Here is a 72,089-nt window from a genome sequence, read left to right as displayed (position 1 = left end):
CCTTTAGGGCCGCGATGCACCTACGAAACAAAAGGCCCCCTAGGCTCCTGGGGTCACGCGGGCCGCGGCGCCCAAGAACAGGGTCGCAATGCGACCCCGCGAACCCATAAATCTTGGGGATTTCCTGCATTTTCTCCCAAACTAATCCATCAAAAATTCACTGTAACCTTGAACTAAAACTAGAATTGAGTTTAGAACTCTTAACAACATAGCCTAGGCATTATAATTACTCAAAAACCAATCACAATTACCACCTCAATTGAGCAATTAAACAATATCAAAAACCCATCCAAAACTTATCTTAACAGTCAGAACTTCAAGAAGAATCAAGACTTAAGCCTTACCTTGATGGTGATTCTACCCCTAAGTTGTACCTCAACCAGTCCTAGCTTTAGTTCTCCAGTCCCCAAGCTTCAATTCCTAAACCTTCTCTTCAAAGTCCCAAAGTCTTCAAGGCACAAGAGGGGGAGAGAGAGAACATGATAGTGGAAGAGTTGAGAAGTGTTTCTGATATGTTTTGGCTTATTCCTGAAGCTTATTCTAACTATATCCCTCAAAATAAAGGCCAAAATGCACCTAGTGATAATCTCGGCCCTTTATTGCCCTTAAGGGCAAAACGGTCATTTGCCTCATTTCCCGCTAATTGCTCGAGTCGTCCTACTAATTCCCAATTTATCCCGATGTTTCCAACTAATTACCAAATAATTACCCGTTACTCAGTAAATCCCAAATATACGTTAAATTTCCCAATATATCCCTAGGCTCACCCCGAGCTGGGTATTAGACCCCGTTGTGACTATTCCGCTAATCCTCACACTAGGATTGCCTCGAGCTGAATACTGCAAATATATCAACATAATAATGTGGTCTCAATCATTTAACACATATAATCACATTTATGCCATCAACGGGAAAAATCTCAAATATGCCCTATTTAACAAGAAAGGGCCCACATGCATATATATTCAGGTTATCACATATATCATGCATGTCATGTAGTCACATATTTAATCAATTAATCACATAAATATATCCAATTATCCCATCCCAACACGCTAATCAAGGCACTAAACATATTAGCATTTATGGGACGTTACAATTACCTTCTCTCTCATGGCATAGCTCACAAAATCTTATGTGTAGGCACCCTAACAAAATGGGATTGCTGAATGCAAAAATAGGCATCTATTGGAAATTGCTAGGGCCCTCATGTTTACAAATTCTGTCCCAAAACCATTCTGGGGTGAGGCTATCCGTACCACTGTCTATCTCATCAATATAATGTCATCTCGACTGTTAACATATCACACTCCACTCTCTATGCTTCTTAAAACATATCCACATACACCACTTGTTTCTAATCTTCCCTTAAAAATGTTTGGATGTATCTCTTATGTTCATGTCCTTGGTCCAAATCATTTTATGTTTGATCCTAGAGCTCTCATGTGCATTTTTTTGGGCTACTCTTCTACCAAAAAAAGGTACAAGTGCTACCATCCCTTCACTTGTCGTATGTACGTCTCCTTACACGTTACATTCAATGAAGAGCAACAATTTTATCCCAAATTTTCACTTCAAGGGGGGACGGTGAGTGACATTTCTAGTTGGGATACTTGTCTGCTTAAGGCTACTCCTGAAATTGTTATTCCTTAAATTTCAGAATTTAATAGCTTCTCTGAGCAACAATCTCAGCCGCCCAAAACTAAGGAACTCTTAGTTTATTCTCGGCGACAAAAATATCATCAAGTAATACAGTTGACTATTGCTCCAACGTTTCATGAGTCTAACTCACAGACTACTCGTAATGTAAGTAATCCTTCTACTAACCCTATTTTACCTACTAATGTTCCTAATATTGAGTATTCTAGTATGGTGGAACCTGAATCTGAGTTACCAATTGCCAAAAGAAAGGGAGTTCAAAGTTGAACTCAACATCCAATGTCGAGATATGTCTGCTATAGTAGACTAACTCCACACTATAAAGCTTTTCTAGCAAAAATCGAGCAAGTGGTGGTTCCCAAGAATATTACTGAGGCTCTCTCACAGAAGGAATGGAAGAAAGCAGTGTATGCAGAAATTGAGGCACTGGAAGCCAATACTGCATGGACAATAATCAATTGGCCTAGAAATAAACATGCGGTGGGCTGTAAATGGGTGTTTACAGTTAAACACATGGCTGATGGAACAATAGACTGATACAAAGCAAGACTAGTTGTAAAAGGGTTCACTCAGACATATGGTGTAGACTACAATGAGACATTTTGTAACGACCCAAAATCACTAATATGGCTTAAGGGCCTTGGTTAGTGTGCCGGGAGGGCGTAATTGGTTTATGTGTGAATTTATTAAATTAATGTGTGATTATATGATAAAAATGTTTATATGGCTATGTGTATGTAAATATGGTTATATGTTATATCTGTGAGAACCACATTATTATGTGGGTAAGTCTGCAGCGTGCGATTCGACGCGATCCTAGGGAGCTAGTTAGCGGGAAGTCACAACGGGGCTTAATGTTTGACTTGGGGCAAGTCAATGGGTAATTCAGAAATTAGATGATTATTTGGGTTATCGGGTTATGGAAATAAATATATGGAGATATATTTGAGGTTAGGAAGCCTAGGCAGGAATATTGGGGAATTTTACCATTTTTCCCTCGGGGACGTTTTCGGTACCCCGAGCCTCGAGATTGATTTAATTAACTAAGATTAGACTAAGCAAAATAGAGGTCAGTGGAACAAAAACCCAAACCGACCCTTTAACATTTCTTCTCCACTCTTCTCTTTTCTCTCTCAAGAAGGCTATAGAAACCTAAGGGAATTCAGCTGGAAATCTTGTGATTAGAGCTGAAGTTTTAGGGATTAGCTCAGCTCTAACCAAGGAACATTCAACCAAGATCAAGGTAAGGATTCAATCTCACTCCTGAACATTAGAACTCTGAGTTTTGACTGAGTATTAAAAGTGTTTATGGTTTTGATGTTAAGGATTGAATTAAAGCTGAGAAGCTTGGATTTTAGCTCAGGAACCTGTTAAGGAAGAGGTTCATCAAAGAAGGTAAGCTTCAATTCGTAGTTTAGAGCTTAAATTCTAAGTTTGCATGACTGGCTTTTGAGTTCTTTAGTTGCTGGGTTTCAGAAATCAAAATGGGATTTTGATGGGTTTTTAAGTTGGATTTCTGTTGGATTATGTTGTTAGAATCATGTTAAAATTCTTGTGATTAACGGGTTTTGGAATTAGGGTACTTTGGGGTGGTTTTGAATAAGGTTAGGATGTTAGAAATGGTTGATTTTCTGGGCACGAAGGGTTGGGTCGCGGCTCTGTTCTAGAGCGTTGCGGCCCTGTGAAGCAAGGAAGAGCCAAGGAGGCTCTGCATTGGGGAAGCGCCGTAGCGCCTCAGGGAAGGGTCGCGGCGCGTGTCTGTCTTCAGAGAGGCTTAGCCTCTATTTCAGGGGTGGGCCGCGGCTAGGTTTCATGGGCTGCAGCCATTTGGGGGCATTGTTGATCTTTTGGAGGTTTTAAGAGCGGGAACCTAACCTAGGGTGCTCGGGATAGATTCCACCACCGTGTTTGGTGGAATTCGAGGTCCTAGAAGCTAGAACTCTATCCGGAAATATTAACGTTATTATTGATGGTACTCCCTATCTTGGTTGTGACTAGGTGTTAAGCTAGGGTTCGGGAAGCGGATCGTGCTCGAGAGGCATCGCTCGTAATCAGTGAACTTGGAAAATTAAAGGTAAGAAAACTACACCCGGTTGTGGAATTATAATGGGACTAAGGGTTCCCTATCTTGTATGCTTTGTAAAGGGTGGTATTATGCCATATAAACAGTAAACCAACGACCTAAGAGTTCTGAAGTTTACACTAGCGCATAGGGTGCAGCTCGGCCACTGGTAGCTGAGGACAACTTGTTATGCACTGAGCTCGGTTTAAGCAGGCCGGAGTCAGTGGGGTAAATAGAGGGTGCGACCTAAAGTGTTGACCATGATTATTATATGATTTGTTTGCTATTGTTGTTTGGTGGATTGTTATGCTGAATAGTTGGGTGATGATTAGCTGACTTTGTGGTTGAATCTCCTTGCTTTGTGATTATTGTGGTATGTTAAGTGTATGAACATGCTTAAAGGGTTATCCATATGTTACTATTGCTTGTTATGTAATATGATATGTTTTCTTTCTAGGCCTTGGCTCACAGGTGCTGCGTGGTGCAGGTAAAGGCAAGGGCAAGCTTGATCAACCCTAATTTGGAGAGCTCTGAGAGCATAATGTACATGAACAGCTGCTCAGCCGCCACGGTTGAGAGTGAGACAGGAACAGGAGAACCAGAAACGTATGTTTTGCCTTAGAATGGCTAACGATTGTTTAAACTTTGGAAGTTTTGTAACTGACCTTTGAACGACGTTCCTTTTTGGGATCCCAGGTGTAAAATGTTTAATTTTATGAAATGTATCTTTTTGAGACCAAACTCTTTTAACCCTAGCACCTTAATGGTTTTAGTGACACGTTTTTAACTAAGTGACTTGATTAGCAAGTCCTGCACCTTATAAATACATAGTGTAGCGGTCTTGGCTATCCAGGGCGTTACACATTTTCTCCTAGTGCCATATTAAACACAGTAAGGGTTCTCCTTTCAATTGGCAGTTACAGCAACTAGACATAAAAAAATTATTTCCTTAATGGACATTTGGAAGAAGAAGTGTTCATGAAAATTCCTCTAGTGTTCGAAGGAAGATATGGAATAGAGAGTGTCTGTCATGTGAAAAAATATCTCTAGGGCCTAAAGCAATCCCCAATGGCATGGTTTGAAAGATTTAATCAGGTGATAAGAAAGCATGGATATAAATAGGCTAAGTCGGATTACACCATGTTGATGACAAGATATGTTGATGACAAGATAATAACAGGTGATGATTGTAGCGAACAAGAAAGACTGAAATGTGTGCTAGCCCAAGAGTTTGAAGTAAAAGTTATTGGACTGATGAAGTACTTTCTCATAATGGAGGTTGCAAGAATGAAACAAGGTATTTCAGTATCTCTGAGAAAATATATTCTAGATCTTCTCAAAGAAACTGGAATGAGTGGCTGTAAACTAGTGGCGACACCGTTGAATTGAAAGGCAAGTACAAACAGATGACAAAAGAAAACACATTTGACAAAGGGATGTGTAACGCCCTGGTTACTCCAGGACTGTTGCTGTAAAGACCCGAATTTGCTAATAGGGCTTAGGGCCTTGATTAGCATGCCTGGAGGGCAATAAATGATTTAATATGATATGCATATGATATATTTCTGTGTAGCACGAACTGAGACAGTCCCGGGGAGCGGTTAGCCAGAAAGTCACAACGGGGTTGAGAATCCGACTCAGGGCGAGTCGAGGGGTACTTTGGGTATTAGATATATTATGGGGTTATCGGGTTATGGAAATAAATATTTGGAGATATATTTGAGGTTAGAATGTCTAGGAGGGAAAGCTGGGGAAATTTGCCATTTTGCCCTCGGGGACGTTTTGGTACCCCGAGCCTTGAGGTAACCACATAGATTAAGTTAAATAAAACAAAAAGAAAGAATCATTTGGAGACTTGTAGAAACTGACATTCTTCTCTCATATTTAGCTGGAGTTAATTCTATACTCTCTCTCACCTTTTCTTCTCTAAGGCAACTCAAGGGGGCAAGTTAGTGAAAAACCAGTCAAGAAGCTTAGTGGAACTAGTCAAGAATTGAGGACTTTGGGCTGTTAGAGTTAAGGAGCTAAAGCTGGGCATTTGGGGAACCAGTTCAAAAGCATAACTCAACAAAGGGTTTAGCAAGGCCCAAGTTAAGGGACTGTGCTTGGGATATCGGTGCTCGGGAAGCTCGGGATGCAGGTAAGAGAACCCTTGTTCCCATAGAGCTTGTATGCAGGGCTGAGCCCCAATATGTTTGAATTGCAGGGCGTAGCCCTTTGATTGAATTTGTTAGTGTTCAGTATTTGTTTATTATGCTATGATTGCTATTGTGTAAATGATCGGCAAGAGCCGTGAACGATGTAGGCCGAGGTCGGCAGGGGCCAGGAACAGAAAAGGGCCGGGAATGGCGTTGGGCACGTTGAGTGCAAGGCCGAGTACAGCAAGGGGCCGGGGGTAGTATTGAGCACGTGGAGTGTGAGCTGCCAGGGTGGGACCCTAAAGGATATCTGGGATATCCTCGTGGTGTAGACCGCGAACCCAGGGCCTGGTAAGGCGCCTGGGACGGCTTGGCCGTATGCGTTTAGCCTATTGATGGCCTGTTTATATGCTTGGTGTATGTTTTGCATATGTTATCTGTTTGTGGGTTTTCTGTTAGGAAAAATAATATTGCCTCAATGGAAATGGTAAGATAATATTACAACTCTAGACAATATATTACAAATAAATATTGATTGATTAAAAGTGTTACAACTCTATGACAAAAGGTACATGTAAATATAGAGAAAGAGGTAGAAGATGATAGAAATAGAAAATACAACTCTAAGACAAAATATACAAATAAACTAGAAGTAGTATAATGAAAAGATATAGATGAGATTACAACTCTAAAACAAAAGATACATGTAAAAGAGTGAATAATAGAAGAAAAGAAAAGCAATATAATAAAAGAACAAGAATAAGAACAATGAACAAAGAACTCTCACTCACACAACCAAAGTGAAGAGTATTGGGGATCACCAACTTGAACAAGGTTTGAAACTTTTGTCCAAAAGCTTATTTCCCCCTAACTCAAGCACTAAGGGATCTCTCACAGATTTTGGAAATGCTTTCTGGAATAATCAAGCCTCAAGGTGTTTCTAGCCAAGTGCTCTAGTGGATAGAAATGGTGTGTCTTACAAGTGAGCATTAGGCTCCTATTTATAGAGTTTAGAGACACCCTTTGAATTTCAAATTCCACCAACCCCCATGGCTGTTACCAATGATAAATTGGGTGTTTTATGGAATTAAAATAGAGATTTGGGAGTTACTTGGCTGTTGGAAACGTTCAAAATTGGATAAAAACCGACTTAGTATGAATCTGTCAGCCACTAGCGCCGCGGCGCTAGTTTCAAGCGTTGCGGCCCTTGGTCAGTTTCAGCAACCAATTTTTTGAGTTTTTTCCAAAACGTTCCAATTTATTCCCACTTGATTTTGTAACTTCCATACACAATATGGGAGTTAAAATCACATCTCTATCAGCCATTTCTCATATGGCTTTATGAAATCCAATCTCAAATGTGTAACATATAATATACACATTATTGGGTAATATTTGGGAGTTACAAATTTGTGATGAATTTGTAACACCAAATATGTTACATGTTTGGATTTTTCACATATATCCAAATAATGTAACTCTCTATTATATGTTACAATATGTGACACTCTATGTCACATTTATTTAATCTAAAACATTATATTATAAAATAATATAATATTACATTATATTATAAAATAATATAACATTCCCCCACTAGATTAAATAGTCATCTATTGTAACACTTATTTAATCAATCATTATATTTAAAATATAACATATCCCCCACTTGATTAAATAAGAACTCTCTCTTATAGGAGTCATTGCATTGATGCATAAAGTAAAGTGTTTTTCAACTTGAACTTTACTATAGTGTAATTATCACAAAATTTGTCGAAAATTTGGTTGCACTAGGCATTGAACCATCTTTTCATGATGACAAATCGGTGATAATACACACACCTTTGTGATGTTCACTTGAGACCTCTATGTCTCGCTTTGCACCGTTAATGGCCATGTGCACTTTCCATTCATGGACGTTCTTGAGAATACTCCCAATTCTCATGAGAGGCGGCACCACCCCTAGGTCCATATAGGTAGAATTCTTACAGTATTTTGTTACCAAAAATACTTGTCTTTACAAGACTGAATTCTATTAAAAAACCTTTCGGTTTTAACCCTCCATTTGGTAACACACAAGTACTCAATATCTCAGATGGGACTTGTTTTGAGTACAACTAATATTCACTTGATTGACTTGTTCTTACCTATTGAACCTAACACTAGTTGAGTAACTAGTGTTAAGATAGGTTTCCATCAATCGTGAATCTCTTTAGGGAGTTTAAGTCCCATCCCTCGAGATGATGCAGCCACTAAATCCCTCGTTAGTGGCTTAGTGAAAGGATCCGCCAGATTTTCACTTGTTCTCACATAGGATATTGAGATGACTCCTCTTTGAATCAATTCTCTTACATATCCATGTCTTAGACTAATATGTCTAGACTTCCCATTATACACTCCACTGTATGCTCTAGCCAATGTTGCTTGGCTATCACAATGTATCGATATAGTAGATACATTATCTTTGATTAGGGGAATCTCTATCAACAGATCCCTTAACCATTCGGCCTCTTTGCCAGTAGCAGCTAGAGCTATGAACTCCGCTTCCATAGTGGAATGAGATATACAGGTTTGTTTCTTGGAACCCCAAGAAATTGCACCTCCACCAAGTGTAAATACCCAACCAGTTGTGGACAAGTTGTCCCCAATATTGGATATCCAACTTGCATCTGTATATCCTTCTAATATCGAAGGAAATTTGGAGTAGTGAAGGCTTAGTCCTTTGGTTTTCTTGAGATAACCAAGGACTCTTCCAATTGCCTTCCAGTGATCCACACTTGGATTACTTGTAAACCTACTAAGTTTACTTACCGCAAATGCTATATCAGGTCTAGTACACTGGGCAGCGTACATTAGACTCCCTATAGCACTAGCGTACTCCAATTGAGCCACCGCTCTTCCTTCATTCTTCTCTAGTTTTACACTATGATCGAATGGAGTATTGGCATCTTTAACCTTGAGATGGTTAAATTTGTTCAATACTTTCTCAACGTAGTGGGCTTGCCCTAGCGCAAAACCTCCACTATGTTTCTTTACTTTGATACCAAGTATGGTATCAACTTCTCCAAGATCTTTCATCATGAAGGTTGATGATAGAAACCTCTTCGTTTCTTCTATCCCTTTCATGCTATTACTTAGAATAAGCATGTCATCCACATGTAAGCAAACAATGATCACATATCCCTTACAAGTTTTGGAATACAAACACTTGTCTCCATTGTTATGTCTAAACCCATTAGACATGATGGCTTGATCAAATTTCTCATGCCATTGCTTAGGAGCTTGTTTCAATCCATATAAGGATTTTACAAGTCTACAAACTTTATGTTCATATTTTGGTAGGACAAACCCTTCGGGTTGTTCCATATAGACCTCCTCATTGAGGTCACCATTAAGGAATGCCGTTTTGACATCCATTTGATGAACATACAAGTTGTGTATAGAAGCTAAAGCGAACAAAATTCTTATAGAAGTTGTTCTTGCAACAGGCGCATAGGTATCGAAATAATCGATACCCTTTTTTTGCCTAAACCCTTTAGCTACTAATCTAGCTTTAAAGCTTTGGATAGTGCCATCAGTGTGGTATTTTCTCCTAAATACCCACTTACACCCAATTGGCTTAGACCCCGGTGGGAGGTCTACCAATTCCCAAGTGTTATTGGAAAGAATGGAATCCATCTCATCATTGATGGCTTCTTTCCAAAATGCACTATCTCTTGATTGCATAGCTTCTCTATAAGTCTTAGGATCATCCTCAACGAGAAGTACAATAGGAATTTTCCTAATGACTTCCTCTCTATTTCCTTCTACCATGTAGAATGAAATTCGTTGAGAATCTATCTCATCCACTACTAGACTTTTATGATTTTTAAGCCTTTGACTTCTTCTAGGTTCAAAGGGTTGCTTTACATCCTTTTGAGAATTCTCCTCTTGAGAATCAACTTTGGATGTAGAAACTTGAGAGTTGTTCTCATATAACAAATTCTCCTTTAGAGATGTTGAAGCTTGAGAATTGTTGTCACATAACATATTCTCAAAGAATTCAACTTCTCTAGATTCAATCACAATATTAGACTCTAAGTCTAGTAGCCTATAAGCTTTAATATTGTTGGCATAACCAACAAAAGCACACTTTATGGCTCTTGAACCTAACTTTGTTCTATTAGGTTCGGTTTTCTTGCAATATGCAAGACACCCCACACTTTGAAGTACCCTATGTTGGGTTTTCTTCCTTTCGATAACTCATATGGAGATATCTCATTTTTCTTCATCGGTATTTGATTAAGAATGTGACAAGCGGTTAAAAGCGCTTCACCCCACAAGTTGAAGTTCAACTTAGAAAACACCAACATAGAATTTATCATCCCTAGATAAGTCCTATTTTCCTTTCGGCAACACCATTGTGTTGTGGTGTATAAGGTGCAGTGCACTCATGAATTATACCATTTTCTTCACAAAATGTATTGAATTCATTAGAGAAGTACTCTCCTCCTCTATCACTTCTTAGCACCTTAATCTTTTATTTAGTTGACTAAATAATCTCAAAGTCACTTAACCAACTTTTGTGCGTTTTCTAAGAGTCTCTTTGAGATTCTTTTAAAAACATTATTTTGACATCCATTGATTTTCTCATCAAAATTAATTTGAAGATGTCAATTTTAAACACTTAAATCAAAGAAAATAAACCCTCAATGATTTGTTTAAACACTTTGATTTCTAATGCTTTGGTTTAACCTTGTCTCCTCATTGAGATTAATTTAAAACATATCCCCATCTTTAACAAGAATGAATAAAATTCTCTTCAACCTTATTCATTATTGGTATAAAGATTCAAAATTGCTTCTCCAATTTTGTAATGTCACCTCATTGAGACATTGAATATTTGAGAATTATTGTCACTAAATAATTCTCAAATGTTTTCTCTTTTGATCACACTTTAGACTCCAAGCCTATAGGTCAATATTTCATTCCATAATTTTGGATTCTCTTAATCCATTTTCTTGCAATAGCAAGACTCTTATCAAAAGATGTAATCCTTTTAGGTTCATATTTTCTTATCTCATAAGTTGAGATGGTCAACACTTAAATGAGAAATAATTCTCTTTATTTACCAAATAAATGGTAACTCATCACATTGCAATAGAATATGATAAAACATATTTATATTATTATTATTACCTTAATAATCATATTATATGGCACACCATAATAATCATGATAATTCTCATGTATATATCAATATACTTTTATATATTAACATAATTATGTCTCAAAGAAATTTCACATAATTTGTCAACATATATCCATCATATTAGCATGCATTTTGAATCTCATAACTATATTGTAAGTATATCACAAATAACATACAATAATTCACATATCTATTGATTCACAAAATCAATATATAGGCATGTCAAAAACAACCTAATTATCATGCTTTATAAATTCTCAAAACATAATTTTCATGTCAAATGTATGTACTACTATCTCACTTATAGCATACACATAAGATTAACAATCACTAGATTATGTAAAGCTTCTCAAAAGTTCACTTCAAAGGATTTAACTTTCACAAATAGATGTGTAACCTATGTTACAATGTATCTCATATTATATTAACATGTTAATATTTACACAATTATTCATGTATCAACATTTGGAAAACATGCTAATACATGAAATAAAATCTCATCACTATTATATAAAATTTACACTTACCTTGTCTTACCACCAAGTTCAATTGAATCCATGAAACCTATTCCACCCTACTAGGTATTGGTTCATGATTTGATAGTCTCACCTTCCATTGAAACAAACAATGGGTATAAGCTTTTGAATGTTAGGAAAAATAATATTGCCTCAATGGAAATGGTAAGATAATATTACAACTCTAGACAATATATTACAAATAAATATTGATTAAAAGTGTTACAACTCTATGACAAAAGGTACATGTAAATATAGAGAAAGAGGTAGAAGATGATAGAAATAGAAAATACAACTCTAAGACAAAATATACAAATAAACTAGAAGTAGTATAATGAAAAGATATAGATGAGATTACAACTCTAAAACAAAAGATACATGTAAAAGAGTGAATAATAGAAGAAAAGAAACGCAATATAATAAAAGAACAAGAATAAGAACAATGAACAAAGAACTCTCACTCACACAACCAAAGTGAAGAGTATTGGGGATCACCAACTTGAACAAGGTTTGAAACCTTTGTCCAAAAGCTTATTTCCCCCTAACTCAAGCACTAAGGGATCTCTCACAGATTTTGGAAATGCTTTCTGGAATAATCAAGCCTCAAGGTGTTTCTAGCCAAGTGCTCTAGTGGATAGAAATGGTGTGTCTTACAAGTGAGCATTAGGCTCCTATTTATAGAGTTTAGAGACACCCTTTGAATTTCAAATTCCACCAACCCCCATGGCTGTTACCAATGATAAATTGGGTGTTTTATGGAATTAAAATAGAGATTTGGGAGTTACTTGGCTGTTGGAAACGTTCAAAATTGGATAAAAACCGACTTAGTATGAATCTGTCAGCCACTAGCGTCGCGGCGCTAGTTTCAAGCGCCGCGGCCCTTGGTCAGTTTCAGCAACCAATTTTTTGAGTTTTTTCCAAAACGTTCCAATTTATTCCCACTTGATTTTGTAACTTCCATACACAATATGGGAGTTAAAATCACATCTCTATCAGCCATTTCTCATATGGCTTTATGAAATCCAATCTCAAATGTGTAACATATAATATACACATTATTGGGTAATATTTGGGAGTTACAAATTTGTGATGAATTTGTAACACCAAATATGTTACATGTTTGGATTTTTCACATATATCCAAATAATGTAACTCTCTATTATATGTTACAATATGTGACACTCTATGTCACATTTATTTAATCTAAAACATTATATTATAAAATAATATAACATTTTCTTGCTGGGCTTCAGCTCACGGATGCTCTGTGGTGCAGGTAAGGGCAAGGAGAAAGTGAACCAACCATGAGTGTAGTAGGCATGAAGCGGCGTGTACATGTTTGGTCTGCCTGGCTGCCACAGCCAGTGGATTTTGGGAGATGATTGTAATGAAACCCAGATTTTTTCGTTTAGCCGACTCGGTTGTTTGTATATGTTGTAAATATTTCTAAACAGTATTTTGGGATCCCAAGTGTTAAACTTTTATGATTTTCAGTGGAATAGAGCTACTTCTAAAGTTTTTACTATGATTATGGCTTAATTACACTTTTGCTTTAAAAACCTCGATTAGCGAGTGATTGCACATTTTAAACTCACTTAGTAACGACTCTAAGGTAGTAGGGCGTTACAGTTACTGTGAACTTTAAATAGTGCTTAACTCGCTAAACGAGTCATTAGGTTATAAACATGCTTCTAGGTGTTATTAATAGGCCAGGGTGAAAAATCTCGATCAAAAGGAATGGATATATTTTATTTAAAACATTAAAATGTACATGGGCCCATAAAAGTGTTTATAAGTTATTTACAATCCAAAATGGTCATTACAATGTAAAAATTACAACCCGCTAACCTAAGCAGCAAAATATAGGGTTCACCCCTAGTTCCTCTTAGAAACACATTGCCCGTTGTAATGCCCCAAAATCCCTAATAAGGTTTATGACCTTGATTAGGAGGCCAGGAGGGCCATAATTGGTTTATTATGTTATTAAATGATTATATGCATGTTTATGTGAATTATATTATAATATGATGTTAAATGCATGCATATGGGTCCTCATTTTATTGTAAGGGCATTTTGGTAATTTGGCCCATTGAGGGCATAATTGTGTATTTTGGTGCATGTTTTTGATTAATTGATAAGGCCACATTACAATGTGGATTTGTTCGAGCCATTCGGCATGAGACGATCTGGAATGCAAAGTAGCAGTTTAATCATAACGGGATTAAGTTCGGGGCTCGGGTGAGTCTCCGGGTGATTTTAATGATTAGAGCGTTGCCGGGAATTAAAGGGTAATGGGATATGGATTATTGGTGTTTGAGAATTTTGGAGAATAATGGGAATTGGATGGAATTACTTATAATTAGCAAAATAGGCGGGAAACAATGATTTTCCCCTTGGTGGCTGTTAAGGCTTTTATTTAGTCTTGAGAGCATTTAGGTCTTTTCACCCCTAAGGATTTATATCAGCCATTAAGGCTGTAGAAGCTTATCAAAAACAGATCATCACTTCCTCTTTCTCTCCCGATAGTTTTTCTCTTTAATTTCTCTTTGGATTTTCAAGCTCTTTTTGAGGAATCAAGCCAGGGAGCCAAGTCTTGATGATCTAGGGATATGCTCTACCATTGAAGAGGGTGTGATTCTGAGATTAAGGTGAGTTTCTAGCCTTAAAAACATTAATTCTTGCTCTCTATTTCCATTTGAGTTTCAGCTGGTTTTTGGGTTGAATAATGAGAATTCAATGAGGTTTTTGGCTAGGGTTTCTTAGGTTGTGATGCCTAGGACATGTGGGGATGGTTTTTGGGTTCATTTGGGGTTTAAAATGATGTTGGGAAGCATTGGAATAAAGTTGGGAATGAAGGAGTCGAAGGAGAAAGGTTCAGGGGCACTTTAGGCTGGAGGCAGTGCTACAACTCCCACAAGGGGGCGCTACAGTGCTACCCAGGGTGGCTTTAGGGCAGTTTTGGTCTATCTTGAGCGCTGGGGTGCTAGGGGGGGTAGCGCTACAGCGCTACGCTATTTCTTCAGAATACTGTTTTGAGTGTTTTTAAGGGTTTTTGGCTCGGGGTTTCAATCCTTAAGGACCAGGATCAAATCTACTCACCGTGTGGGTACATTTCGGGGTCCCGAGAGTGGGGTTTGGGTCAAGACCCTATTTTTGATGGTTTTCATTAATTGAAGATTGTATTTGGTTATGACTAGGTGACCGCTAAAGGATTAAAAGGTTGATCGTTCTCAAGGGTCGTTCTTGTTCTGATTCTCACTCGAACCAGAGGTAAGAAAACTGCACCCTATATGTGACGTGCATGGTTATTCGTAAGGCATGTTGAGTGCTCTATATGTGGACATTGATTGCATTGAAAATGCATAAGATACATGAGATTAGGGCATGGCATGAATGGTGATTATGAGATTGATCAGAGCTTGAGTCTCTGTAATTGTGCATGATTATAATTATGCTTCTGATTAATGAATGAGCATACCAAATACCTTATATATGATTATTTGACATATGATATATGTCTGTTTGTATTACCTAAATGAGGAAGCACTGAATTATTAGTCAGGGATTGGCAATGGTGTCAGTATCAACTGTGAAGCTGTGACTCATTAGTCAAGTTCGGTAGTGGTACTGGGCACTGGTCACATGGGATTGACTCATAAGTCAAGTACGACCTTAGCGTGTCAACACAAGCCGATAAAAGATTAGATTTAATCGACATCTACATTGAATGGCTCAAATGAGCATTAATTCCGGACCGACCTCAAGTTCGATGACAATTAAAAAGTGCTTGTCTAGTCTAAGGGCTAGTTATTTAGAGCCAGAGCCAGAAAGGCTAAGGTGACCTACACGTCACATGGCTAGGAGGGTATGTGACCTCCAAAGTGTTACTCATTAGTCACTGATACAGATTGTGGCTCCTTAGTCACCTATACAAAGTATGACTCATTAGTCATCCACACAGAGATTGACTCTTAGTCATCTATACAGAGCGTGACTCATTAGTCACCTATACAGAGTGAGACTCATTAGTCTCCTATACAGAGTGTGACTCATTAGTCACCTATATAGAGTGAGACTCATTTGTCTCTTGTCTAGTCTAAGGGCTAGTTATTTAGAGCCAAAGCAAGAAAGGCTAAGGTGACCTACATGTCACATGGCTAAGAGGGTATGGGACCTCAAGAGTGAGACTCATTAGTCTTCTATACATAGTGTGACTTATTAGTCACCTATACAGGGTGTGACTCATTAGTCACCCACTCTGAGATTGACTTACTAGTCATTTATTCAAGTAGCAGGTCCCCAGAGATTGACTCATTAGTCATCTATTCAGATGCAGGACCCCATAATCATTTATTTGAACTTATTTGCATGCATGATGAAAGCTATTATTGCTAGGCATGCGCATTATGATTCGATGACATGTTATTACTGTTCATGAGCATATTGAGTTTTCTTGCTACGCTTCGGCTCACGGGTGCTATGTGGTGCAGGTAAAGGCAAAAGAAAGCTAGACCATCCTTAAGTTGGAGAGCTTAGGTGATGACGTGTACATATGTGGCTGCTCGACCGCCACGGCCGAGGATTGAAAGAGGAACTAGAGTTAAACCCTGTTTTGCCGCTTAGATCGGCTGGTTGTTAATATTTTCTTGTAATAGAACTTTAAATTATATTTTTGGGATCCCAATGTATAAAGTAAACGTTATAATGAAACGTTATATCTTAACTAAAAATTTTAATCCCTAAACCGCTAATCATACTTAGTTACATGTTTATGGCCAAATGACTTGATTAGCGAGTTTAGCACTGTTTATAATGCGCACCGTAACGGTCCCTAGAGTTTAGGGCGTTACAGCCGTGGTGGTCAAGCGGCCTTATGTGTACATATCGCAATTTAAGCTCTCCACTCAGGGCTTGGTGAGTTTTTCTTTCCCTTTACCTACACCACATAGCACCCGTGAGCCAAGACTCAGCAAGAAAACTTATTACTGCATGTATTCAATATCAACAAATGATTAATCATACTGGGCTTGTAGCCCAAATCAGATAAGTGAAGATCAATAAAGATTCTTATAATCATGTTGGGGCTTGCAATCCAATCAGATAAGTGACTATTAAGTCATACTCTGAATAGATGACTAATAAGTCTATCTCAAGGGCTCTGCACCCTAATCAGATAAGTGACTATTGAGTCACACACTGTGCTAAGTCAACCTCTAGGGATCTATTCCCTGTATAGATGACTAATAATTCCATCTCTAGGGTTCTGCTCCTTAAATAGATGGCTAATAAGTCCATCTATGGGGATTCGCTCCCTAAGCCATGTGACATGTCAGTCACCTTAGCCTTTTAGCTCTGGCTCTAAGTAATTAGCCTTTAGACTAGAAAAGCGCTTTTGTTTTCATCAAACTTAAGGTCGGTCAAGCATTTCATGCTTATGATTATAATGCTTATGTCGATTAGATCTAATCAATTCAGCTTGTGTTAAACACGCTAATATCATTCTTGACTCATAGGACAATCCCATACGACTAGTGCTCAGTACTACTACCGAACTTGACTAATAAGTCACAACTTCACAGTCACTACTGACACCATTGCCGATTCTAACTAATAAGTCAGTATTATTCACAAATAAGCAAGACTGCTAAGCATTTAGTATGCAATCAATGTCCACATATAGAGCACTCAACATGCTTCATCAATAACCATGCATGTCACGTACTGGGTGCAGTTTTCTTACCTCTGGTTCGAGTGTGAAATAATAAAAGAACGACCCTTGAAAATGATCAATCCTTTGATCCCTTAGTGGTCACCTAGTCATAACCAAATATGGAATTCCATCAATAAAATGAGTAATAAAAGGTTCCCGGACCAAGACTTAGCCTCTGGGACGTCGAATCCTACTAAATTGGGTAGTAGGAACGATCTCGAGGCCTAAGGTTTGAGTTCCCATGATTAAAACACAATTCTTCCCAAAAATGCCCTAAAGTGACGCGGCCCACCACCTCCCTACAGAGGTCGAGCCCAAACTGCATGTGCCTAGCACTGTGGCGCTCCTACCTTGCGTCGCGGCCCTAACTTCCCACACAACAAGCCTCCTCCTTTATCAAGCCTGGGCCGCGGCGCCCAAGAACAGGGTTGCGACCTGACCACGAACCCAGCTAACAACCTCGTTTTTCCTCTTTTAAATCCTTCCAAAAACCTACTCAAACATCTCCAAATCCAAAAATCAAAGTTTCCAAACATCCCAATGATCCAAAATCAACAAATCTCGAGGCTCAAACAAATCAAAATCTCATCAACACATAAAATCCAATTCAAAACTTAGAAACTCGAAAACTCAAAACTTAAAGCTTGGATTACTTCTGATTGAGTTGTTTCTTGCTAAATCCTCCGGTTAAAAAACTTTTAATCTTTCCTAGAATCGCTATGCCTCGATCCTCGCTTGAATCCGAGTCCTAAAACTTAAGTTTCCTTCAAAAATGCGACGAACAGTAAAAAGGGATAACGGGAGAAAGAGAAAAGGTGTTTGAACGTAGTTTTCCTTCTGACAGATTACTTCAAGCTTAAGTAATCTCAAGTAAATTCTAATGCTCGGGGTCCCAAAAACGTCACCGGGGGCAAAATAGTCAAAACTCTCAGAATTTCCCCTGATTTCACTAACTCCCAATATATAATCAAATAGTCATTCTCATTATCCAATATCCCAACAATTGACCCCATTATGCAAAACTGCTAAATTGCATCCTAGGATCGTCTCATGCGGAATGGCTCAAACATATCCACATAATAATGTGATCTCATCCATGCCTCACCAACATGCATGAAAATATACAATTGTGCCTTCAACGGGCCAAATTACCAAAATACCCTTATAATTAAAAGTGGACCCAAATGCATGCATTTATCATCATATAATAATATAACTCACATAATCATGCATATTATCATTTAATGACATAATAAATCAATTATGGCCCTCCTGGCTCCCTAATCCAGGCATTAAGCCACATTAGGGATTTTGGGGCATTACACGATGTATCAACGGTTAGTAGGAAATCTGATCTATCTATCTCACACGAGACCTGACATTGTGTTTGCTATGAGCTTAGTCAGTCAATATATGCACAATCCTTTAGAAGAACATTTGGAAGTTGTGTACAAAATCCTACGCTATTTGAAGAAAACACCAGGGAGTGGATTATTGTTCAAGAAGAACGAAGAAAGAGGTGTTAAGGCCTTCACAGATGCGGATTGGGTAGGATCAATTAAGGATAGAAGGTCAACGACTAGGTATTGTACTAAAGTTTGAGGGAACTTAGTGACTTGGAGAAGTAAGAAGCAATCGGTAGTAGCTCGAAGTAGTGTTGAAGCATAACTTAGAGCTCTCGCTCAGGGAGTATGTGAACTAATCTGGATCAAGCGCATACTTGAAGAGTTAAAACTCCAAAGAACTGAGTCACTGAAGTTGTATAGTGACAGTAAATCAGCAATCAACATAGCATATGATCCAGTTCATCACAACAGAACCAAACATGTAGAAGTGGACAAACACTTCATTGAAGAAAAAATTGATGGAAGAGAATTATGTATTGTGTACATTCCTAGCAAGCAACAACAGGCAAATATACTAACTAGGGGTTTATCTAAAGACAATTTTAATGAGTTAGTTTGCAAGCTTGACATGTGGAATATATATGCACCACCTTGAGGGAAGGTGTAGGAAATATTGTTTTATTATTATTATAGGGTATCCCTTTTAGAATGAGAAACCAAATTGTATAAAATATTTAGTTTCTATATATAGCTAATTATAGGCAGCCTATTAAGGTATAGCTCTCATTCAATCAAATATAGAAATCTAATTTCCACATATAATACAAAACTCCCTTTATTTATTGTTATGTGAAAGTTCAATAATACAAAGTCCTATATCATTCTACAAAAAAAAGTTTTTTGTCAGGTACTTTTGATAATGGCAGAGGCTGCCTCCTTCATTTCAAGCAAAGAGTCTTCAAAGCACTTAGCAAGGAGTTCAGGGTCTGGGATTATATCTTTAGCCACCAATATTTGCATATCAGCTCTTCCAGCATAGCTCAACATGTGCATCGTTAGTGCCTGCATTTTTTTCCTCAGTCATTAATTAAAACTGTTAATACGCTTAGTACTAGTCTATATACAAATTTTTATTAAAATTAATTCTTATTCAGAAAAAGGAAATGGGAGCTAAGAAAAGGCAGATTTGTATATACATGAGGCAGACTGGATGAGTTTACTCTCATGTAAGTTACAGGGTTGTCTTTTATTGCAATGGCCTCTTGTGGCCCAACCACGTTGGATATGGTAAAAGTAGTATTGCAAATGATCCTGTAGTTAAGGAAACCAGCAACCTAAAAAAGAAAAATAGACACATTATTATTATTATTAGAATGACATTGTAGTTAAGGAATGAAAACTAAATTAGAAAGAGGAATGAAAACATTGGTGCGTACATTTGATCCGAAGTAAGACATCATAATATCACCAACTTTATATGAAAAATGAGCCTCCAAAGATTGTTTCTTTCGATCGAGCATAACCTTAGCCCTTTTGACGTATAGTAAAGGATCAGTACCACTAGTTTTATGATACTTCACGGGTATCATAAGGAACCCAAATTTATTTCCCCATCGCGACTTTGAATTTTTATTCATCAATTCCGAGAGCTCCTGATCCCACCAAATAATAATAATTTAAAATAAATATTTAACTATCAACACAGAGTAATAATAATAAAAAAAAAAACATTTAGAGAAAAATATAATATTACTACGTACCTGTGGTCCAGGCTGTTTTCTCAAATTTACCATCGCTAGACCTGTGAGTTGGATCCCCTCTTGCACAGCTAAGATGAAAAAAAAATCAACTTTATTTAATCAATTGAACGTAAACACAAGTGGAAGTGCTAAATTTTTAAACACTAATTTCATCTTGTAACATAAGATATATTGACAATATACTGGAATCAGGTAGGGAAGCCATTAAAATTTTGTAAAAAGAGCAAAATAAAGAGTAAAAGTTTTAGTAAAGACCAAATAAAATGATGTATAAATGTAAACAATTATAATTTTACACAGAAATTGACAAATTGTTTTTTATTTATATATATGGCAAATTTTATAGTAGGGTCATTTTGCTTACATTTTTGTCGGTATGTACATAAATTATAACTCAATTTTGTTTATACGAAGAGGTATAGTGTAGTTATAGTAAGCACTCCGTTAGTTTTTAAAAAATTATAAATATTTTATAATACTAAAAATTAGAGTTTAAAATAGTTAGTTGGACACTTATAAAAAAATGTGCGTGCAATTGACTGCTTAAATTTTAATTTGAATATCGTAAATTATTTACAATTTCTCAAAATTTAGAAAGATATCTGTTATAACTAACAATGTATAACTTTATATAAAAAAAAATTAAGTTATAATTTCTCCATATGCGAATACAGAGACACTCGTACTAATAAAAGCTAAATTGACACAGCTATTGTAAAAAATTTCTATATATATATAACTTCTAGTTGGGACTTTTAGCTTCGCCACCTAAGAAACGTCCCATAAGACAACATTTAATCTTAACTGTTTCATCTGAAGTTTAATCTCATTTATAAATAACACAAATTTAAACAAAAAAAGGCTATTATAATTGGGATAATTTCAAGTTCAACATGAGAAATTGACAATGCTTAGCATTTTTTCATAAAAAAAAAAAAAAAGACAATGCTTACCATTTGGTGTTCGGTGATCGAGATATCTTGATAGGCCACATGATATCACCCCAAAAAGAACATCATTTATGGTCTGATTGATAATACTTCAGCTCACCAGTTTCATAAATAATCATATTTAAAAATATATATAGCTGAAAATATATTTTTTCAAATATCATCGGGTAAAATAGCTGGCCTATGTAAACAAACTCAACATTATAGTGCGGTGTTAAGAATATGTCAAGAATGTTATGTAAAGAAAGAATATATATATATATAGATATATATATAAATAAATAAATATATAAATATGTGTGTGTGTTAGATTCACTAACAGTCGGATTATTGAATTAAAATTATGATAAGCCTAGGACTTATAAGGTGTATCAGAGAAGGGTAAAATAAGTTGTTATAAGTTGTTTGATAGCTAGACAATTAAATTTAGTCTTACTTGTAATTAGGTTGTTTGTTCTCCTACTTGTTTTGATTCTATTGGCTGAGTTGTAATCCTAGGTGGCTTAAGTCTTTTATTGATGCCTATTAGAGGGTAGACTTTCTATTTGGGGGATCTGAATTTTTTTTTACTGAGATTGCTCATTTGAAGAAACCAAACCTCTTGAAAGTTTAGAGTAGGAGAGAACAAGCCTCTCGAAAGCATGGGGATTGTAACTTTTACAATTTTATTAAAAATCTGTGAGGGAATTCAATTATTTTGAGTGTTTCTATTTTGGATTGATAACCATTAGACATTTTCCATTTTCGGTTTGTGAGTTAGTTGTTAAGAGTGGTTTTGGTTGTTATTTTTGTCACTTGTTTTCTGTTTTACAACTTGTTAATTACTGTTACAAGCTGTTAATTACAGCCAAAGCCTTCTTGTAATCTTTTCCATATAAATACATTTCTAACTCAAGAACTTGCTAAGCTTTTGCAGTTCTTTGAGATTCATTCTTTGAATTGTGTTCAGATAGAAAATGTATAGATAAGCTATTCTCTCATGGTATCAGGAAGCCTTTAACTAACGTCGATCATGGATCCTAGAAACCCAGAACGTACAACATCAGCTCAAGCGCCCCCAACCGTTGCTTCGATTCCGGCAATTGCTCCGACGCAGCAATGGAATCCCTTTCAGAATTCATTGAATTCTTCTCTCACAGTTTGCATCGATCGCACAAACTATCTTGCATGGAAATCTCAAGTGATTCCCAACATCATCGGTCATGGACTTGATGACCTTCTCCTCACCGGCATTGCCCCTGTTCAGAGACTCATCACCGGCGATCTCAACCCTAAATTCACCACCTAGAAACGCAAAGATCAATTACTCCTCAGTTGGCTCTGATCGTCCATGACTGAAACAATTCTTGGATCTTTGGCTCATCACACATCGTCCTTTGATGCCTGGCGTGCTCTTGAACAACGCTTCTCGAGCCAATCCAAAGCTGGACCGCTCCAAATAAAATCTCAACTATCAACAATCAAAAAAGGTAATCTCTCAATCTCTGATTACTATGATAAGGTCAAACTGTTAGCTGATTCTCTCTCTACCGCTAGCCATCCGATGGAAGAAAGTGATTTAATAATGCACTTACTTAATGGATTAGGTCCTGAATATGACCCTGTTGTTGTTCATGTGACCAGTCTTGTAGATGATCTTTCTTTAGAGTCCATACAATCTTTATTGCTAACCCATGAAAGTAGGCTCGAAAGACTTTACAATATTGGTGATCTTGCTTCCAAAATGTCTACCAATCTCAGCATCAATACATCAAGAAATGGTCCTGGTGCTCCAAATCGCTCATATGGATATCGAAGTCGTGGTTCTAATGGCTACAATAATAGATCATCTGGAAGATTTTATGGTCGTGGCAATCCATCTGTCCCTCGACTGCCTTGTCAAGTCTGCCACAAACTTGGACACACTGTTGCTATGTGTCATTATCGATTTGATAAGGCATTTGTTACACCCAAAGTTGGGGAATCCAAGGCATTTCTCACTGAAATTGATGATCAAGAAGCACCATAGGCCTACTCGTCTACCACCATTCTTGAGTTTGTTGATGACTATGATTGGTATGCAAACACGGGTGCCACCAACCATGTTGCCCAAGGAATGGAGCATCTCGAATCTGAGACTCCCTATTCTGGTTCAGAAGCTCTAGCTGTTGGCAATGGTAAGAGACTTCCCATCACCCATGTTGGTACTTCCTCTTTACCCTCCTTTAAATCTCCTTTAAAGTTAAACAATGTCTTAAAAGTCCTTAACATTACCAAAAATCTTGTTAGTGTCCTTCAACTCACCAATGATAATAACGCTTTCTTGGAATTTCATTCCACCTGTTGTTTTGTCAAGGACAAGGTCACAGGGACTGTTTTGCTCAAGGGGAGAGTTAAAAATAGCCTGTACACGCTGTCTCACCACTCCTTTTCGACTCCAAATGTGCAACTTCAGTGTCTTCTAGCCACAAATAAATCTAGTTCAGAAACACCTTCTATTTCTCATTCTTCTTGTAATTCTGTAGCTGATAATTCAGCTCCACTCAATTGTAATGAATTGTCAATAAATAAAACAATTGTTTCTAAGTCTACATCTATTATTTCTCCTGAAGTTTTAAATGTTCAAACAAGAAATGTTAATCTTTGGCACTCTAAACTTGGGCATCCTGCCCCCAAAGTCTTAGCCAAAGTTTTATCTCAACTTAATATTTCCAGTAACCTAAGCGCATTAAAATTTTGTAAGGCATGCAAACAAGGAAAAAGTCACAAATTACCATATTCCCTATCTGAGTCTAGAGCATCTCAACCCCTTGAATTAGTCCATACCGACTTATGGGGTCCATCTCATACCCCATCCAAGGAGGGCTACCGATATTATATTCACTTCCTAGATGATTTTAGTAGGTATACTTGGATTTTCCCTTTAACCTTGAAATCTCAAGCATACCCTATCTTCCTTCAATTCAAACTGTTTGCTGAAAAACAGTTTAGTCTTCCCATCAAAAATATTCAATTCGATTAGGGTGGGTAATACAAACCTCTAGCTCAGTTTCTCAACCAACATGGGGTTCACTTTTAGCATCCCTGTCCTCATGACCATGAACAAAATGGTCGTGCTGAAAGAAAGCATAGCCATATAACTGAAACTGGTTTAACACTACTTGCTCAAGCTGGTCTAGACTTGTCCTTTTGGTGGCTTGCTTTTCAAAATGCAGTATTCTTGATCAACAGATTACCTACATCAGTCATTGGAGACATTTCTCCTTATGAATGTCTATTTCATATACTCTCAGACTATGGTTTTCTCAAGCCCTTTGGCTGTGCCTGCTTCCCTCATTTAAGGCCTTATCATTCTCACAAACTAACACTCAGGTCTAAAAAGTGTGTGTTTGTTGGCTACTCATTACATCACAAGGGCTACTTATGTGAAAATTCAGTAGACAGAATATATATTGCCAAGAATGTTGCTTTTAATGAAGAAGAGTTCCCTACTCTTTCTCCAACTCCAACTGTGCAGGTAAACTCAACTAATTTATTGTCCATTCCTAGTATCAATTTTGTGACTCCACCATTGCATACTAATGTCCATACACCTGTGACTGAGGTACATGATGCACCTATTCATGAGGCACATGCTGCACCTACTACTACAACTAATATCTTGTTGATACTGCTACTGCCTATACTGCTCCCAGTACTACAGAACATGGCCCCTATTTCAGGTCTATCACTCATGAGTGTCCTGCTGTATCTCTTGATTCGGCCTTACCTGCCTTTCTCACAAATTTTCCACCATAAATATCAACCCCATCTAAGCCAACACCTTCACCTCAGTAACCACAAACTCCTTCCATCTCCTCAACTAATCTAGTATCCACCACTAATACTCATTCAATGCAAACTCGATCCAAATCTGGGATACATAAGCCCAAAGCTTATCATGCTACTTCACACCCTCTCCCAGAATCTCTCTTGCCTAGAGAACATCGTTCCCTTAAGCAGTTGCTTGCTGATCCAAGATGGTTTGCCTCCATGCAAGAGGAAAACAATGCATTGAAAAAAAAACAAGACCTGGACACTAGTACCTTATGACTCATCCATGAATTTGGTGGGCAATAAATGGGTGCACAGAATCAAGCTTAAAGCTGATGGTACACTTGATAAATACAAGTCAAGATTGGTTGCTAAGGGTTATTCTCAAACTCCTAGAATTGATTACAAAGAGACATTTAGTCCTGTGGTTCGTCCAACAACAGTTAGAATTCTGCTCACACTTGCTATCTCATTCAATTGGCCGATCACTCAGCCTGATGTGTCAAATGCTTTTCTCAATGGCACATTACAGGAAACTGTGTTTATGCCACAACCACCAGGGTTCGTTGATCCAACATATCCCACTTATGTTTGCAAGCTGAACAAAGCTCTTTATGGCCTTAAGCAGGCTCCAAGAGCTTGGAACAATAAGCTCAAAGTTACTCTGTACAGCAAAGGGTTCAGCTTGTCCAAATCAGACAACTCCTTGTTCATTGATGGATCTGGACATAATCTCATTGTTTTGTTGGTATATGTGGATGATATACTCATTACAAGACCCAATCAAGATCACATCACCACACTCATTGTAGATTTGAATAAAGAATTTGATGTAAAGGACCTAGGACCTCTTCATTATTTGTTGGGGGTTGAAATAAAAAGAACACCATCTGGTATATATCTCTCTCACTCTAAGTACATTGCTAACTTGGTCACTAAACTACACTTAGATGGTGTTAAACCAAGTCCTAGTCCTACCAGTTCTTCTCATAATCTCTCTCTCAACAGTGGTGAACCCTTCTCTGATCAGTCCCTATACAAAAGCACTTTGGGTGCTCTTTAGTATCTTACCTTGACTCGGCCAGATGTAGCATTTATAGTCAATAAACTAAGCCAATTTATACATGCTCAAACTAATACACATTGAGATGCCTGTAAACGTTTGTTCAGATATCTCAAAGGTACTATTCATGACGGCTTGTTTATTCGACCTGCTGCTAGATTGTGTCTTCAAGCATACTCGGATGCTGATTAGGCGAGCTGTCCTGATGATAGATGCTCCATAAGTGACTATGTTGTTTTCTTGGGTGGAAATCTTATATCATGGTCAGCAAAGAAGCAACAAGTGGTTGCCCGTTCTAGCACAGAGAGTGAATTCCGCACATTAGCCAACACTGCAGCTGAAGTGAAATGGTTGTCCTCTATTTTGAGCGAACTTCAGATTACTCTTCCAGCACCTCCCATTATATGGGTTGACAATTAAGGAGCAGCCTCTTTAGCAGCCAATTCGGTCTTCCATGCAAGATCGAAACATATTGAAATTGATCTCCATTTAGTTAGAGATCAAATTTTAGCAAAAGAGGTGGAAGTTCGGTATGTTCCTTCAGTTGATCAAACTACTGACATTCTCACAAAGGTCTTAACAACTTATCGGTTTCTGTATCTCAAAGCCAATCTCAAAGTGTGCTCATCACCCTTTCGCTTGAGGGGGGATGATAACCACTAGACATTTTCCATTTTCAGTTTGTGAGTTAGTTGTTAAGAGTGGTTTTGGTTGTTATTTTTGCCACTTGTTTTCTGTTTTACAACTTGTTAATTACTGTTACAAGCTGTTAATTACAGCCAAAGCCTTCTTGTAATCTTTTCCATATAAATACATTTCTAACTCAAGAACTTGCTAATTCATTCTTTGAATTGTGTTTAGATAGAAACTGTATAGATAAGCTCTTCTCTCATGGATTGTTTCTAATCTAATAAAACTCTATCAAATTAGAACTAGTGAGAGAGACTGGGAGTAATGGGGAAGGAGAGACACCAAAGAGGGAATAGTTTTCTGATCGGGGCAATTTTGTCCTTTAAAATAAAATTTGGCATATTTATCTGGTGATGCATAAAATTAAGGTTTTTTTTAGTTATACCTAAAATTTTCCAAACATAACTAATATAATTAATTTTTGAAAAGAAAAAAAAAAAGGTTTTTTAGTTATACCTTCCCCTATTACGACCCATGGATTAATAGCAAATGAACACAAGTGGGATACCGAATTGGGAAAGAGCCAGGGAAGGCACCGATTCTACCCAAAAAAATTTCAAAGTAATGCTAAGGGTACTAGTATTATCCAATAATACCACGATTAATAACATGTTCACACATAAATTACACTCAAATATTAGATACTTATGTGATAATTTTTTTTAACCAATTATATTTTTTTAAAATGAGTACCATTAAATAAAAATGACTTGTATTTAATGTTTAGATGTAATTTGTGTGTACCAATGATTACTCAATTATCAAGTAGTATGGATACACGTCGGGCGGATTTGGCGGGTTTTGGATAGTTTGTGCCATTTTTTTATTTGGCGATTTTAGAAAAATACAACCAATAATTACCCAACAAGTGTGCAGTTTGAGCTGTTTTTTATGGGCGGTTTTATGAGCAAGTTGAGTTTATTCAAATTTCAGGATTATCAACTAATGATATTTAAAAAAACAAAAAATTGTAGACCATAAAGTTCAAATTTATATCATCTTTACTCATCAAAGTCGTCATGAATAATAACTTGAGAAAATATTATCATATCTCAAATTTTACAAAATAAAAGTATAATAATTATCTAAATTATAAATGGTATTAAACTTATCAATCCATACATTAATAATTTTAACAATTTAAGTTTTATTATGAAAAATTTCACTGAAATTAAACTATCAATACAAGTAACACTATTTATTTTTCCTAAACAAATTTTTATATACAATTCTTAAGTTACCACCATTAATCTCATAGCAACGAAAATTTTAATTAAAAAATGTTAGATCTTTGGACTAACATAAATAAATATATATATATATATATAAATATAAAGAATATATCACATCCTAAAATCCAATATTTCTATCAAACATATTAAAAGAGTCACAAACTTTATAATTTTTAATGAACACTTTATAGATTGTATTTTTAGATTTAAATTATTACTATAAATGTATATACAAAAAAAAAAAGTAATGAGTGCGGGTTTAACCCTTCTTATATTATTACAACCTGTACCCAACTAATCTTATGGCGGTGTTGTCAACCCAATCCAATTTCAACAGGTTTTGTAATGAGCGAGTTCAAAGTCCGTAGTTTTTGATGGGTTGAGCGGGTATCAGCGTACTGTTAGTGGTTATGAATATGATTGACCAATAACAATACTTTTTCTATATTATTCAAAATAGATTATATGATTTATGGGACACTACACTAGACCCACTCGCCTATCGTGGCATGTGTGTTGTACAGTGTTACCTTGTCTACTTTCACTTGCAACCGAAAGTTAAGTTATGTTCTAGTACTTTACTTATTTCCAATTGCCAGCCAGGGTAATGTTTATTATTATTATAATATTTTTGACATAGAAACGTTCTTAAGTATTAGTTTAATAGTATCCTAACAATAATTATAATAGTAAAATTAAAAATAATTAAAGAAAGAAAAAGGAAAAAGAGCAAACGGTAATACTGGGAGTCTTACAGCGTCGTGTAGGGCTTTCTTAACAATCTTCATATCGTCCAAACGAAACCTAGCGGTAACGAGCTCCCGCGGCCAAAGCTCAACCCCATCGCCTCCACTTATCACCGTTTTACGGTCAGAAAGCCACAGCATCTTCACCAGAAACTCCACCACAAACACCAAGCTAAACCACATCACCCCTATCAACCCCACAAACCCATTCCAATAATATTGCCACCAATTTTCCCTGCTTTTCCTCGGCTTACTACCAACCGTACCCATGCTCGCCGCAGCGTCCGGGTCCCCGACCTTTCGGCAACCGGCCACCAACATTGACATCAGCGAAATGCCGTCCCCAAGCGCGTGGTGAATCCGGAACACGGCGCACTTGTGCGCCATCAGCAAATGGATCTCCCAAAGCGGTTTGTCCGGGCTTAGAATCGATCCGGTCGACATTTCCGCCAGGTACTCGTTGACAGAAGCTTCATCATCACCGCCGCTCTCTGAGTTAACAGGAGAATCGACAACGATGAGGTGGCGATCGAGGTCAACGTTGGTCCTCCGCCACCGCTCGCGTCCGCCGCGGTCAACGACCATGAGGCTGCAGAATCGGGGGTGTTTGAGAAGGAAGGATTCCTGGATCTGGGACTTGAAGACTTCGATGTCAAACGGATTTTTCACTCCGAGGACGCAATGAATTATTTGGTTCATTTCTGGTCGGAGAAATAGCCTTCCCGCCGGAGTTAGGGGTTCGTCGGAGTCGATCGCCGGCGACGCCATGAGAGGGAGAGAGAGAGAGAGAGAGAGAGAAAACGCGTGCAAATCAGGGAATGCGGGTTAATGGAATCATGTGGTAGTGGGAGGAGTATAGATTTATATACATAAGGTGGACCGTGGCAATACGTAATCTAATGTGAATTATTTAATCGGTGACGAGATGAGAGAGTGGGCGATCTAGAAATTGGATTTGGCTAAGTGTAGTTATTGTTTATGGTTCTCTATTTTGTATCCATCGCTTTCTAAGAGATGGATACTCCAGATAAATCCAACGGTCGGTCAATAATAAGTTACTTCGTCAGAGCTAAATATTGGTTTGCAATTCACAGGCCGTAGTACTACCAGTACCGTTTTCAAATTCGTACTGACATAGAACATAACTATTTTGAAAATTAGGATAGGAGAAAAATTAGTTAAAAGGAATTTGGGTTTTTGAGTTTAGTAGATTGTAGGGGTGTTCATCCACAAATCACTCATAGTGTATCACAATTTGCAGATAGGAACCTTTATGCAATGTAGTTCACAGTTTTCAATCTTATTATTAGTTTTTTTTCCACTGCAGTCTCTATTTTTACACATTTTAATACTTAAGTCTCAAAAGTTAATTGAAAAATTAGTTGATTTTGTATGAGCTAGTTCCCAACATTGAGAAATCATATCATTTAAGTACTTAAATCCTAGTTTTGTTATTTTTTTCTTTGAAAATATATAAAAAAAAAATACAAAATAAATGGTGAATCATTCTTAAAATATTTGGATGACAATAACAAACATAACATGAGAAAAAAATATTTTCATGGCATTTTTTAAAATATTTAATATTTTTATAAATTAAATTAATGTTTATTAAAAAAATATTCTTACCTACATTGTTGTTTTATAATCAATATCAATAATTATATTATCTCAATATTATCAATTTTTATTATGTTATTATTCGTATTTTTACCGAAGGATACGTGATCGTCCGAGTAGGACACGTGGCGGTCCGAGTAGGACATGTGGCAGGATGTGTACTTCTTTCGATGAGGCAGGCCACGCGCTCGAGAATCAGTTGATCCTACAGTCGGAGATTGTTTCTTTATTCTCTCTTTTTAAGGTTAATAGTGAAAAAGCAATGAATATTTTGGTGCTTTCATTGAGAGCATGAAGAAAGCATTTAGAAAACTTACAGTCATGGTAACTACACGAAGAAAAGTTACAGATGATGTACTCCCTCCTACCAGAGCCGAACGAGGGGAACCTAGTCGGCAGCCACCTCAGGACGTGCTTGAGATGGTGGAGGACTACAACGAAGATGTCGAGTATGACGGCGGAGATGACGGCGTCGACCAAGGGTATTATGAGGAAGAATACCCTTAACCCATGGATGCAGAGGAGACTCCGGAGGTGGTGATCCTCCGTGAGCAGGTGGCCACCCAACAACAAAAGATCAATGCGCAAGAGGGTAACATTGCCGCCCTACATGAGATTGTGTTTGCAATAAAGGCCGCTTTTGCAGCCCAGGGGTTGTGAGTGGACCCTAATGGCAGTGCACCAGCTGGGCACCCAACTGATGTCCCACCTGCGCACCCCATTGGATTGCCACCTGTTAATGCAGCTAGAATGCCTCTTGAGCACCGGGTTGCAGAGTCGTGAAATCCGCCAGATGAGGTGCTCGCCGGGCACCCAGCAAGAGTTGGAACCTTGATGCCACCGCAAGATCGTGGTAAGGGAAAGGTTGGCGATAATCTTGCTCCAAAGCAAAAGAGGACTCGTCAAGAACCCGAAGGCCACCAGGTTCCTCAGCAGGCTGGTAAAGGTAATGGCTCAGGGGCCTAAGGGCACTGCTAGGCAGTCAGCGCCTGTGGAGCTCGGGGCGTTCCACCCCGACGCGGCCATACGGGTCGCGCGAGGCCTGTAGCTGGTGTCCCCTCGAAACCTAACCAGTTGCGTAGGAATAACGATCCAGGAATCCAACCGAAGAATGCCCCGCAAAGTCGAGAACGCTGTATCAGTATCTCAGTAAACAAAAACATCGAGTCCGATGGAGAGACCAAAGTGGCTCATCCCGAGGGTAAACTTTAATCACACGTTTAGTCCAAATGACTCACTTAACAAGTTAAGTACTATTTTAAACAAACAGTGCAACGGTCAAGGTTTAAAGGTTCTTGAAGAATGGCTAAATATGTACGCTCGTCGCTAAAGATAAGCTCAACTCACAGTTTGGTAACTAATAAAGTGAATACGTGCTTAATTGGGATATATATATGCATTTTCTACATGCTAGAGTAAGAAGCATGACTTATACTGATAAGGTCTGGCCCTTAACTGTTATGTGAATGTGAAAAGATATGCTTATTAACATTCTTGTTGCATGCGAAAGTTATTGAAATGCTTATTAGCATTGTTATTGTGTGTGTACGCTTATTTGTTAGGTTTTGGACAGTGGGGTGGTACCCTGATACTATTATCATTGCCTGATGAGTCAAGTTATTGATTGTAAATATACTTGGAGAGTTATGCCTCTATGGTGATCAAACAGACTAGTTGGCATTGAGATTGAGGCTAGAGATGATAACCAGGGTCAGAACCCTCCGCCAGCCCTTGAAATCTTGTAGCAGATGTTTGTTGAAATGCAAGCAAGGTTACAGAGACAAGAAGAAGAGATCAGACAACTTAGGCAGCATGGTTCACTAGGGAACGCTGCCCCGTCCGCACCACCAGTAGTTGCACGATTCTGGGACAACCATAAGTACAGAACAGACGGGAGCCTGTTTATGAGCTGTTCAGGAAGCAACACCCTCCTACTTTTGAGGGAGGGCTAGACCCACTGCGAGCTAAGTAGTGGATGCATATGACTACCTCCAACCTGGATTTCATGAGGGTGATAGGTAACGATAGGGTGGCTTGTGCCACGTATATGCCTTGGGATGATGCCCATATCTAGTGGGAGGTGGTATCCCGGACTCGGGATGTAACTACAATAAACTGGGAAGAATTTTGAGATTTGTTCGATGAGAAGTATTACAATGATGGATTTAGAACTGCAAAGGTGGATGAGTTTACAAATCTGGTTCAGGGCAATATGACAGTGACAAAGTATACCTTGAAGTTTGATAGGTTGGCCAAGTTTGCTTCTTACTTGGTACCAACTGATGTGATAAGGAAGGAACGATTTGTTCAAGGGCTAAATGCTATGATAGCCCGTAGAAGTTAGGATCGCCTCCGTGCCTAGAGTTACTACTTATGCTCAGGTATTGGAGAATGCCCTTATTGCTGAGGGTGTTGAGAGCAAAATTTTGTGCGAGAGCGCTGCTAGGCGAGATACCAGGAGAGTGGTACATCTGGTAGGGGCAGAGGCCTCGGTGACCAGAAGAGGAAGACCCCAGAAACCTCTACTACAATTGGTCCTAATAAGAGGGTTTGGCGTGTGCAGGGTGGCCACTAGGGCCGCAATGAGGCTTGGATGAGTTATCTGGAATGTGCCAGGCGCAAGAGACGCCATCTTGGAGAAATTCGAGCGAAGGCATACTTTTTCTGTGGGGTGGTTAGACATCTCAAAAAAGATTTTCTGAGGGAAATCAATGAAGAACAAAAGAAGGCGGATATCTTGACTCCAACTCGAGTGTTCACTTTGATGCAATTAGAGGCTAAGGCTAGTCCCTCAGTAGAGGCAGGTCAGAATTCTAATGCTGGTTCTCCTTAGACTGTGTTCATTGATTATGGTGTTATGCATTCTTTTGTATCCAGTAGAGTGATAGACATATTGTGTAGACCATGTGACTTTTATGTTGTGGTGTTTGGGACTTTGTTTCCTACCGGGCAATTGGTCGTCTCTATTAGATGGGTCAGATCATTACCTGTAGAGGTTGATAGTAGGGAGTTGTCTGTAGATCTAATTGAGCTGCCGATGGGAGATTTTGATATGATCTTGGGTATGGACTGGTAGTCAAGTATGGGGCGACTATTCACTGTAAAAGGAGGATGGTGACTTTTGAGTCTGAGGGAGATGACCCATTTGTGTTTGTGGGTGTTGTGAACGGGTCTTGCGTCCCTATGATCTCGACACTGAAGGCTAGAGTCCTAGCAAGGATGTTGCATAGGATTCCTAGCGATCATAATGGATACCACCAGGGATGTGACAGTTGGACCGGTAGAGACCAGATTGGTTTGTGAGTTCTTAGAAGTGTTCCTAGAGGATCTACCAGGGTTACTGTCGCATTGGGAGATCGAGCTTATGATTGAGTAGGCACCGGGGACAGAACTAGTATCCAGGGAACTATACAGAATGGCTCTGGTGGAATTGAAGGTACAATTGCAAGAGTTACTTGATTTGGAATTCATCAGGCCTAGCTTCTCACCTTGGGGTGAACCAGTACTGTTTTTGAAGAAGAAGTATGGATCATTAAGGATATGTATCGATTACAAGGAGTTGAATAAGTTGACCATTAAGAATAAGTATCCAATGCCAAGGATCGATGATTTATTTGACTAGCTGCAAGGTAGGACAATGTTCTCAAAGATTGATCTTCAATCTTGTTATCACCAGCTAAGGATCAAGGATGAGGACATCCCAAAGAAATCCTTTCACATGAGTTGTTGGAATTAAAAGTTCTTGGTTATGTCATTTGGATTGACCAATGCCTCAGCAATGTTCATGGATTTAATGAGTAGGGAGTTCGAGGATTATTTGGACAGGTTCATGATTGTCTTCATCGATGACATTCTGATTTACTCTCAGTCAGAGACAGAACATGAGAACATCTTCGTTTGGTATTGCAAAGATTTAGGGAACACATGTTATATGTTAAGTTCAAGAAGTGCAAGTTCTGGTTGCCTCATGTGACATTTCTTGGTCACATTGTTAGGAAGGACGGGATTATGGTGGATCCAACAAAGATAGAAGCGGTGAGAGATTGGCCAAGGCCAAAGAGTGTCTCAGATATCAAGAGTTTTCTTGGTTTGGCTGGGTATTATCGGCGTTTTGTGGAAGTGTTCTCAAGGATTGCAACACCATTGACTGAACTAACACGTAAGAATTTGAAGTTCGTTTGGTCTATAGATGTGAGAACGGTTTTCAGGAGTTAAAGCAACGATTGATTACCGTGTAAGGATTAATGCCCTAAAAGCAAGTAAAGACATTTTATTGATTTAGATAAAAGCACAATTTTATTATTGTTGTCTGTGTTTTCACCATAAGACACGTGGAAAGTAGGAGTAATTAATGACAAGACAAGTGATGAGGTTCTCGAAGTGTGAACTCTTCCAAGAAACCCAAAACGGCAAAGATGTGGATGTCTCCCAGTAAGGCCACACCCTAAGGTCTATCCTCAAGGCGAGGATGTCTCCAGGTGAGGTCACGTCCCAAGCACGTCCCGAGCAAATCTCAAAGTCATGGATGTCTCCATGTGAGGCCACGCCCCAAGGTCTGTCCTCGAGGCGAGGATGTCTCCATATGAGGCCATGTTGTTAGAAGCTCTCTTCACTCGCCCATCTCCCAGGTCTAGCATTCTGATCCTCGGACCTGGAGTAGTTACCAGGTGTCAGTCACTACAGGTATGGGCAACCAGAATATCATCTGACAACTTTTGGTGAGCCTCGATTAGTGGTGTCGAGTTCCTACCATCGACAATCGACATTTCCCATAACGCCGCTTGACATGGACGAATGTGCGCCACATCCTGGCTATCAGAGACATGTTCCCCATAAAGTTGGTGTGCAACTTTCTACAATGGGCCCCATGCAATTAGCCTGGACCGTAGTCTCTATTTAGTGAAACCCTTTTTGTATTAATTCAACACTAATACCCTAGAATAGGGGAAATTTTTATTAATGATATATGATTAACATTAATGACCCCATCCTTTATAAATAGGGTTAGGGTATCTCCTTGTTAAGGGTTTGGAGTTTTAGAGAGAGAAACTTTGAAACTCAGTGCAACATATACACTGCCTGAGAACCACCAATTAAAGCTTGCTCAAACAAGCTTCAAGCTCACAAAATACCAAATACTGGTGGACTAAGGCTTTTTTATAGCCTGAACCACAATAAATCCTTGTGTTCTTTTCCATTATTTTCTTTGAACTCTCTGATTAGGTTGATAGCGAAAAAGGCAGTCAATTTGAAATCACTTATCACTTGTGGACTGCCATAAAGGGACAAGCACTGACACATTTCATCACCGAGTGCACGGGAAACCACGAGAGACCTGGGGACGCCCCAGTGGTTGGGCCCACGTGGAGGCTATACATAGATGGTTCGTCGAATGAAAATGGTGTCAAAGTAGGCTTCATTTTGGTATCCCTCGAGGGGCAAAGGGTTCAAAGCACCTTGAAATTTGGGTTTGATGCCTCAAACAATGAAAAAGAGTATGAGGCGCTTATTGCTCGGCTTTGAGTAGCACTTGAGCTTAAGCCCGAGAGCCTTGAGGCTTTCAGTGACTCGCAGTTTGTAGTTATTCAGGTGCTCGGGGAGTACCAGGCCTAGGGGACAAAAAATGACCGCTTACTTAGCGAGGACCCAAGAAATGCTATACAACTTCAAAAAATTCACCATTCGACAAGTGACATAGGAACATAACTCTAACGCTGATGCCCTGGCCAATCTTGCAACCACCAAGGATGTTGAACTGATCAATGTAGTCCCCATTGACTACATGGCTGCTTCGAGCATCTCAGCCCCTGAGGAAGTGGAAGCAGTCAAACCCCAGAACGATTGGATAGAGCCCATTGTGAAATATCTTGTCTCTAGGGAATTATCGCAGGATAAGAAAGCAGCTCAAAAGGTGCTTTACCAGGCGCCTCGATATGTTATCATGGAAAACAAATTTTACAAGCGAGGATATTCGTTGCCCTTGCTCCGATGTGTTCCATGCAAAAAGTCGGTCTGATACTCCAAGAAGTGCATGAGGGCTTTTTCAGGGACCATGTTAGGGGCCAGAGCCTCGCCAAAAGGATCTTAAGACAAGGATAATTTTGGCCCACCATGAACGAAGACGCGATGGAGTATGTCAAGAAGTGTGACAAGTGCCAACGTTTTGCCAATATACCTCGAGCTCCTCAAAATGAGCTCACCCAGATGACAAGTCCTTGGCTCTTCGATGATTAGGGCATTGACCTTATCAAGTCATTGTCCACGAGAAAAGATTAGTGAAGTATGAAATAGTGGCGGTCTACTACTTCGCTAAGTGGGTCGAGCCCAAGCCACTCACTATATTCACTTCCAAGAAGGCATTAGACTTCTTCATCAAGAACATCGTTTGCCGCTATTGGCTCCTAAGGAAGATAGTCTTCGACAACGGCTTGTAGTTTGACAGCGAGGTGTTCACAGACTTCTGTTAGCAGCATGAGGTCATGTAGATCTTTTCCTTTGTGGCCCACCCGCAGGAAAATGAGTAGGTGGAAGCAATAAAAAAGATGCCATCTTGAAGAAAAGGCTTTAACAAACGAAAGACGCTTGGCCTGAGGAGCTTCCTAGGGCATTGTCGAGATACTGCATCACTGCCAGGGCCTCCACTGGCCACTCTCCATTCTCTATGACCTATGGGTATGACGCGATGCTCCTGGTTGAGGTAGTGATCTCCACGCACTTAGGGGATACGTTGATCCGACCACAAACCACACTTTACTCTGAGAGTCCCTAGTCCTAGTGGAGGAGCTCTGTGAAGCTTCTCAGCTCTGAGTAGCGTCCTATAAATAGAGAGTGGCCAAATATTTCAACTCTAAAGTGAAGGATAGAAAGTTTGGGGGTTAGAGATTGAGTGTTATGAAGAGTCTTCTTAGCCACCCGAGACCCCCGTTGTAGCGTCCCAAAATCTGCTAATAAGGTTAAGGGCCTTGATTAGCGTGCCTAGAGGGCAATAAGTGATTTATTATATTAATGTGTGAATTTCATGAGTATGTGATTAGAGATGCATGTGGGCCCCATTTGGTTATTAGAGGCATGTTTGTAATTTTAGCCCGTTGAGGGCCTAAATGCAATATTTGTGTATATTGTGATCTTTACCACGTGCGAGTGGTGATATATTTGAGATGCACGATCCGAGACAATCCTAGGGAGTGGTTTAGCTAGGAAGTCACAATGGGACCCGAAACCTGACTTGGGGCGAGTCGGGGGCTATTCTGGGTATTATACATTTTATTGGGTTATCGGGTTATGAAAGAGCAGTTGAGAGAGCATTGGTTATATGCTAAGTTCAGAAAGTGTGAATTTTTGCTACCGTAAGTCACGTTTCTGGGCCATATTGTCAGTAAGGAGGGGATTCTGGTTGACCCAAGTAAGATTGAGGCAGTGAGAGATTGGCCTAGACTGAGCAGTGTACTAGAATTTAGGAGCTTTTCTGGGATTGGCAGGGTATTATCGGTGGTTTGTTGAGGGGTTCTCCAGGATAGCTACACCATTGACTGAATTGACTAGAAAGAAGACTAAATATGTGTGGACAGACAGGTGTGAGAATAGTTTCAAGGAACTGAAGCGGCGACTGATCACCGCTCCAGTGTTGAGTCTGCCGACAGACAATGAGAAGTTTATGGTTTATTGTGACACTTCCAGACAGGGTTTAGGGTGTGTGCTGATGCAAGCCGGAAAGGTGATAGCCTTTGCATTGATACAATTAAAGGATTATGAACAGAGATATCCCACGCATGATCTCGAGTTGGCAGCGGTGGTATTTGCACTCAAGGTTTGGAGACATTATCTATATGGTGAGAAGTGCTAGATATACACCAACCATAAGAGTATGAAGTACTTCTTTACTCAGAAGGATCTGAATATGCGCCAGAGACGGTGGCTAGAATTGGTAAAGGATTATGATTGTGATATCCTATACCATCCTGGGAAGGCTAATGTAGTGGCTGATGCATTGAGTCGGAAGGGCCCAGGACAGTTTTTCAGTTCGAAGCAGATATCTGATAAGTTAGTTGGGGAGATAACTAGAGCGGGTGTAGAGTTGGTGGTTGTTTAGTTAGCCCACATCACTCTTCATTCTTCACTCCTTGAGAGTATCAAGGATGTGTAGGGGAAGGATCCCCAGTTGAGAGGGCACAGAGAAGTGTCTTAGTTAGAGCAGCTAAGGACTTTTCTATCTCAGAAATCAGATTAATGAAGTACAAATTTCAGATTTGTGTTCCGATGGATTCTGATATCCGATGAGAGATCTTGGATGAATCTCATACCACTCCCTATTCTTTACATCTATGTACGATGAAGATGTACCAAGATTTGAGAGCCTTGTGTTGGTGGTCTGGAATGAAGAGGGACGAGGTGGATTATGTGGCCAAGTGTTTAACTTGTCAGCAGGTAAAGGCTAAACACCAGAGGCCAGCGGGGTTATTGCAGCCTCTAGGGATTCCAGAGTGGAAGTGGGAGGATATGACCATGGACTCGTGGTTGGTTTGCCGAAGACCGTGGGACAATATGATTCAGTGTGGGTGATTGTGGATCGGTATACCATGTCCGCCCACTTTTTACCTGTCAGGACTACTTATACTGTGGAGCAGTATGCTAAGCTGTATGTGAAGGAAATTGTTTGACTTCATGGGGCTCCGAGGTCGATAGTATCGGACAAGGACCCCACCTTCACCTCCAAGTTTTGGGAGAGTCTGCAGAAGGCTATGGGCACGCAGTTGCAGTTTAGTACTGATTATCATCCTCAGATGGATGGACAGTCTGAGAGGATGATTCAGATATTGGAGGATATGTTATGAGCCTGTGTATTGGATTTTGGGGGATCTTGGAGTAGGTATCTCCCATTGATTAAGTTTTCATACAACAACAATTACCAAGCAACTATCAGGGTGGCTCCGTACGAGATGCTTTATGGGAGGAAGTGCATATCACCTATCCATCGTGATGAGACTGGTGAGAGGAGGTGCTTAGGTCCTGAGATGGTTCAGAGGACCAATGAGGTGATTGAAAAGATTAGAGCTCGAATGATCACCTCCCAGAGTCACCAGAAGAGTTACTCGGACTTGAAACGCATGAGTGTAGAGTTTCAAGTCAGTAACCATGTGTTCTTCAGGGTTTCACCTTTGAGAGGAGTGAAACGGTTTGGTGTTCGGGGCAAGCTGAGCCCTAGGTTTTTTGGTCCCTTTGAGATTCCAAAACGGGTTGGAGAGGTAGCATATAGATTGGCGATGCCTCCAGCTCTATCAGGGGTCCATGATGTCTTTCACGTATCCATGCTCCAGAAGTATGTATAAGATTCGACTCATGTATTGAGTTATGAGAACTTGGAGTTGGAACAGGATTTGACATATGAGGAGAAGCCGGTTCAGGTTCTTGACCGGAAGGATAAAGTCTTGTGGAGCAAGACCATCGCCTTGGTGAAAGTGTTGTGGAGGAACAACAAGGTTGAGGAGGCGATGTGGGAACTTGAGTCAGATATGCGGGAGCGGTATCCCGAGCTATTCACGTAATTTCGAGGATAGTTGTAGCGTCCCAAAATTTGCTAATAAGGCTTAAGACCTTGATTAGTGTGCCTTGAGGGCAATAAGTGATTTATTATATTAATGTGTGAATTTCATGAGTATGTGATTAGAGATGCATGTTTAGGTGAATTAAATATGCATGTGGGCCCCATTTGGTTATTAGGGGCATGTTTGTAATTTTAGCCCGTTGAGGGCCTAAATGCAATATTTGTGTATATGGTGATCTTTACCACGTGCGAATGGTGATATATTTGAGATGCACGATCCAAGACAGTCCTAGGGAGCGGTTTAGCTAGGAAGTCACAACGAGACCCAAAACCCGACTTGGGGCGAATCGGGGGGTATTCTGGGTATTATAAATTTTATTGGGTTATCGGGTTATGAAAATAAATATTTGGAGATATATTTGAAGTTAGAACGTTTAGGAGGGAATATCAGGGAAATTTACCATTTTGGCCTCAAGGACGTTTTTGGTACCCCGAGCCTTGGAGGTAATTTAAGTGATTCAGAAAAACTTGGCAACTGACCCTATCTCCCTTTCCTCTCTCTCCTTTGGTTCTCTCCTTCCTCGCCCTTGTGTTTGAAGACTTTGATGTGTTAGAGAATTTTGGGCTTACTTATTAAAGAAATTGAAGCTGGTTGTGATTAAGGATTAGCTCAAGGGCGAAGCTATCAGTTTAGGTAAGGATCCTAACACTTAACGATCTGAGTTTTGCTAGAGTTACAAGTTTATGCATGTGAGTTAAGTGGTGAATTACTCTTGATTGTCTAGATGAGTTTTGGGATTAGTTCTTGGTTAGGTTTTGCTGCTGGGATCATTTTAGAATTGCTATGTTGATTGAATTGAATTGATAGTTTAGTTTTGGGGTAAATTGGCTTGCTTTTAGATATAAAAATGGGGGATTTTTCTGGGTTTGAAGGGTCGGGCCGCAACATTGTTCTTGGTGAGCTGTGACCCTGTAGAACGTTTGGAAGGCCAGGTGGAGGGGCAGGCTGTGGCGCCCTATAGGTTGGCTCGCGGCGCGCATAGGCTAAATTTGGGGGTTGGGTTTCTGGTTGACGCAGGTCACGGCGCTTAGTGGGTTTTTGGACCCCAAGAAGGTTTCAATACCCAGATTGATAGAATTCAAGGTCCTGGAGACTAGAATTATAACCCAAAGTTATTTAATGGATTAGAACTTGATGGATGGATGTTGTTGATATGTTGTGACTAGGTTGTTAGCAAGGCTCGGACTAGGGGACTGTGCTCGGGATATCGGTGCTCGAAAAGCTCGGGACTCAGGTAAGAAAATAGATGTACCCATAGAGTAGGGCGTGGCCCTATAACTTGTGTTGCAGGGCACGACCCTATGTGTTTGTGATGCAGGGCGTAGCTCTATTGTGTATGCTTGTATTTTTTTAAGTGTTTGTTAAGTTTATGCTATATGTTACATATCTGTAAATGTATGGCAAGGGGTCGAAAGCAGCGTTAAGCACACGGAGTGCAAGTCGCTGGGGTGAGACCCTTCTCAGATGCCTGATACAACCTCACGGTGTATACCCCGAACCCAGGGCCTAGTAAAGCGCCTGGGACGGCATGGTTGTTATGTGTTTAGCTTGTTGGCGGCTTTGTTATATGCTGATTGATAGTTGTGCATATGTTGATTGCTTATGTGGAGTTTTCTTGCTGGGCTTCGACTCACGGGTGCTCTATGGTGTAGGTAAGGGCAAGGGAAAGGTCGATCAACCATGAGTACGGAGAGCGTGAAGTAGCGTGTACATGTTCGGCCTGCCTAGCTGCCATGTCCAGGGGTATTTTTGGGAGATGATTAGTATTAGTACGAATTTTTTTGTTTAGTCGACTTTAAACTTATTTTGAGTTGTAAATATTTCTAAACAGTATTTTAGAATCCCAAATGTATAATGCTTTATAATTTTCATTGAATGACTGCATTTTCAAATTACATGATTTTTATTACAGTTTAGATACACTTTTAACCTAAAACCTCAATCAGCGAGTTAATTGCATGTTTTAAACTCACTTAGTAACGACTCTAAGGAAGTAGGGCGTTACACCAATGCGGGAGTGCTGAGACCTAATTGGAGGGGCCCGTACCAAGTTCAAAGTGTTGTATGTCTGGGGACATACAAGTTAGCTCAACTGAATGGGGAAATGATACCCCATGCCTAGAATGTCGAGCATCTTCGCCAGTATTACCGGTGATTTGAGCAGTAAATTTATTGATTTTTGTAATCTTTTTGTAGCCTCCGAGCACAGTTAATGGAAAACGTGTAGGCAAAACTCAGTATAAATTTTTTGAGATTATGATTTTATTTGGTAGTTTCCTTTATTATATAAGTACTACTCGTGGAGCACCTGCTCACTGGTCTAAACAAGGAACGTAGTCTAGTCTTTGATCACTTGGGGGGCATGGAGTTAGGACAGCCTCGCAGAGTACCAGGCCTTGCGGAGGATGACCTAGGAAACTAAGCATGTCAAAAGCAGAGTAAGTCTAGTGCCAATACCCCAAGAGTAGAAAAACGTAGGAAACTAAGTCTTGAGTCTACGACCTAAGAAACTAAGCTTGTTCAGAGCGGGATAGGCTTAGCATCTAGAGACTAAAGACTAAGAATCCTAGTAGCACGAGAACAAACTTAGATCACCTCCCGTGGACATTGCGCCTGAGGAGAACTGACCAAAACCCGTGATCTCGAGATGCGAATGGGAGACCAAGTCCTCTGTACTTGGCCTTGAGGCATGGACTTGGGTTACCTTCCGTGGACACTGGGCCCTTAGAGCACTGACCATGTCCCCGATAAGCCGCAAGAAAAAATAGCATCGAGAGGTCGATGACCTGGGAAGCTAGGCTAGTCGACGAGTATAACGACCCTAATGTCATAAGACCTCATAGCTAAATGGCCTAGGGAAAACCCAGTGTTGAAGAGATCCAAGTAATGCGAGATTGGATTTAGCATATTAACCCAACGACAGCGCGCACCCAAGGAGTAATAACCAATCCCAATCCTCAAGATGTGAACGGAAGTCTGAGTCGTCTGTACTCGGGCACGAGCTTAAGTCGCCTAAGACTTAAGCAGAATAAACCCAATTAGAGCGAGTACAAACTGTGGTTGCCTCCCAAGGACACCGTGCCTAGGAGTAATGACCTAGTCCTATAATCTCGAGATGTGAATGAAAGCCTGAGTAATTGGAACTCGGAGCTAAACCTCGAGTGTTAAAAGTTAACCTAGTCTAAGGTGGGGGGGGGGGGGGGGGCAACTTAATTATTTGAACATGGGATGATGAGTTCACAACTTCCACATGATTAGGACCCTAGTAGTGCACTCGAGGGGCAAATCAAAAGGCATGAGTCGACCCACCGGTGACCACATACCCGAGGGGTAGGTAGCTTAGTGCGAATGACCTTCTAGGCGCCCGAGCCATTGGGACTCGAGGACACAGGATGACATTAATGTTACTTTCAAGGACATCGAGCCTAGAAGACAACACTAAATGTCCTAAGCGTCGAGCACTAAGGAAAAACCATGCAGTTCAAGCAAAACTCCTCAAAGCATGAGTCGTTGAAACTCGAAGGCGTAAGATAGTCAAGTGCCCTCACTTGACCCCGCATCAAACTTACTCTTAGGACCACGAGCCGAAGAAGAAACACTAAATTCCCATGTGTCTAGACACTAGCAGGAAAGATCCTCAAGCTCTAAGTACTGCAAGCTGGCCCCATCCTAAGTTGTTGGAACTCAGGGACGTAGGTCCGCGTCAAGTGTATCATCTCACCTCGCGTTAAAGTTACTCTCGAGGACCGCGAGCCTACAGAGCAACACTAAATTCCTAAAAAAATTCTATGTACTATGAGAAGTCGATAAAGACTCGAGTCTTCAAGACTCGAGCACAAGACCTAAGTCAATGACTTGGGACTCTTGTGAGTTACGTTACGTTGAGTGGAATTAGCAAATTCCAAGTTGCCTATTTACTATGTGTTAATTCGATAATAATAGTGCAATCATGGAAATAAAGTAGTGCAAGATACAAAAGTTTAATCGTAAAAATATTTACAACAGAGCTCGGGGGTTCGAGCATTAATTGTCTATACCCCAACAAACTATGGCACGTGGGCCTAAATAGGAGTCACTCCACGGGGCCCTCCGGGACCTACTCCACCAGGTCATGATGGGGTCCACTTTAGGAGCCTTCCCGGCCTCCCGAGCCATAGTCTGAGCCGCCTCCATAGTTTGAGCTGCTCGTAGACGTTCTGTGATGGACCCAAAACGGGTATGTTTTAAATATTTATACTCGCAAGCGCACGAATCGTATTTATAGAATAGTGTTCGTGTAAGCACGAGGTCGAACCCAAAGGAGTTGACTTAAATCAAAAGAGAAAACTATTTTTATCAAAGTGAAATAAATTTCTAACCTAGTTCCAAAAATTGATGTGTTTTGTTTTAAAATAAAGAAAGAAAATACTAAAATAAAATAAAATAAATAAACTAAAAAGATTTGTTTTTAATAGTTATTTATAAAATTATTAAGATTTTAGAATCCACAAAATATAAATAATAATATTTATTAATATGTTGACTTCCCAATTTTTAGTGATAATTGAAATCAATCTAATTACCTTTTTTAAAACATTATACTTCCTTTAAGCTTTCTTTAATTAAAAAATATAGATTTTCCTTCACTTCAATAGTATAACTTCAAAGCATTAGTTGTGAATCAATTTAATGAAACTACAAAAAAAATCAAATAATGTTATTTCTAAAGCAAAATATAGTATTTTTGTTCTAAGCATTGGATGTGAACAATTTAATGACACATCTTAATCAAAGAATACTATGTTTTTGCACAATTAAGAACCAAGTAAAATATGTTCTAACAATCTAAAATACATGATATTATAGATGAAAGAAATATTTAGAAGAAGAAAAATCATAAACTTTATTGCTCATTTTGGGAGGTCAACATAAAATAAACACTATATAGTTATATCTTGGTTCATCCTCCACCTTAATAATTTTAAGTGGATTAGAAACCCATAACTATTAAAAACAAAATAAAAATTACAACATAAATAGGAAAATTTGGAGGAGGAACCTCCAAATTATTCCTCTAAAAATACATAAAAACTAATCTAAGAAAAGAAAAAGATGGAGAGAATAGAGAGATGGAAGAAGTGGTGTAAGAGAAGGTGTGCTTGAAATGGTGAAATGAGACTCCTATTTATAGATAAATTCTTTGGTAAAGGATAACACTCCTATTGGTCTAAAAAAAAAGCACATGGATTCATGCTCAAAATTGTCATCTTTTCCTATAGTTACAAATCCAATGGTGGAGAAAGAAGCACATGGATTGATGACATGGCATTGTCAAGAATTGGATTGGGCCTTTCATTTTGGGCTTGCTTTATTCATTTCTTTATACCAACATTTTATCAACATTTCATTTGCCCCAACAAATACACCTACATAAAGAAATTAAACACACATAAATTAGTAACAACATAATTAAACAAAATAAATACAAAAAATAAATAAAAATACATAAAATCAAAATAAAACTAATAAATTCAAAATTACTTAAAAAATTGATAAATTAATTTAAAACTCAAGAACTAAGCAACAATTGGCTTATAAAATGTGGTAAAATAACTCTATTTTGTAGAGTTATCACACCCCCAAACTTAATGTTTTGCTAGTCCTCAAGCAAAAGAAAAATTAAAAACACACTTTTTTTTTTTTAATTGGAGACATCAAATGTTTTCCTCAAAAATTGCATAATGAAAGTAGCTCAATGAAAATTATGAAGAGACATTAAGCTCATGTAATTAATCCAATAGTCAATCTTGCTTTCAACAACTAATTTTCAATATGGAAACACAAAACTATTTACCAAGTAATCATGTGGAATTTTGAAAAAATTTATGCAAAGATAAAATAATTAAATCTCAAGGAATGATGAATTAATTTTTTTTTTTCGTACCAAAGTCCCATAGGTTCGTTTTTCTTATCTCTCTCCACTAATGTAAAACAACACAAAATCAAGGATCAATAGGACTTTATAGGCTTGTAATGTGCGGGTAAAGAAGAAGGTGAGAAAAATGATATTGAATTTAAGCTTAGATCACTTTTTCCTAACACATGAGTATTTCGGAACTTTTTACTAGACATCACAATATTTCAAGTATACGCCATAACATTTCCATAGTAATTCTTTCCACCCATTTGGAATCTTCAATTTTTTTTTTTTTTTTTTTTAGCTTGCCACAATATTTTTTTTTTTTTTGTTTTTTTTTGTTTTTTTAAGATGTGGCTTTCTGAATTTCTTTCCTATTTTCACTTTGGTAACAAATCAAGATGCATAGCTCTATGATATTTTCTCATGTGTAAAGAATGAAATTCATGAAGAAGTTTTAGATTTCACATATGGGTAAAACAATATAACAAGGCTCGTGTTTGGCTCAAATGGGGTAAACTAGGGAATAATGTGTGTAACGGTGATTAAGTCAAAAGGCTCAAACGTTCCAAAGATAGCCTAAATCATTTCCCTAATGATGTGCTTTTCTAGGATTTCGCCTCAAGAGATAATTAATCGAATTCTAGGACTTGTGAGATTTACAAAATTTTATGCTTATATAAATTAATCTAAATTACACAAAAATTCTTAGAAAGATAGAAAGTGTTCGTTTATGAAAAATCTATATTTAAGCAAGACTAACCCAAAGATTAAAAATAGAGCTTAAGAAATATTCACATTTTTCTAAGAACTAAATTCAAATTCAATTTATCATCTAAAAATGAAAAATCACCAAATTTTTTTTTTTTTGAACATTTTATAAAAAAAATAAAAAAAACACACAACACTACCCCCAAACTTAAACAAAACATTGTCCTCAATGAGCAATAAATTTGAAAAAGTTAAGAAAACTCCCTTGAATGTATGCTTCCATGATTTGGCTCCTTCGTTTTTGGGCTAGAAGTTTCCTTCAAACTTATTTGAACTTGAAAAACATGAAACAAACACACAACAAACGTGAAATACAAAAGGAAATACAAAATGGAACTTGAAACTTATGGGTTGCCTCCCACAAAGCGCTTTAGTTTATAGTCTTTAGCCCGACTATTTTTTTTTTTTTTATCCTACACCCAATCGATGGTGTAGAATTTCATTATTAGGGTGAACTATAATGTTGATGCAAATGCCATAAATGAGAATTGAAAGCATCACACCTACAAAGTAATTAGAGACATGCAATTTTGGTGGCATTTCAATGAAGTAAGAAAATTGCACATCTTTTTTATCCTCCTTTTCAAATTGAGTATGTATGAAAATTTGCTCAATTATTGGCTCTTGAGGTACAATTGTATTTTTTTCATTTTCCTCGTGAGCCCCATCAATCAATTCATCAAACTCATTTGTTTCAATTAGCAATTGGATGCTTATTACAGGTTCTTTGAAAACTTCGTTCATTTTTTCACTCTCGGTTTGCACTAATGGATCGGGAATGGGTTGACTAGGAAGAACTTGTATTTCCTTCTCTATCAAAACAGTTGCAAGATGACCTATTTGTTTCTCGATGTTGGAAATGGATCGAGACTGATTTTGTAAAATTTGTTGGGTTGACTGCATGAACTGTTGTAGGGTATCCTCTAGAGATGGATTGATTTCTTGTTGAGGAGGATATGACAGATCGGGTTGGGAATAACCTAGATTAGGCATGTTGAATTGATGCACATGGTTCATTGGAGACAAGTTTTGACTCCATGTAAAATTTGGATTATAGGTGGGATCAAATGAGATTTCTGAGGAATTCCCATAAGCATGCACATCATTGGTTTCATTATAATCAAAGTGCGATGATGCATAATAGTTGTACTCAGGCTTCCAACTAAAATCAATGGGATTTTCCAAGGGATGACTACAATTCTCATGGTGATGAGAGTGAAATGCACTATTTATCTCCCTATGGTCATCTTGAGTTTGCCTAGCTTGTAAGACATCTAGTGTTCTAGACAAATTTTCTATTTGAGCGTTGATGTCTTCTCTTTCCCTAGGATGATATGCATTGTTAAAATTCCTAGTACTATTCCAAGGGCATCCATTTTGGCTCATGTAACCTATGCTACCAATAGGAAACATGGCAATAACTCAATGACAATTTTTTTGTGAAAATCTCAAGAAACCTTTTCTAATATGGAAGGTCAATTGAAATTGCAACCATAGAGCATAATTAGAATTTCAAGAGATTTAATTTTTTTTTTTTTTGCAAATTAAAATTACAAGAAATAAACACAATTAAATAACAAAACAAAATTAGCAAACATAAATGAAAAATAAAATTAAATGACAAAGACAAGAAACATTTTCTGATGTGGAAGATCAGTCGAAACCGCAACCATAGAGCATACTTAGATTTTTTTTTTTTTTTTGACAATAAAAAATAAAATAACTAGTAGAAGAATTTTACTCACCTTGACACAAATTGTTTCTCTTCTTTGCAACTCCCCGGCAACGGCGCCAAAAACTTGATGGACCCAAAACGGGTATGTTTTAAATATTTATACTCGCAAGCGCACGAATCGTATTTATAGAATAGTGTTCGTGTAAGCACGAGGTCGAACCCAAAGGAGTTGACTTAAATCAAAAGAGAAAACTATTTTTATCAAAGTGAAATAAATTTCTAACCTAGTTCCAAAAATTGATGTGTTTTGTTTTAAAATAAAGAAAGAAAATACTAAAAAAAAATAAAATAAATAAACTAAAAAGATTTGTTTTTAATAGTTATTTATAAAATTATTAAGATTTTAGAATCCACAAAATATAAATAATAATATTTATTAATATGTTGACTTCCCAATTTTTAGTGATAATTGAAATCAATCTAATTACCTTTTTTAAAACATTATACTTCCTTTAAGCTTTCTTTAATTAAAAAATATAGATTTTCCTTCACTTCAATAGTATAACTTCAAAGCATTAGTTGTGAATCAATTTAATGAAACTACAAAAAAAATCAAATAATGTTATTTCTAAAGCAAAATATAGTATTTTTGTTCTAAGCATTGGATGTGAACAATTTAATGACACATCTTAATCAAAGAATACTATGTTTTTGCACAATTAAGAACCAAGTAAAATATGTTCTAACAATCTAAAATACATGATATTATAGATGAAAGAAATATTTAGAAGAAGAAAAATCATAAACTTTATTGCTCATTTTGGGAGGTCAACATAAAATAAACACTATATAGTTATATCTTGGTTCATCCTCCACCTTAATAATTTTAAGTGGATTAGAAACCCATAACTATTAAAAACAAAATAAAAATTACAACATAAATAGGAAAATTTGGAGGAGGAACCTCCAAATTATTCCTCTAAAAATACATAAAAACTAATCTAAGAAAAGAAAAAGATGGAGAGAATAGAGAGATGGAAGAAGTGGTGTAAGAGAAGGTGTGCTTGAAATGGTGAAATGAGACTCCTATTTATAGATAAATTCTTTGGTAAAGGATAACACTCCTATTGGTCTAAAAAAAAAGCACATGGATTCATGCTCAAAATTGTCATCTTTTCCTATAGTTACAAATCCAATGGTGGAGAAAGAAGCACATGGATTGATGACATGGCATTGTCAAGAATTGGATTGGGCCTTTCATTTTGGGCTTGCTTTATTCATTTCTTTATACCAACATTTTATCAACATTTCATTTGCCCCAACAAATACACCTACATAAAGAAATTAAACACACATAAATTAGTAACAACATAATTAAACAAAATAAATACAAAAAATAAATAAAAATACATAAAATCAAAATAAAACTAATAAATTCAAAATTACTTAAAAAATTGATAAATTAATTTAAAACTCAAGAACTAAGCAACAATTGGCTTATAAAATGTGGTAAAATAACTCTATTTTGTAGAGTTATCATTCTGCAAAAAGGATTTTGTACTTCTCGAATTCTCCCATGAAGTCCAAGGTCATCTTCCAATTATGAAACCAAACCACGTAAAAGGCGTGCTCAGCAATTGTCTCAAATTTTTGCTTGAGTGTGTCCACCTGATGCTGAGAGGACCTGTTCATCTCTATGGCTTGAATGGCCTTCCTCTCACCGAGCTTTGATGTGTCATTGGCTTCCTTAAGCTGCTCCTGAAGCTAGGAAATCTCTCAGAATCCTCGGGCAACCTCCATCGTTGCCTTCTTAGTATCCACCTTGGCCTTTCTCAGCTCTTCGGCGGTCTTGAGGGCGGCCTCCTCAAGATCCCGAGAGTGTTTTTTCTTGGCTTCCAAGACTGCCTGAAGGTGAGTGAGCTCTTCGGAAAACACTCAATTCTTTTCATTGAGAACTGATTTCTTGTTGTGGGCCCACTGGAGTTCATATGACTTCTCCATCATGATATCGCCTAAGCATTGACAAGCCAAGGCAGACTACATAAAAATTAGTTCAATTAGTGTGGCGGGTAAGTAAAGTAAGATTCCAAGAAGTGGTGGACCTATGATCTTCTGGGTGCTGGACCTATTAATCATCTGGGTACTGGACCTGTTTGATCTCAGTTTGAACGAGTGCGAGTATTTCTCAGTGAAGTGTACTTGGGAGTTTAGGCCGACCACCTAGGTGGTTCTTGAGCATGTCAGGCTGACCACCCCTAGGGTAGTGGTTAGGCTGACCACCCCTAGGGGCTCTTGGGCATATTGGGGCCGACCACCCTTAAGGATTAAGATTAGGCCGACCACCCCTAGGGGTAGGGGTCAAGCCGACCACCCCTAGGGGCTAAGGCTAGGCTGACCACCCCTAGGGGGTTTAGGCCTGGTTGACTTCCCTATAGGTCTTGTACCTATCTTTATTGCTCGTCAGTCTTTTCTCAATACTTTGTCGTTTTTTCCTGAATTGTGATGCCATGTGCCGCCTTCTCATTCGCCATGTCATCCTCGTATTTTTTCGGGATAACATATATGAGTCGATCGTTATGAGCAATTTATAGGAAAAGTCACAATGAGAATTTATTCTTGGCACGGGGTGAGCCAATGGGTATTTTATTGATTTTACATATTTTGGAGATTAATGGAATATGATATATTGTTTGGGAAAAATATTGGAGTTTAGAAGATTAGGGGATTATTTTGGAATTATAGGTGTAAATGGAGGTTTATGGTATTTAAGCTAAATGACGCTTTTGCCCTTGGTGTGCTTTGATGGGGTATTAGGAAAGGAGGGTAAAATGGTCATTTGAACTGCTAGGTAGAGGATTTGGCTAAGTGTAGCAGCCACTTCTCCTTCACATTTTCTCTTAGGCATCCTCTCACTTGTTCTTCTTTTCCCAACTTGTTCAATGAAAGACACTTGAATTGGAAGTGGATTCTTAGAGTTTTGAGGAAATTCTTTGAGGAAATTAGTAGCACGCAAAGGGATTAGGAGTTGTTAGGAGTCCCATCCACATAAGGAATTTGAAATCATAGCAAGGTAAGCTCTAGGGGCGAGACCCTTCCAATTTGGGGTTTCGAGAGTAGGGGCGCGACCGCGCTAGGCAGGGCACGACCGTGCTAATGCCCCAGAAATGCCATATTTTATATGGGCACGACCGCGCTAGGTGCCCAAAATGTGTGTTTTTCTAAATTTTGGGATTTAGGCTCGGAGCCTTGGGAATCTATTTTGGGGGCCCACTTAGAGACTCGTGGGACTTTTCTAGTACCCCGTTAATTGAAAATGGTGGTTCCAAGAGTTGGGGTTTAAATTGAATCTAAGAATCTAGATTTGGTTTCTTATAAGTGCTTACTTGCGTTGTGACTAGGGTTTCCGCGAGACTTGGAACATGGATCATTTCATCTTTCACACTGAATCTGAGGTAAGAAATTGCACCTACACTGAGATTAGGGTGTTGGCCCCAGTTATTGAATGTGGTTATAACCACGTTTTGAATGCATGTTTAAATATCAATGTTTTTGGACTGTGTTTAATTATGTTATACTTGAAATGCATATTCGTTTATATTTGTCTGGAAAGCTCAACATATAAGACATAGTCGGCAATAGCATGTGAAATGCAGGCCGTTATGGCTTGGCCACTCTAGGAGTGCAGTATGCGCTCGTTCGGCATAGAGGTCGCATAAATGAATTATATGTTTGCCTAAGTTTGATTATGGTTGTAAAGCATGTTGTTTATGATTCTTATTGTGTTTATTATATATTTTTGTTTAAATTGAATTTTCTTGTTGGGTCTTGGCTCACGAGTGCTATGTGGTGCAGGTAAGGGCAAGGAAAAGCTGGACCAGCCATGAGTTGGAGAGCTCTAGGGGCGGTGTGTACATATGTAGCCTGCTCAACTGCCACGACCAGGATTACTTTTGAGGGACTAGGGTGATACCCTATTTTTCCATTTAAGTCGGCCACTTTTGTATTTCTTTTGTACCTGTAATTAACTTATAAACTCTTTTTGGGATCTCGTGTATAAACTCAAAATTTTAATGAAATGTATCACTTCTTTGACCAATTTTTACCTAAACCATTAGTTAACTTTAATCACACGTTTTTGTCCAAATGACTCGCTTAACGAGTTAAGCACTCTTTTAAACACACAGTGTAGCAGTCATAGATTGCTAGTACATTACAATACTGGTTGAGCACCTCGCCCAACCAAGTATTAACAAAATAGAGACAACAATACTACTCGATAATACCCCTTCTTGGATTACTCCAATTGTAACGTATCTGCACCAAGGAATTTTGCCTCAAGACAGAAATGAAGCTTGGAAAATATCAAGGTAAGCTGGTAGGTATGTAATCATTAACGGGGTAATGTATTAAAGATGATATTCTATGCCTCTACTTCAATGTGTTGCTAGAGTAGAAGCGAAGCTGCAAATGATTGAAGTTCATGAAGGGTTCTGTGGCAATCACGTAGGGGGCAGAGTCTAGCTAAGAAGATATTAAGACAAGGGTATTTCTGACCAACAATGAATGAAGACTCTATGGAATATGTACAAAGATATGATAAGTGTCGGAGATTCTCCAAAATACCTCGAGCTGCTCCTAATGAGCTCAAAAAAATGCAAAGTCCCTAGCCTTTTGTTGTATGGGGGATAGACCTAATCGGACAACCACCTATAAGAAAAAGGAGGAGTCAAGTTTTCAGTCATTGTAGTTGATTACTTCACTAAATGGAACGAAGCGGAACCTCTAGCAACTATTACTTCGAAGAAAGTGCTCGAGTTCGTGGTTAAGAATATCATCAGCAGATATGGACCACCAAAAAAGATTGTTTCAGATAAAGATACTCAGTTTGGCAGTGACTTATTTACACACTTTTGTGCATGACATGGTAGAATAGAAGATAGTCAGTACCATCTTATGGAGCTGCTAGAGTAGACATCATTAGTGCTAAACATTGCACCCTGCTCGAAGAGAAGAAGCAAACTGGTGTTATCCGTTGAAGCTGCTCGAAGACAGATCTACTCGACATACGATACATTTGCACTAAAGGATCCGAATTTCACGAGATATTGTGAAATATCCCAAGATAGTTTTTTAACTGATATTTGAGTGTATTTTTCTCGTATTATTTGAATTTGTAATCAGTTGTAACAATCCCACACTACACGTGTAAGGCATAGATTAATTTGTAAGGGCCCATATCCCAATAAGAGACTCTATAAATAGAGGTCTCTCCCAATCATTATCTCTAAATTCAAATCAGAAGTTGAATTTGTGCGCACTTTACATACAAAACCCTACCGAATTATATCATCTCTCAGGCTTAAGAAACTCAGTTGAACCTGGTTTCTTCTTGATCTTTGCTGTGAGACCGCTTTGATTAATATAAGTGCAAGTGGACGTAGGTCATTGCCAACTCTTGGGGTCAAACCACTATAAATTCTCTATGTCGTTTACTTGATTCCAATTCTTTAAATTTATTTCTGTCGTTTGTATTGACTCAGTGTCGTTGACCAAAACGCTAGTCAACGCATAGAATTATACATTTGCCTTGAAAAATTAATTCATTTTACTATTTAGTTTCTTCTCAATTTATCTTGTCAATACCACCCACACATTATATAGTGTATTATCGAGGTGACTTGGGGACCATGGACCTATAATCCTAAGCTTCAATAAACAAGACTATTAATTAAACTCTTCAATTGAATAATCATATTTATTAATTATATTAGTACACCAATATAAATATGGAATTGTACTCTTAGTTATTATAGAATTATATTTACAATATTATTTTGTGCATTCCATTGATATAATCACTTCATGTTGTTTTGTCCTCCAATTAATTGTTCGTTAATTAGAGCTGGACAAAATTATCATTTTACTCTTCTAATTACCTATTGTTCCTTTAGTACTATTAATTCACTAGTTAATTTATAATTATATTTTAAATTTTAGCTTAATAACTATTCAGTTCCAAAATTAACCCTTAAGGGAACCAATATTTGATTCATTAGGAAAGATTAGATTCCAAATCTTGTAAGACCATGCTTCTAGCCATTCATGCTATTAAATATCCAAGACAAAAGTCCCTAGCCTTATTATATTATGAGACCTTAACGAGTGAATTAAAAGACCCAATAGACATGGACAGAAGTTTGTGACTAGTCAGGATTTAGACTAATCTATATATGATCATTGTAGATCATATTAAATCTTCATGGAAAACGGTAAGTTTATAAATAAATTAATTCACATCGGTCCTGACATTTATAATCTAATTAGATAAGGTTGTTGGTATTAAAAGAGCAAATCAAATATAAGTAGCGGGGAATAGACCCTTTTTAATAGTTATCAATTCAAGCCAAGATCATACACACACACACACACACATATTAAATCACATAAAATCAAAATATAGATTACCTCTCGCTGCCTATCAAGTGTCTTTGAATCTTTTTGTATAAATTCAACGATCCTCTTATCCAAATTCTAAAATCTCACACCTTGATCTTCCAAACCAATCCTCAAACACACAAGGACGTGTGCGGGCAGTTAATTTAAATCCTCAAAATGTTGATTTATGGCTCTCTAAATGTACTCAACACATGAGATCTAGAGAGGTTTGATAGAGAGAAGAGGAATTTGATAGTTTTCAAGTTTAGGAAAACTATCGTTTCTATCTGAGAGAGAGAGAGAGAGAGTTTGATAGTCTATGAAAACAATAATCTTGAAAAGTATCGCTTCATTTCAGGTTTATAAAGATAATTAACTAATTTAATTCATCTATATTTTTATTAAAATAAAACTTATCAGTTACAACCTTATTTAATTATTTAATTTAAATCATATTTAAAAAATAATTAAATATAATTAATTAAATAAAAAAATTTGTTTGAAATTGAAAATTCAAATCTCAGGGATAGGAAATCCCTGTGTGTCGGCCACACCATTAGGGTTACCCCTAATTTTTCTCATTTATTTTTTTAATTAATATTTAAAACAATAAATTTATGCCAAATTAAATATGAGTTAATTAAAAGTTAATTTTATCTTAAAATATAATTATTAATCTCTCTATATACATTAATCCAAACAAGATTAATATTTATTCTAACTTCTAGTTTTTCAAAATAAAAACTATATAGTTAAATAATTAATTAATTCATAATTAATCAATTGCGTATAATTGTCACATAATTATTTCCTTATCCTAGAAAATTAATTCCTTTGAAATGAAGTCCTCTACAAATCTTTCTTTTGACATCTATACCCTTGACAGTGTAGGACATAGGTGATATGTGGACCATGAACCTATAATACGAAGCTCCAATAAACCAAATTATTAATTAAACTCTTTAATCCAGTATTCTTATTTATTAATTCCATGATTACTCCACTATAAATATGGAATTTCACTCTAAGTATTTATATAATTATATTTAAAGAGTTTTCTCTCGTAGTCCATTAATATAATCAATAAACGTGGTTCTATCATCCTTTTATTGGTTCGTTAATTAGAGCTGGTCAAGATTACCGCTTTATCCTTATAATTACCTCTTAATCCTTAAGTACCATTAATTCACTAGCGATTAATTAAACTATAATCAAGTTATAGATTTGAGCTCAATAACTATTCAGTTCCAAAATTAACCCATAGGGGAACCAATGCTCGATCCATTAGGACAGTATGGATTCTATTATTGTAATTCATGTTCCCAGCCATTCATGATATTGAATTTCCAAAGCAAGTCATTAGCTTCATTATACTAAGAAACCTTAACGAGTGATTTAAAAGATCCAATAAACATAAACATGAGTTCATGAAAACCCAGTATTTAGACTGATCTACAAATGATCTTCTATTATGATGAGAATCAAATCTTTATATCAAACGGAAAGTTTATAAGAATAATTAATTCTTATCAGTCATATCATATATAATCTCTATTATGTGCAGAAAATTTACTAAGATCTCTATCCACATCAATAATCTGAATCTAAATCACTTGCATCTTATATGCTTAGTAAACCGCATTAGTAACCATTCATTACAGATTTTGTACTTTAATATGTTACCGACTATCTTTTTCATTATATATAATCTTAAATCTCTTGTACTAATACAAGATCACATTCTCATGAATGAATAAGGAATTTGCTTGATATTATCATATAATTAATTCAAAACAATAACTCTAATATTCAAATATAATAAAATTATTCTTTTATTTAATTCAATAAAATGTCTTTACATGATTTTAGGGCATTAATCCTAACGAAAGTACCTTCACTAAGATGTCTATCCACATCAACAATTTGGATCTAGATCACATGTATTTCAAAAACACTTAGCGAACCGTACCAGCAACCATTGATTAAAGATTTCATACTTTAATTTGTTGTTGACTATTTTATTAATTATTTATGATCTTAATCCTCTCTTACTCATACAAGATCATACTCTTATTAATGTAAATGAAATTTTATGATATTTGTAATAATTATTCAAGCAATAATTCAAATATTCAATTATACAAAAAATGCACTTTTATTAACTTCCAATAAATAAAATGTATTTACATATGGTTTTAGGGCATAAACCCTAACATAAGATCGAGTGGGACTGGTGGTTTTAGTTTTTAATCTTTAATTTTAATGATTTTTAAAAAAAAATATTATAATTAATTTTTCTATTTTAAAATTAGTTTAAATGAATATTTGATAAAATTATTACTTGAACCAATGATTGTGCAACACGTGGTGTCCTAATCATCAGATGACATGTCTGTTAATATGGCTGCCAACAAAACTATCCAACTTTGGGGTTTGGGTATATATCAATAACAAACTTAACAATTTGGATATTTATGCTGGAAATATATATATTTTTTTCAATATGCATTTTGTTTATGATAATATCTTGACTTTAAATGAGTATATGTATATAAGATTTCAAATATGAAAGAGTGTACGTGTATAAGTAGGGCTATCAATTTGTGTTATCGTGTTGGGTTTCAGGTCAACACACTTTTGATACAACACAATTACATTAAACACGAACACAACACAATTAAATAATGTGTCATAAAATGTGAACACGAACACAACATGTTTATAAAGAGTTAACCCATGACACGACACATTTAACACTGTATTTAAACAGATCATATTCAGGTCATGTTAACCTTACGTGACACATTTATATTTTGGACATATTTATAGCATACTTGACCCACATGGATAAAATATAAATGATAAACATGTTCAAACAAGTCATTTTAACATATATATATATATATATAACACATATTTATATAGTACATAGGTTCATTTTAACTTATGTAATAAACTCAAAATTAAAGCATAAATCTAATATTCAAAATATAAGAGGAAGAGATACTTCTTTTGAGACATCAGGTTCCGCCAGGGATCGCTGCACCAGAATTGGCACCTGTTGTGGCATCCATAGTACAGCCGCCTGAGATCGATAACAGGTGGGAGCCGCTGTACGAAAGGTTTAGGAAGCAACATCCTCTAATCTTCGAGGGAGGACCAGATCCACTTAAGGTTGAAAAGTGGATGAGTCTGATCACCTCCATCCTGGACTTCATGAAGGTGGTAGGTAATGATAGGAAAACCAAAAGGAAAACAGGGCAAATACCAGAGTTTAGTGGCTAGAAACTTACCTCAAGCTCAGTATAGAACCCTCTTCAATGGTGGAACACAACCCTAAGCCCTCAAGGCTCACTTCCCTAGCTTGGTTCCTCAAATGAAGCTCAAAAATCCAAGGAGAAAAGGAAGAAAAATGATGAATGGGGCAAGAAGAACTATGCTCTATTTTGCAAGTTTCTATAGCCTTCAATGGTTGATATAATCCTTAGGTATAAAGACAATATTGCCCCTAGGTCATTTAAAGTCCTTTAAAGGCTTCCAAGGGTAAAACCATCCTTTCTCGCTTATCTCATTTATTATAATTAACACCCTCCAATTCTCATTATTCCCAATATTCTCAAATACCAATAAATCATATCTCATTACCCTTTAATTCCCGGTAATTCTCTAATCTCCAAATTACGGCGAGACTCACCCCGAGCCCCGAAATCAACCCCGTTATGACAAAACTGCTAATTTGCACTCAAAAGATCGTCTCATGCCGAATGGCTCGAAAAAATCCACATTATAATGTGGCCTCATAAAAAATTCACCAACATTCATGAAAATACACAATTACGCCCTCAACGAGCCAAATTACCAAAATGCCATTATAATAAAATGTTGACTTACATGCATGCATATAACATCATATAATAATATAATTCACATAAACATGCACATAATCATTTAATGACATTATTTATCCATAAATCAGCTCCTGATGACGTGGCAAGGATTTTCGACACGTGGCAGACACGTAGCAGAAATACGGCTCGCCTATGGACCAGCATTATTTCCACATGAAAAGATCAAGTTTTATATACGACCAGATTGGTCGTATATTTCGTTCATTTATGTAAAGATCTGTACAGTTGTGATGATATCCGAGAATATCTCTTCATTATGACCTGCAGATCCGATCATTAAGGATAGATATTATTTCCTAATTCATGTAACTCTTCCTGAGCCTATAAATACACAAGAAATAGCTCAAGGAAGGGGATCGATCTTTTTCTTTCGGAATTATACTACTATTATCCATCGTTGTATTGCTTTCTTCTTCTAAGGTCTGTGAAACTCAGGAACCCTAGTTCTTTGATCACGCCTTTGGAGCTCAATATTATTAATAGTGTCAAGTGGACGTAGGTCATTACCAATCACTGGGGCCGAACCACTATAAATCTCTGTGTTCTTTATCTTTCCATTAGATTATCTTCAAGCTCTATATCATTTTCCTGTCATTTTCTAGACTCCGTGTCGTTGACCAAAATCAGGGTCAACATTCTGGTGCTTTCGTTGAGAGTTGAACTCAAGAAAATCTAATGGTAAAGACTACCAAGAAGACTGGACAGGCTGCTGCCGCACCATCCCAACCTCCTCCCCCGAATATGGCTGAAGACGAACCTCATTTGGAGTTCGATGAGGAGGAAGTGGACTCTGAGGCCCTGAAGACAACACTGGGGGTGTTGCAAGATGAGTTGGCCGCTTTGAGGGCCAATCAAGAGAGTGCCGCCGAGATAATGGCGTCACAGCAGAGGGAGATAGAGCGCCAGCGCCAAGAGCTGAGCGAGAGACAGGCGGAGATGGACCATCGTCAGAGGGATGCCATGGCAGCCCTTGAAGCAGCCCTCTAGTTGGCTAGGAATTAGGCTGCACCTGCCTCGCAGCCTGATCAACCCCCAAGTAGGCCACCTCAAAGAGGTCCCAATCCTAGCCCTCCACTCCAGCCAACAAGCCCTCAAAGGCCGGAGCAGCCACTGATGCCTCAAGATGATATCTCACCTAGGAACCCTGAGACGCAGCCTTCGTCCCAGGCTGGTCGAGGCAATCCCCCATGCCCAAGGCAGAATAAGGCCGGGCAACAACCCCGCAGCCCTAGGCCCCCAGGGGGTGAAGAGTTTCACCCACCGAGCAGGGGGCAGCGTCCTTCTGCCAACAGAAGGAACTCAGAGACAGGCTCTGCAGTCAGGGGCCCTCCATGACATGACAATGCACGGGGACCCACCGACCAGCGCAGGCCTCCCCCTAACGCTCGGGATGTTCCAGTCCAAGGAGGCAACAGAGGAAACAGTCGGTCCCACCATAGCCAGTCAAGGTTCAGAGATGGCCACGGCTACAAAGAGGCTGACCCAGGCAGAGGGAATGCTGGTCGGAGAAATGAGGAGAGAGGTGGAGGCAGAAGCCCCCCACCTAGAGAAGACTGACAAGCAGGACATAATGCTGGGGGGCGGCCCAGAAAAAACAATGTCTTTAGCCGGCTCGGAGCCAGCGAGCAGTAGCGAAGAGATGATGAATTGAGGGATGTACTCAACGGCCACCGAGAAAGGCACAATGAGTACATCCCCCCAGCGCCAGAGGCCCCAGCAATTCCTGAAGCTGTTCAGGCTCAAATCGATGCCCTTAACCAAACTATAAAGCAGCTGGTCGGGGGGCGGACATCGCATATCGAGTACAATCGGAGGAGAGGCACCCCTTTCGTACAAAGGATTGCTATGGCAGAAACCCCCAGCAAGTTCAAGATGCCGACTCTGCCAAACTTTGACGGGCATGGAGACCCGGTATCTCTTGTAAACAAATTTGAGATACAAATGGACATTCAGAAAGTCTCTGAAGACGCTCACTGCAGGATCTCCCTAGCGACCCTTTCTGATGCTGCTCAAGAGTGGTTCTTTAAGTTCCCGCCTGCAAGTATAGTATCCTGGGAAATGTTCGAGAAGGATTTTTACGGACAGTTCTATGCGGGTCGAGTGCACCCCACCGAGGCAAACCAACTGGTTGAGATACGCCAGAAAGAAGGGGAGCCTTTGAAGGAGTATGTTCAGCGCTTAATGCGAGCCGCAGCAGGAGCCAAGACTGTGGGCGATGAAGGCAAGATGATGGCCCTAACCGCTGGGGTTAGGCGCCATTCTCCTCTCTGGAGTAGCCTCAGGAAGCATGGGGTTAACTCTACCCAGGAGTTATTAAATCGAGTTGATTGGTACATCAAGCTCGAGGACGCGATTGCCAACGAAGGAAAATCGTCAGCAAAGAGCAAGGGGCCCAAAGAAGAACCCACCAAAGCCGCCAACGGGTCTAAGCCCAATGGCAACAGCAAAGGCAATAGGAATGGCAACAGTAAAAATGGTGGAAAGCGGGCGAATGGCGAACCCTCGACCTCCGAGAGTAAGCGCCCCAAAAATAATCGGTATGAACCAAAATTCACCAATTACACTGCCCTTGTCGAAAGCCGAGCCGAGGTTTTCCAAGCGACCTGCTCGAGCGTGCCCTACAGATGACCCGTGCCTATAAGAAAATATATATCCAAGAGAGATTCAACAAAGTTCTGTCATTACCATAACGACTACGGGCACGACACCAATGAGTGTAACCAGCTGAAGGACGAGATTGAGTTCCTGATAAGACAGGGACACTTAAGACGATATGTACGAGTCGCGGGAGGTTCTCGGTTAGAGGCTCAAGGTGGCAACGAGTCGGCGCTTGCACGCCAGCACCTGCCACCTTTACAGCCAGCTCCCGTGGCAGGTACCCTACTCACCATCTGCGGAGGCCCGCATTTTGCTGGAGATAGTGGAAAAGTGAGGGAACGATATGCTCGAACCCTACGCCACGACCAGGACATCGAGATGATGAGTGTCGAGGATCGTGCACCCGAAAAGGCTCGAACAGAGGAGGAACCGATCACCTTCTCTGACGAAGACGCCCAGCATGTGCGATTCCCACACTCCGATCTACTGGTCATGGATGTCCAAATTGCAAATATGATGGTGAAGAGGGTATTGGTCAATACAGGAAGTTTGGTCAACATCCTATATAAGTCCTCGCTGGAAATGATGAAATTGTCCATCAAGGACCTAGAGCCATGCAACCAAACCATTTATGGTTTTTCCGGAGAAGGGCTCGCCCCAGTAGGGTCAATTAGACTCCCAGTCACAGCAGGTACTATGCCTGCTAACAGTATATTACTCACTACTTTTATACTGGTTGATTGTCCTTCGGCGTATAATGTCGTGATAGGGAGACCAATTCTGGTTAACCTTCAAGCCGTCACTTCTGTATGGCACCTCGCCATGAAATTCCCAACAGACGCAGGAGTAGGATGCGTGCTGGGAAACCAGCGGGAGGCGAGAGAATGCTAAAATGCCTCGATCACCAAGGCAAAAAAGGGTGTATGGAGGGATGCCGCCGGAAAAGAGTTGCAAATGGCATCTGATGTTCAAGCCCACTCAGGTGATAATCTCACCAAATAGGGCATTGCCCAAAGTGAGGATAGAGACTTAGATCCTCACTTTGGGGATTTCGAAGAAGAAGTAGGCCCCATCGAGGAACTTGAAGAAGTCCAACTCGATGAGGGAAATTCGACCAAAGTTGTGAAAGTTGGTAAAAACTTAGAGACAACAACAAAACAAGCATTGGTGGAGTTCTTAAAGAGGAACCAGGACGTCTTTGCCTAGTCGCATAAAGACATGGTTGGGATAGATCCTTCAATCATCAGCCATGTCCTGAACATTGACAAAAGCTTTCCACCTGTGCAGCAGAAAAGAAGGTTGCTCGACAAAGACCGATTGAAAGCTTTGAAGAAAGAAGTTGAGAAGCTGAAGGAGAATGGGTTCATCAGGGTGGCGTTCTACCCATCGTGGATCTCCAATCCCGTACTCGTGCCCAAGCCGAATGGCAAGTGGTGTACGTGCGTGGATTTTACAGACCTCAATAAAGCCTGCCCAAAAGACTGTTTCCCACTCCCGAGGATCGACCAGCTGGACGATGCCACTGTAGGATACGAGATCCTCTCATTCATGGATGCATACTCTGCTATAATTAGATTAGTATGCATCCCCCTGATGAGGATCACACTAGCTTTCGAACCAATACAGGGCTCTACTGTTACAAGGTGATGCCCTTTGGTTTGAAAAACACTGGGTCGACTTACCAGAGACTCGTCAAACACATGTTTAAGGAGCTGATCGGGGCAAACATGGAGGTTTACGTTGACAACATGCTGGTTAAGTCAAAGAAGGCAGAAGGATATGTCAGGGATTTGCAGGAATGCTTCAACATCCTTAATAAATATAGGATGAAGCTAAATCCCCTTAAACGTTCCTTCGGAGTTGGATCAGGGAAGTTCTTTGGATTCATAGTGAACTCAAGAGGAATTGAAGCTAATCCCGAGAAGATAAAAGCCCTGATCGAGATGAAGTCACCAGTGAAGATTAAGGATGTCCAAAGTCTGACTAGGAGAATTGCCGCTCTTAGTAGATTTATTTCAAAATCAACGGACAAAAGTGCGTCCCATTTTTCAATCTACTCAGAGGCAATAAAAAATTTGAATGGACAGATGAGTGCGAACAGGCCTTTTAAGCACTAAAAATGCATATGGCACAGCCACCCATCCTGTCGAAGCCGGTCGATAAAGAGACTTTGTTCATCTACTTGGCAATCACGGATTACGCTGCTAATGCTGTTCTGGTGAGAGAATAAGAAGGTGTGCAGAAGGTTGTCTATTACGTAAGCAAAAGGTTGATCGGAGCAGAATTGAGATATCCCCCCATTGAAAGGTTAGCCTACTACTTAGTATTGGCCTCTAGGAAGCTGCAGCCTTACTTCCAAGCCCATCCGATTACGGTATTGACCGATCAGCCTCTTCGGCAAGTTCTGCAAAAGCCAGAGGCTGCTGGAAGATTACTAAACTGGGCAATCGAACTCGGATAGTTCGATATATCTTACCTACTGCGAGCAACGATAAAGGGAAAAGCCTTAGCTGACTTCATCGCCGAGTTCACAGAGCCCGCGGGTGGTGAGTAGATCAAGGAGCCTAGCGAACCCGAATGTCAAATCCACCACCCTCGTGGAAATTGTTCACAGACGGTTCATCTAACGAATCGCACACAGGATTAGGGGTGATATTGATAACGCCAGCAGGGCATCGATTTCACTGTGCAATAAGATTTAACTTCACTGCCTCTAACAATGAGGCTGATTATGAAGCACTGCTCACTGGATTGCAGTTGGCAAAGGATATGAACATAAAAGCGCTTGACATTCATAGTGATTCTCAGCTAGTCGTGAATCAAATCTTGGGAGAGTATCAAGTGCGAGGATTAAAGATGGTCGCCTATCTGAGCAAAGCAAAGGATTTTTTAGCCCAAATTGATAGATACACTCTCTGGCAAGTGCCTCGTGATAAGAATTCCAACGCAGACGCTTTGGCAAAGTTGGCAAGTGCAAAAGATGCTGATACTCTGAACATAGTGCCAGTCGAGCGACTATCCGTGCCCAGCATCCAAGCAACAGAAACCACTTTAGTCATCCAGATGATGGATACATGGATGGCGCCATATGTAGAGTATCTATCAAGTGACGTGCTACCAGCGGACAGAAACAAAGCTAGGACCCTTCAGCGGAAAGCTGCTAGGTATATCCTGGTCGATGAAATCCTGTACCGAAGGGGATACTCACTGCCACTCCTAAGATGTATTACAAAGGAGAAAGCCAAAGAGTTAATGAAGGAGGTACACGAAGGCTTTTGCGGGGACCACGCTGGGGGGAAAAGCCTGTCGAAAAATATCCTAAGGCAGGGATATTTCTGGCCAAAAATGAATGAAGACTCCATGGAGTTCGTGCGAAAATGTGACAAGTGTCAAAGGTTTTCTAAAATACTGCGAGTAGCTCCCAACGAGTTAAAGCAGATGCAGAGTCCATGGCCCTTTGCGGTTTGGGGAATAGATCTAATCGGGTCTTTGCCTATAGGGAAAGGTGGTGTAAAGTACGCAGTGGTTTCCGTCAACTACTTCACCAAATGGGCCGAAGCTGAGCCACTCGCGACCATAACGACAAAGAAAGTGCTTGCTTCGTAGTCAAAAAATCATCTGTCGCTATGGATTGCCAAAGAAGATAGTCTCAGATAACAGCACCCAGTTCGACAGTGATCTATTCACATATTTCTACAAACGTCACGATATTGTCAAAAGTTTTTCTTCAGTCGCTCATTCCCAGGAAAACGGGCAAGTCGAGGCAGTTAAAAAAACCCTAAAGGATACACTAAAGAAAAGACTTGAAGAAGCTAATGGAGCATGGCCAGAACAGTTGCCTGAAGTCCTCTGGTCGTACAGAACTTCCCAACGAACAGCAACAGGTCATACCCCGTTTTCCTTGGCATACGGGTATGAGGCCATGTTGCCTGTTGAGTTGGATCCGCCCTCTCACTGCAGAATAACATACGACCAGGATTCTAACAGCCAGCTACTGATGGAATCCTTGGACTCAATTGATGAAAGGCGTGAGCAAGCCCAGCTCCGAGTAGCTGCGTACTAGCAGAAGGTCGTCCGGTATTTCAACTCCAAAGTTCGAGAAAGAAAATTCAATGTTGGAGACCTAGTGCTCTGAAGAGTTTTCCTTAACACCCGTGACCAAGCTGCTGAAGTAATCGGGCCAAATTGGGAAGGGCCTTACCAGATTGATGAAGTCCTTCACCCAGGCACTTATAAACTTGCACGCTTAAACAGAGATCTCGTTCCTCGATATTGGAATGGAGAACACCTGTGCAAGTATTATCAATGAACAATTCTTCTTAAAGAATTGGCTTGTATAAATTTTACTTTTTACAAGTTTTGTGTAAGATCTTATTGAGCACTCGTAAAGACATGTTTAGTCCATTTACTACGAGAATAAAAGGGAATGTGCTCAGCCAGTCATTTCTTGCCAACTATTGTATTTATTACAATTATTTGCTCATTACGTGTGTTGTTTTGCTGTATTATACTTCTAATCACATTGCTACGAGCAGTAACATTCGGGCAGGTTCTAGTCAAGGCAAGTGACCAAGGACCTAAAGCTCCCCGATCACTTGGGGGGCATACAAGGTACAAGTAAGCAAATCATATCGTTAAAAGGTATGTAAGCACATGAGAAAAATAAGTGAAAGCATGCTAGGGCACTTAGAGTATTTTTCAAAATTTTGATATTTTGTTAAATCAAACCAAAGTGTTATGCTAAGTTCGATCATGCGAACAAATAGATGTTATAATAATATGCAAATATATTATAATATCAAAGCGATCCTTTTACACCGCGAGCAGTAACTACTTGGATGTAATTGTTCAAAATAAGAGTAAGCGTTGCCCATGCAACAAAACCAAAGAAAAATTATATTGTCTTTACATCACGACCCGTAGGTCGTGTAGTTAAAAAAGAAAGAAATATAAAAAGAAAAGACTAAGGAGCTTAAGGAGTTGGAGGATCCTAGGGAGAATTATAGTGGACAGCTTTGTTGTCTGCACCCTCCATCTCGGTGGCCAGCGAGATTTCGGGGGAAGCAGGGACCCTCGATCCTTCTTCTTCAGCCAGCTGAGTCGTGCAGCGAGCCAACTCAGATTCCCTTGCATTCTCAGGAAGGTAGTCAAAGTTGGCACCCTGATTGTGCTTCCAGAAATCATAGAAACATCTCAGGGTGGCATTTTTGTACCTCTCTAAGTTGGTAGCGTTGGTCTTCTCCAAGTCCTTAACTCGACCCTCCAAATCTCTGGTTTCTTGCCTACTCGCGATCAAGTCTAGCTCGAGCTGCTTAGCCATTTTGAAGTTAGAGAAATTGGACTCCTTGTATTGGTCCCACTGCTCGTGGGCTTTTTCCAGAGACTTCAGCTTCTCCTCCAACTCCTTAGCCAGTTGGGCCTTTTCCGCAGCCACCGCCGCCAGCTGATCAGCATGTCTGGCCTCAACAACTTTGAGTTCATCCTCGCACTGTTGCTCCGAGGTCCTAGCCAGCTCGGTGACTGCACCCAGGCGGATGTGGCCGGCACTAAGGGTTAGCATGGCTTGCAGTCATAACAAAAAATTAGACAAACAGTAAACTAACGAAGACTTGATTTTACAAAAGGAGATAACTTACACTAGTGAACTCGTTCAGGGCTCGGTTCAGGATTGGGTCAACACCCATCGTCTTCGTAGCCACCATTGCCTCTCGGCAGCGTTCGTGCTTTGCGATTTTGGTGACCCTTTCCTTGATCAACTTAAAGGTGCGACCAACCATCAGGTTCTCGGGTGAGGCAGGATCCTCCTGCTGAGGTTGATCAAATGGGGGGTCGAGAGAAGGAGTCGACCCGGCCGCAGCAGATGGAGTCTGTTGCTCGCGGGGAGAAGACAGAGTCGCGGTGGCAGAGGACCTGTCCTCCGAAAGGCCTGTGTTCCGGGCCTTCTTCGCCTGAGGCTCTTTGCTGCTCTCCCTAGTATGTCTCTTATTGGTTTTCTTTTTGCTTGGAGGGGCAACAGTAGCCTCTGGGGTGCTGTAAAAATCGAACACGTTGGTGGAGTCCATGCCTGAAAACAAGAACAAAGTCAAACAGTGAGATAGCATGAATAGCCAAACACATTACATCAGAAAAAGAAACAAAAAAGGATTGCAAAGTCCAATACCCGAGCTATTATTACTGGTCGCTACACTACAGACTCTACTAGTCTTACACTCATTCTTTGACATGAAGAAGTCTGGCCCTAAGTGTGGAGCATATTTAAAATTGTCATCCCCGTCGAATAGATGACAAGGAATTGACAAATTGTCTAAAAGCGAAATTACTATACCGTTGTCATCCGACGAGTCGTCAGAGAGGTCGGCAAGCTCGATGGCCTTCTGCTTTCCTTTCCCTAAGGGGGCCGAGGGCCTCTCTGCTCGAGGAGTGCTAGCAGGTTCCCTGATCATGACCCCAGTCAGTCTCCTTCGTGGAGGTGACGCTTGAGGTTGCTGCTCGGGTTCCTCTTCGGCGCGAGCACTCCTTGCCGAAGGCCCCCTCGTATCCGATTGAGGGGCCCATAGGCCAGCCAACCTAAGGTTAGCCTCTGTAACAAGATTCTTGACACTCTTTTCAGCATCTGACATGCTGGCTAAAAGTGCCGATCTCGACTCCATTCCCGGAGTTGGGTTTGGTCGCAGCCACGGGCCTGGAAGACATCAAAAGTTTAATACATTGTGGAGGGAAACACTAAGTGAAGAAGTCAGCCAGCGATACGAAATTTTTACCTCCTCATGTGAAAGCCAGGTTGTCCGCGACAAGGTCAGCCGTAAGGAAGTACTCTTGGTAGTACCTCCCCACATTTTAGATATGGGTCGTGTCAGTCAGGAAAGTGCGTCCAGTTTCTTTATGACAAAGGTGGAAGAACCCCATGCCTTCATGGTTGGGGTTAGATTTAAGGTCGAACAGGTAGTTGACCTCATGAGGCGATGGCACGAGCCATTTTTTCTGACTGTACAGGATATAGAGTGCAGCAAGCATCCTATATCCATTCAGGGTTATTTGAATGGGGGCAACTCCAAAATAGTTGGCCACCCCCTGAAAGAATGGGTGAAGAGGCAAGGTGGCCCCTGCCTCAATATGAAACTGCGACTAGGCGCTATAAGCGCCTCCAGGCAGATTAGCCCTTTGGTTTGGGTTGGGCTTGACTATGGTCACCCCTGGCAGATCGTATTTCCTTAAGTAGTTGGCGATCATTCTGACAGTCACCCTACTTTCAGAGACTACATGCCACTCAACATCCGACTGAATAACGTGTCGAGGGCGGGCATGTCTTTGGATGTTTAGGTCGGGAGCATTTTCATCTCGACCACTGGTCGAGGGAGCATCAGCCGTAGCAGCAGGCTGATGGGAAGTGTCAGAGGTTTTTATTTTCTGGGCCTTGGTTTTGGTGCGAGCCATGTTTCGGGTCAAGACTGGGGAAGTGTTTGGATTAATATGAGAAAAGGGAATATCGGGTATCAATGTAGAGGGTCGTTCTTTGTCCTCGAGCAATTGAGCTAGCAGATCATCGTCGATGGGTCTTTCTCCTCCCCACGGGTCTTGCATATAAACTGCAAACAGACAAAGGAGGAGATAAGACGCACAGCCTGGGAGCTTATGTTGAAAGTTGGAATAACGTTGCTCGCGTCTATCGACCAGCAGCATTCTAACCGAAACACTATGTTTTATGCGAGCAGTTTGAAAAACAGATCAAAAAGTGAAAGTAAAAAGTTTTTCTGAAAAAAGCTTTTTCAACTCCAAAGGGGCGGGAAAAACCCAGTTTTTCAGCTAGCCTAAAAATCAAATTTTTACTTCGATTTTACGCCCTAAACCCATGATCCTGACTATCAAACTGATTCCTAACTTTTACTGAGCAAAACTACACTACCCTATCAAGCATCAAACGGTGTATACAAAATCTTCACAAATTTCTAACCAAGAACACAAAAAGTTTTAGAGCACAGAAGTAGAATGCATGGCATCTCAGAGGGTTAAACGTCGAAGGAAATTTACCTAAATGAAGATTGGAGATCCTGAAAAGGAGTAGCTTTGGGTTTGCAGGCGAAAGATCCTTAGGAAAGTGACTGAAAACCTTGAAGTTCTGGACTCTGGAATAAAGTTCTTGAGAGTTCTTGGCAAAAAGATGGCGTGTAAAGAGTTAAAAGAAGAATGTGGGGATTATTTATAGAAACTAAGGTGTGCTAAAAAGGGGTAATCATGAGTTACCTTTTTCAAGGCATGGGGGAGTGTAACAGCCGTCAGAATGGTTTCTTGAAAACTGAAAAGGCATGATTGGACGTGATTAGGTCACAGTTTTCAATATCGCACGAGAGGCTCTGACAGATTTCGTGGGGCATATGAAAAGTTATTTTCCTAAGTTTACTTATTGCTCACTACAAGAAAAAACAGTATTCATAACACTTAAAAAGTGCTATCTGGGACTATTGATAGCACTTCTGAAAATGCTGACGTAGCCCATGTTATTAAAAGTCCAGTCTTTTCTATAACATTTTTTGAATGTTATGTTCGGTGTTATCTTAAACTATTCAATAACACATTTTTAGGTGCTATAATATTCAAATAATAACATTTAGATAGAGTTTTTGATTATAAATTTGAAGTTTAATCTTGTATTTTTTTCATAACACTTTTCAACTGTTACATTTGATTATTTTGATAACATTTTTAGTTTGTTATATTATATAAACCATAACGATTTTTTACGCTTATAATATGCTTTTAAATCATAACATATAGTAATAAAATTTTAAATTTTATTTTGATAAGTATACTTATATGGGTTTTTTTTAATTAAAAGATTTTCATTATTGTATTTTGATAAAAAAATTCAAAATTAATCAAAAAATGTAATTCTCAATAGATTGATAAACCATAAGTATTACATTAAACAATAACTAATTCAAACTATAAATGTGTCTACTTCATGAGATCTTAGTTCTAACTTAAGTTTGAAAGCATAACATAATAAAGTTTTATAATCTTGAACAATTTTTACTTCAAAAATGAAAAATAGAAACAAAACTTTATAGTAATTTTCCTAAACAAGAAAAGTTTTTGGTCATTGAAGATGAGAGAAATACAACATCCATGTGTCCTTGTTTTGAAGAATTATGTTGTTTGTGCTGATGATCGTTTCGGGAATCTTGCACAGTTTTTCAAGTATAGCTTTGACTTTCTTATTTGTTCCAAGAATCTCTCCAAGCTCCTGTCTCCTAACTGATTCATCAACTCGTGCAATATCAACAGCAAAGATGCAACGGACAGGCTTATGATCACTGTCTGTCACATCCATGCAACCCTCATACCTATCAAACAGAAGATGGCAGGTATTTAAGTATAAAACCATGGTGTCAGTGTATCCTAGACAGGAGTAGAAAAGATATCAGTATAAGTTGTCACAGGTGTTAGTCCAGTACACAAGAAATTTTAATAAAATTATTGAGCATTTTTTCTCAACTCTGTTCCCTCCCTTCATATGTGTGATTTGAAGTTTTGAACATCAAATTTTGAGCAGATTAATATGAACTAAAGAGCTAGAGACTTAGCCAGAAACAAAACTGATGAGCTTCTTTTGATAAGTACATGCATCCAAATATGGCCTTGACAATCACAACCCTATTAAATACAAAATAAAGAAATGCATCCCTGTAAACCCGTAGAAATTTATCTAGTATCGCACTGGAAGAATTTAAGGGGGTTCTAAAGGCCACCTGGATGGCCTTAGACCAGATAAAAAATTATGAGATACATTCCATTTGTTTTTATACTTTATTGCAATTGGGAAAAAAAAATATATGTTACATATTACAATCACTTACTGCAATATTGAGGAAACTACAAGACAGTTCAAACTGCATTCTGATGCAGTGGTTGAACGGCTATCACGGTATATGATTCTATCACACCAAGCTGGAATTCGCTTCTTTTCACCTGAATCATACCCTACAAAAAGATAATTTACAAACAAGTCAATTATTTCCGGAAGCTTTTTATCAGCATCAATGAAAAGCTCTATAGCAGGAACGAAAGCCCACCTACAAGATTTTTTTTACCTGCTAAACACCTGATTAGAAGAGATACAAACTACCCCAACCACCCGTCTCTCGAACAGTTCAATTGGCATAAACTGAACACTACTACTTGCACAGAAAAAGTTACCTGCTAAACCAACTTGGTGTCTTTCAAACTTGTATGTGGGAGGAAACCTAATATCTGCCTCACACATTCCTTGAAAGACATTTCCAGCTTCCATTTCTGCTCTAAGTTGATCCTTTTCTCTAAGCCAATCGAAACATCTTTGTGACACAAAATCTCTAGCTTCATCACAAGATATACCATCTAATCGATAATTAAGATCACCAAGATATATGACCATGTCTGCCTCAGATAATTCAGGCATCCCTTCAGCAGAGTAGGAAACACCAGTCTGTGAAGACAACAATGCTTCATAAAATGAACTGAAACTATTTAACTTTGAAAAAAAAAATAACTCAGACCAATTTAGCATGCTACAGTGATGACATGTACATACAGTTGTATTTCGAAGCATCTGAGCAGCACATGAAGCACTAGCTGCAACAGAAAGGACCAATGGCAATCCAGATCTATAAACAAGCCAAAATAAATACGTTGAGAAGACAAGCGAACTAAAAAAGAATAGGTACAGTATTGTACCGGAAGCGGCATTGAAGAGA

The 72,089-nt window shown here is 38.9% G+C and overlaps 1 protein-coding gene, 1 long non-coding RNA gene and 1 pseudogene across 2 annotated transcripts; all 3 read right to left on the bottom strand.

Moving 5' to 3' along the window:
* Nucleotides 1–19,440: 19,440 nt before the first annotated feature.
* LOC133796951 (wax ester synthase/diacylglycerol acyltransferase 11-like) lies at nt 19,441–29,819 on the bottom strand. The gene is made up of 6 exons (XM_062234666.1): nt 28,864–29,819; nt 21,335–21,407; nt 20,382–20,449; nt 20,058–20,273; nt 19,818–19,955; nt 19,441–19,683 (listed from the first exon to the last, which is right to left on the bottom strand). Exons 1-6 carry the CDS (start codon nt 29,620–29,622, stop codon nt 19,525–19,527), a joined length of 1,413 nt encoding a protein of 470 aa, XP_062090650.1. The 5' UTR covers nt 29,623–29,819; the 3' UTR covers nt 19,441–19,524.
* Nucleotides 29,820–45,113: 15,294 nt separating this feature from the next.
* Nucleotides 45,114–50,010, bottom strand: LOC133796950 (uncharacterized). The gene is made up of 2 exons (XR_009875549.1): nt 48,489–50,010; nt 45,114–45,481 (listed from the first exon to the last, which is right to left on the bottom strand). It is a non-coding gene; the product is annotated as an uncharacterized LOC133796950 (long non-coding RNA).
* Nucleotides 50,011–70,453: 20,443 nt separating this feature from the next.
* The window catches only part of LOC133819880 (type II inositol polyphosphate 5-phosphatase 15-like), a 3,646-nt pseudogene continuing 2,010 nt past the window's right edge, over nt 70,454–72,089 (bottom strand).

Source organism: Humulus lupulus, chromosome 1 (assembly GCF_963169125.1).
Source record: "Humulus lupulus chromosome 1, drHumLupu1.1, whole genome shotgun sequence".
Classification (NCBI taxonomy): Eukaryota; Viridiplantae; Streptophyta; class Magnoliopsida; order Rosales; family Cannabaceae; genus Humulus; species Humulus lupulus.
Note: the sequence above shows the minus strand (reverse complement) of the source record. Positions and strands in the feature narration are given on the sequence as shown.

Excerpts from the sequence above, each read along its gene's own strand:
- LOC133796951 (XM_062234666.1), bottom strand. The coding sequence starts at position 29,622 with ATGGCGTCGCCGGCGATCGACTCCGACGAACCCCTAACTCCGGCGGGA. Across the intron at positions 20,274-20,381 it reads GAAAACAGCCTGGACCACAG|GAGCTCTCGGAATTGATGAA; the intron begins GTACGTAGTAAT and ends TGGTGGGATCAG. Across the intron at positions 19,956-20,057 it reads TGTCTTACTTCGGATCAAAT|GTTGCTGGTTTCCTTAACTA; the intron begins GTACGCACCAAT and ends TTTCTTTTTTAG.